Genomic DNA, 71,654 nt, shown 5'->3' with positions numbered 1-71,654 from the left:
GGCATCTTTGGTCTTGGGGGACTTGGCGTTGGCTCCCCAACCGAAACCGCAGGCGGCGGCCAGCGAGGCGAGTGGTTCCACAACGGGCACTGAGATGAAGTTCAGCTCAAAGAAGGCGTGGGACCTAGTAGAGCCGTTTGACCCTGATGCTAAGGAGGCGTCCATCAGCAGATGGGTCTCCCGACTGGACATGTTGGCGGAGATGCACGGCTGGTCGGGAAAGCAAAAGGTGTTGGCGAGCCAGGCGAGGTTGGACGGCGCGGCGAAGCGTTGGTTCCACCGCCTGGACCATATTAATTTTGAGTGGCCGGAATGGTGTGACCGACTGAAGGCGGCGTTCCCGATGAGGACTAATTTCGGCGAACTCATCGAGGAACTGGCGAACCGGCGTAAACGGTCAGGCGAAACGATGACCGAGTACTACCGTGACAAGTTGGCGCTATGTGTACGAGCTGGCATCTCAGGCGAGAATGCAGTCTCGTGCATCATACACGGATTACCGGAGACCTACCGGGCAAATGCATACGCGGCGAAGTGTGCTTCCCCGGAGGCTCTCTATAACGATTTGTTGGCAGGTTTGGAGTCCTGTCGGGAAGGAACGCCAGCGGCAAAGGCACCCGGCCCGAGGACCCTGAGCCAGCGGCTTGGTACGGCGACCAGGCCTACGAAACGGGAGCACTCTCCGCCTACGGCGCCGGCGGGACCTAGGCTTGTGAGGTGCTTCAACTGCCAAGAGATGACCACCCACATGAGTAGGGATTGCCCCTTGGAGCGGAAGGAGAGGTGTCGGCAATGTGGTGAGGCGAACCATGTGTGGGTGAACTGTCCCCGGCGGAAGGAGGCGACGCGAACAGGACCACGGGTGGACGGCGCGTCGAAAAAGGTGAGTTTCCTTTTGAAGGCGACAGACACGTTCGCTAAGAAGGCGCTTGTGAATGGTTGCCCTGTCAAGGCGTACATTGACTCGGGTAGCGAGCGTTCTATCCTTACCCTGGCGGCGGCGAGACGTTTAGGGTTAGGTAAAAGGCGGGAAGGCACAGGCGTCGTGCTCAGCGGGTTTGGCGGTGGCCAAGTTGTGGCGCTGGGCGAGGCGTGGTTCACGGCGGAAGTGGACGGGATTGACCTGGAAGTTAAGGCGTTAGTGGCGGACGTCGATGTGGGCGATATCGAGCTTCTTTTGGGTCAGTCGAGTCTCTACGTACCAGGTGTTACAATGGTGGTGCGGGATGGCAAGGCGTTGCTAAGCAACGAAGGCGATATTACGGCGTTCCTAGGGCGACTCACGCTGGCGGAGCGTGGGAGTGATAAGTTCGAGGTGCGATTGGCGGCAGGTATGATCTGTCCACCATAATCTATTGCGGCGGCGGTCGTGGAGGTTGTGGGCGGCGTTCCCGGTGGCAAGGTAAGGATCGACGAGCGGCGTGTGTGCACGGCGGCATACAGTTACGTTTTGAGTCGTTCCTTCATCGCGGCGGACAGACCGGACCTGATCCCGATTAGGAACTGTGGCGACGCATTTCTGAGTTGGGAAAAGGGACGATTGGTGGCGAGGGCAGAGACGTACCTGGAGGACGAAAGTATACAGGTGAATGTTATAGCGACATCGGCATGTTTGGATGACCTAACAGGCGTGAATGTTGGTGGCGTGGATGACTGGGCGAAGTCGAGATTGATTGAGGTGTTGCGAGCAAGGAGAGATTGTTTTTCAGCGGGCGACCTGGATGTTGGTCTGACTCATCTGGGCGAGATGAAAATCAAACTGTCGACTGACGTTCCGGTACACTATCGGCCGTATAGGTTGGCACATACGGAAAGGGCGTTGGTGAGGCGAAAGGTGCAGGAGATGTTGGATGCTGGCATTATTAGGGAGTCTAACTCGGCATATGCGAGCCCTATAGTGCTGGTGCCAAAGAAAACGGGCGAGGTGCGCATGTGTGTGGATTATCGGGCGCTAAATGCAGTTACGGTGAAAGAGCGATATCCCTTACCGCTCATAGCGGATCTGTTGGATAAGCTGGCGGGCAAAAGGTACTATACAACCCTTGATTTGGCGCAGGGTTATCACCAGGTGCCTTTGCATCCAGACTCGGTGGACAAAACGACGTTTATTACACCGGACGGACATTACGAGTACTTAAGGGTACCGTTTGGTTTGGCGAATGCTCCGGCGGTGTTCCAGCGTATCATGAACAGCATGCTAGGCGAGATGCGACATGGCGAGGTGTTGGTGTATATGGATGACCTTTTGATACCCACAACCACTATTGAGGAAGGTTTGGGCGCCCTCGATCGCGTGTTAGAGATAGTGGCGAGGGCGGGCGTGAAGTTACGCTTAGACAAGTGTTCCTTCCTGCTGGAAAGGGTGGAGTACCTAGGGCATGAAATCAGCGCTAGTGGCGTTCAACCTGGAAGACGTAAGGTAGAGGCGGTGCAATCGTTCCCGGTGCCAACGGATGTGCATGGCGTTAGGCAGTTCGTTGGATTGGCGTCTTATTTTAGGCGGTTTATAAAGGACTTTTCGGGTGTGGCGAAGCCCTTAACGGACCTCACTAAGAAAAATGTAGCGCGGAGCTGGGGCAACCAGCAGCAGGAGGCGTTCAGTCGGCTCAGAGATGCGTTGGCGTGTAGACCGGTACTGGCATTGTACGACAGTAAGGCGGATACTGAGGTTCATACGGATGCTAGTAAGTTGGGCATTGGCGCTATACTCTTGCAGAGGCCCAATGGCGATCAGGCGTGGCGGCCGGTGGAGTACTTTAGCAGAGTTACCACTCCTAGTGAGCAGGCGTATCACAGTTATGAGCTGGAGACCTTGGCGGTGGTCGAAGGCATCAGGCGTTTCAGGGTTTTTCTGATTGGCATTCGGTTCAAGGTAGTGACCGATTGTGTGGCGGTAAGGGCGACTCTTTTAAAAAGGGATTTGGTGCCTCGAATTGCTCGGTGGTGGCTGACAATTCAGGAGTATGACTTAGAGGTGGAGTATCGTCCTGGTGTTAGGATGCAGCATGCAGATGCATTGAGTAGGAATCCTGTTGGCGAGGCGTTGCCAGGTGAGGCAATAGGCGTTAACATTGTAACCATGGCGGAGGAGGATTGGTTTCTGTTGATGCAGCTGCAGGATCCCAAGGCGGAAGGGATAGTCGCGGCTTTGGAATCTGGCGTGGCAGAAAGAAACGTGAAGGCGGAATATAAAATAAAAGGTCGCAGACTTTATAGGATCACGTTGGCGGGCGATCGGCTGTATGTGCCGTCTATGGCAAGGTTTCCTTTGCTGAGGCGGCACCATGATGATATTGGTCATCCTGGAGTGGAGAGGTGTCTCAAGCTGGTGAAAGAAACCTATTGGTTTTCAAAGATGACCAAATTCATTACGAAATATGTGCAGGCGTGCTGGCGATGTGCGTTTGCAAAAGGAAGGCAGAAAATAGATGGGATGAACGTCTACCTGAGATTATCTGGGGCATCAATAACACCATTTCATCGGCGACTAAATATACCCCAGCTCAGCTGATGTTTTCTCATCATAATGGCGTAGTAACTGATTTGGCCAACAGTGGCGAAACACTAGCTAGTGGCGGAAACCCATTGAGCCAGGCAGGGCTCCCAGGCGAACATAGACCTTTCTCACATGGCCAGGGGGGAAAGCCTCAGGGTGACGACTCTGAAGCGAGTACTTCCAAATCAAGGGATCAGTTACGGGCGAACCGAAGTGATGCGAAGGCGAACCTTAAACGAGCAGCAGCTCAGGCGAAGTCACATTATGACAAACGGCGGAGGAAGGCAACGGAGTATAAGGTAGGCGACTTGGTACTTTGGCGAGGCTCAGCGACTGGTAGAGTAGATGCCAAAGTGAGCCATAAGTTGGCGAACAAATATGATGGGCCATATCGGATTGCCAAGGTGATGCCCAACGATAGGTACCTAATCGAGGCGATCAAGGGCGTTAAGGGGTATAAGCGCTTTCAGGCGACAGTGGCGGTTGATTCATTACGGCGGTATCCATGCATGGGTAGCAATTGTCGTGGTAGAGACGAGAGTGGTTCGAATGAGGGCGATAGACGAGTGAGTGCCAAGTGTGATGATGATGTTAGTGATGAAAGTGGTGCGGAGATTGATAGGTTAGACCTATTGGATCTCTTGGAGAGTTAGGCGTAGGCGTTTGGCGATGTGGTAATTAATGGGGACATTAATTTTTCAGGATGGTCGAGTGTTAGGCGCGTAGGCGACCTTAGAGAGGGGAGGCTGGCGGCGTGAAGGTGCGAGGCGAACAGTACCGTGGCGAAAGGCGATTGAGGCAGACGAGGCGTTCTGGTGAAATTGTGATATCGAGATAAGTTAATAAAATAAGTAAAACTATTCTGTGGTGTTTTGTATTTTCCGGCAACAGTATGTTTTAGGACGGTTCAAATCCACCACCAGCATATGCCAGAAGAAGACCACGTACAGTGGTGAAGTCTTTGACTACAACCGAATTGTCAGAAAAATATGACAAGTTACTAAACGAGAGACTTACTATTGCTCAACTTCAAAAAGAGCAACTACAAAACTTAATCAAAATGGAATCAATAGATAGAACATGTTTTAAGAGTTGAATTACTTAAAATCCAAATTGAAAATGAAAAACAAAAATTAAATGTTAATTTGTAGTTCTTTAATGTTGCCTTTCAGTGTTCATTTATGTCTAGAAGTAAGTTTGATTTTCCCTTATTAGTTAGTAGTTACAATACTTTTTGTTTATTAGCATTAGTTAATTCGCATAATAAATATATGTTACAGATTTCCAAAATAATTATTAACTATATCATTTTGAATAATTTGACCTCCAGCATCAGCATTTTGTTGCATTCCAGGGTTATCCATTTGTCCAAGATCAATTAAATAATTTAACCTGTCTTCATTCATGATAGGGGGAATTGGCTCCTTCATTAATCTGGCGATATTGTGTAGTACTGTAGTTGCCGTAATCACAGTTAAACATGTTTCTATTTTAACACGCATACCATATGCTAAACATGGAAAGCGACTTTTCCAAACCCCAATGGTCCGTTCAACAATGTTTCTAGTTCTTATGAACGATTCATTGTATAACTGTTGTGGTCTGGTGGCCGGATCAGCGAGAGGCGTCATTAAAAAAAGATTGTAATGCATAACCACTATCTCCTAAAAATATATAGTTATACATATCCATTTTTGATTGAAAAAAGTACAGTACGACAGTTTTTGTTAACTGACCTACCTATTAAGAACCCATTGCCAAATTCCCCATTTTCTAGTCGAGCACAAATTCTACTATTCATAAATATGGTAGCGTCGTGGGCAGATCCTGGCCACCTAGCAACAACGTCTGAAAATTTCATGTCGGCATCACAAATTACTTGTGTATTTACGGAAAAATATCCTTTTCGGTTTCTAAATATTTCTCCATCGTCCCCTCGCAGTTAGCACTTTCGAATATATACAGTTCACAAACCTGGATTTTTTATTTTTATGTGGGTTCCTTCGACCGCTCCTATCGCTCGTGGAAATCGAGCAATGTCATAAAATCGAACTTGCTCACCTACAACGTCTTCGGGCATTTTGACATGTCGAGGATAAAGTCTGGCCAGGGCTTCAGAAACTCTCACTATAATCCTTGACATGGTGGATGTATCCATACCTCCAAAGTCTGCCAATACGTTCAAGTGTCCCCCAGTGGCATAAAAGCGCAACGCCATTAACAATTGATTAATTGGCGACACACTGTTATTTCTGTAACACATTTAATTCAGGAATGTAATATTGTTATGTATTACATTATATACACATCATTGGGATACTCCAGCGCAGGTTCTATTTGCTCTAGAACATTTAAAACTGTATTCTTGTAGAGCCGAAACTTTCTAAAAAATGTGAAGTCGCTCATTTTTTCAAGATAATTTTTACGTAAATGAATACGCCTTGGAAATCCTTCTTCTATAACTTCCAAAATATGAAGATCATCATCAAATATATCCTCATACTGATCATCCATTACCTATACAAACGTAGTTAATTGGAATATTCAAATTTTAATGCAAGTCTAGGTATTGGGTTATGTTGCAAATAAACAAACAAAAATAATTATTCGTCATGCGCATTGGAACGGGTTTTACTAAACCTTCGCTTAAACTCCCCACAAGGACGGTTTTAGATAAACTAAGTTTAAGTAATATTAAACGCAGTTTAAAAAGTCGTGCAACGTAGATCGCTAGTTAATCTAGGTTTAATGTTAATCCACCGTTAAATTGTGGTTGGTGCAACAAGGCATTAATCATTAATCTGTATTCTGTTTCGTGTTATACCTACGTTTCTTAACAATCGCGCCGCATAATAAGAATAAATGGCGAATGTAAAGAAGAGAACAAGTAAAGTGCAGTTCGAAATATATGTTAGAAAGCTAGAGACAAATAAATTACTAGTAACGGGCCGGTTGAAACCTGGGATGGACAGTGGATATTGTAAAGTAGTAGATACCCAGGTAGCACCCTTCGTCTTTATGACGACATTTTAAAGTTATTTATTGTCTGAGACGTCATACGTTCCTTTCTGTAGGTCAAAATGACGTCTTTCTTAAACTGTCATTATGACGGGCGCAAATTGACGTACATCAGTATTTATCTTTAGCCATTAAAGTTAACAATTTTGTAAATATAAAGTGATTATAATAAAATCAACGCGTTTGGTTAGACTTTCATTATCCAAAGTAATAAATATTGAAATAGGTACTGCTTTAAATTCGCGCCATTTACGGTTTCGAAGCTAGGCTGGCTCATCGTTCGTCTCCGTGTTACGTTTTGCAACAGCTTCGTGCAACGTTCAAGCACGGCGTGTGTAAGTGCAGATGGCAGCAAGTTATTAATCGTTAAAGTTTGGCGTGTGTTATTTTATTTATGTCATACTTGATCATTATTCAGGTATAATAATCCTAAATCAAGATATATTAAATGACAAATAATGCACTCCACCATGACAACCCCAATTATGCGTAGCAACGGGCGTTATGTAAATCCTATAAATATGGAATAATGAATCTATACGAACTTTTTATTTCCAACAACTAAGTAAAAAGAACTGTGTTGATGTCGCATTATCCATTATTCTTTGAAGTAAAAAGAACAATTCTGGGACTGTCCAGAGAACACCGCACCAGCTTGGCCCAGACCCATACATTTTCTTTCCTCTTTGTACATCAGATACTGCGGATCAGGTGCTTCTGTAAGAAAGGCGACTATCTGTTCGCGAGTAAGGATTTTTGATTTTTTTGGACGATAGCTTTTCTGAACTTGTTTTAAATACCCTTGTAGCTGCACAAATTTTTCGAAACTCTTATAAACTTCTTCTTTACCATTAACTCTTTACGTAGCATTGCAAATTTCGTCCAAAGCGAATTGGGGGAAAATGACTCTGACTGTAAATCACCTTTCCGATTAATGACTAATAAAATTACTTAAACATACCAACTCTTTGAAGTAACCCAACATAACGGTTTCGTTTATTGCCTCCACAGAATTACTCACCATCCATTTTTCAAAAGTAGCGTACTCTTTTTTATAAGAGGATTTCTCGCGCAAGAACGTGTGCCTGGTAAATGAGACGCTTCGTCTGCCATTTTTCAGAAAGTTTTTAGAATGTTTGACAAATATAATATCTATCTCCATAGTTACGACCATGGATAACTTAATTTTGATGATTCTCATTATCTTCTCTTTTAATCATCTGTCACCGCTAATTCTTGGAAAATCTTCAAGTATGACATAAAACGTTGAAGGCACCACGGGCGTTATGAACACAACGCCCACGGTCAACGTATAACCCTCGGGCCGGAGGCCCTCGGGTTCTACACTGTTGACCTGGGGCGTTATTTAGTTCATAACGCCCTTGATACCTTAATAACTATTAATTAAGTAGGTATTATAAAAATTGAATTTTTTGAACTAATAGTTATTTGATCCCAGGTGCATTCACATTATGTACGCAATTGTTGAATTTGATGCTAATCATGGGGGAGCGGTTTGCGCAATACCTTCGTTATGGTTGACACCAAAGAAAAAAGAAGCTTTTTGTCCGCCATTTAAGGATCAAAGTAAACTCGATAAGGCACTGTCACAGCGTGAAGCAGTAGATGAAAGTTCGTGGCAATTGTATAATGTATCAAGAATATTTTACGAAACAGGTTAGTTAGTAAATACTAATTACGAGTATTGAGGTTAACATTTTTTCCCTCTCTTTCCTTGTTTTAAATTTTTCCGACCGTTTCGACCATAACTACATGATTATAGTATACTCGGAATTTTACAGTCTTGTAATGACGTCATTTTTGTCTATCCTTGTTTAACTAATGTAAAATGACAATGACAAACAATTTTGCCGAAATGTTGTTGTCGTGGCTAAATTTTACCTGAAATGCTTGTCAAGTGATTGTCAGTTTTGAAGTTTTGAAAACGCCAAAGCGTCAAAACATGCCGCCAAAAAACCCTCATCGATTTAACGAACAAACACAGTTAATAATTCTAAATGTGTTGGCTTTCTTTCAAATTGAACAGCAACAAGTTCGGAATGGCATACCACTACTAAAGACATCAACAATGTTATACAGCGAACTGCACAAGCAACGAAAGTCAGCCCAACAACCATTTCAAATTTGAGAAAAAATGGTGTAAAATCCGACAAAGATTACGCATCTAATGTCTCTACCAAGCAAAAGATTAATAAGACGAAAATCACAGAATATTTGAAGAATAAAATTCGGGATACAATCTATTATATGTACTCCCAAAAGGAATATGTTACACTGGCAACTATTAGACAAAAATTTCTGGAGCAAAACGAATATTTTCAATTTTCCATTGATTCATTGAGAAAGTGGATCAAAAGTATGGGTTTTAAATGGAAGAAGTCCAATAACAGAAAATATCTTATGGATTTACCGGATATTGTCCACAAACGAATAAAATTCTTAAGGGAGTACATTGAAAACAAAAATTTGGGACATGAGGGTTATACTCCGGTTTTTATGGATGAAACCTGGATATTTAGTAAGGGATCATTTCGAAACAGCTGGCAAGATGATACTAAGCACACGGAATCAATTAAACCCAATGAAGGTAAAATAAGATATTATAATACCTTTTCAATATTATTAAAAGAGATATTCTTTAGGTCATCGATACATTATTGTCCACGCTGGGACGAACGATGGCTTTATTGGTGGGGCAAGTTTGATTTTTAAAAGTGGAAAAAAAACAGGGGACTATCATGATAATATGAACAGGGGTAATTTTGAAAATTGGTTCAAGACTCAACTGGTGCCAAATCTTCCTGAAAAATCTTTAATTATTATGGACAACGCAAGCTACCATTCTGGCCTTTTACAGAAAATTCCCACCAAATCATGGACAAAACAAAGAATGATAGAATGGTTAGGGGAAAAAAATATCGGCTATCCAGAAAAGGCAATGAAGGATCAAATATGGAGCATTGTCAGCGCAAACTGCCCCAAAGAGAAAAAGTACTAGCTTGATGAATATGTTAAGCCTTTAGGACATAAAATTTTACGGTTACCGCCATACGACTGCCAATTTAATGCGATTGAAATGGTGTGGTCTCAGTGTAAACGAAAATACGATCAGTACATTGCAAATTTTAAGGGATCACCACAAGAGGTTTTGGCAACATGGGAAAGGGTTATCGGGGAGATTTCTAGGGATAATTGGGAGAAATACGTAAACCATACGGACAAAGTAATACAAGAGGCTTGGGGAGCAGTACAAGTTTGTGATGCTTCTGACATCCCACCTTTTGTTATCACTACAGACGCAGATGACGACCTTACTGACGACGAATACTTTGATTTTGACTCTGACGATACGGACGAGGGCGACTAATTTTCTTCTAATACTGTGACCATTACAATCGCAATAAATTGGCATTGGTATATTTTTGTTTTACGATTTTGATTTTCCAACTATTCATCAAGGTAGTGCAATTTTTTCTTGTGTAGATGTGGTTTCGATAGTGGTTCTTTGAATTTTTATGTACTCCTCTACTAATTATTTTTTGGGTCTTTTCGGGAGTATTGATTCCTAAATAATATTCTGTGATTTTCGTTTTGTTAATCTTTATTTATTTAAAAACAAAAATATGTTAATATTACTTATATGTTAGTTGAGCAAGTTATTAAAATAATTAGTGAGTAAATGACCTTTTTTGAAATACTAACATTTTATCCATCGCGGTTTCGCTCGCAAAAAATATGAACTATTCGCATTTTTTAACATGTTAAAAATTTATTTTCGATATCTTCAGTCGTTTAGGCTGTGCGTTGATATCTCAGTCAGTCAGTCAGTTAATTAGGACTTCTTCTTTTATTAAGACCTATTTAGATTTCTTGTGGAAATTGACTTAATTATTATCAAAAAATGCTAAAATATTATGTACACCACTGTATAGTAAAAGTCATACAGGTAATTAGACACCAGTAGTCAGTTACTTAGCAACAAATAAATTTAATAGGACATACGTTTTTTCCCACGAAAATGACGTCATTACACAACTGTAAAATTCCGAGTATAGGTATTTTGTCTGTATTGTCTGGTTTAGATACTACGGTTACCTTTATGCTCCTTTCACACATGGATTTGGACATACGTTAAAAAGTTATACGTTCCGCATTCTTTTACTATGCTGAAAGAACGAATAAGACCACACAACGTTCACGGCACAGTACCATTGTCGTACCATGCGACTGCTGTCCCGATCCACTGCAGTGGGCAGTTGCTGTGCAGCGTCCGTGCGAACCCGAAGTATCGGTTACGTTTTCAATATTGACAAGTCATATTTCCATAGTGTCTGAACCAGACTGAAACATGGTCATTTTTATTTCAACTAGTTGAAATAAAAATGGCTGTAAGTAGGGTCGGTTAAACCGAGTTTAGCTTCATCCATGGCAACAATCGCCTTAACAATTTTGCTATGGATACGTTTAAACTAAACTTTGCTTAAGTTTGATTGTGTTAATAATCTAAACTAACTTAAATCAAAGTGCGCGCGGTTTTCTCGAGAGAGGACGAAAGTAAGCGAGCGGGGTCGACGCGTGCCAGTGGTTGACGTGCGTTTTATTTTGTGCAAGGAACTATATTTTTTAAGGACGTTAAGATTAATTAGTTTGTCGTTTGTTTTTTATTTAAATGCGTATTGTTTGTATAGAGGATGGCCATCCAGGGTAAGTTTTGACTCTTCATTATATGTTTTATAGCAAATTCGTGGTTATCAAGCGTTTGTAAGCCTACACCCATTTAACAGATTGTGCATATGGCCCTAACACAGTTTTGTATAAATATTCAATACATCATAATCGAAAGTTTGTACTGAAATCCAAATTTTCAACGACACCGCTTTCAAAATGTCAAATGTTGTTGTCATGACATGATGCTTATGTTAGTCTTAAAATTGTAGATGATATTTTGAAAGCAAAAAAGAAAGTAAAAGAAGCTCATCAGTATCATCAAACCTCGAAAGTGAAGAAGAGCTCAATCGCAGAGGCAACAAGAAACGAAAATCGAAGGCCACCAAAAAACTTTGTCAATCATCTGATGATGAAGACAGTAATGATTTCGAGCTTTCCAGGCCCCCACCTGTAAAAAGACCAAGCTGTTCTTCTGAAGTACACTCACAAATTGGTATGTATTATGTTTGTCCCTTACATTTTCATCTCTTCACCACACATTTGTAATTATACTCCTTAATTATGCTCATTATCAAATTTTCCAGAACCCATAGTTGTTCAAAGAACTGAATTACAATCTCAAGATACCCCCAGGTCCACAAATAACCATGATATAATTAGAAATAATTTTGCTGCGAGGACGGGTTCAACGAGTGGAATTTCCTCAACTCAACTAACTATAACAGGTCTGAAATGCACAGAATATATTTGAGTACAAATTCACCCAATTTTAGAAAAACCCAAAGGCTTATCTGGAAAGGTGTCGTTGGATATCATCACTCCTATGCGAACAGCACGATCTCGACCCATTGTAATGTATCCAATTAGTTCCGTGAGAGAATTCTGTAAAATGGTTATGAATACACTTGTTCTTAAATAAAACATCATACTAATCGTACCTTAAGCCATTCAAGAGGTGATTCAGACAGCTCGGGTTCTCGAAATGTAATTGACAACACTTTGGAAGTCAAATTAAATTTTTTTATAACTCGGTCACCCTCTGACAACACGAGAAACCGGTGCGGTGCACCTCCTCCGACGATATTCGAAGGATGTTGTGCTGAAGTAGACGCTTGGGGATTATCCTATAACATATTTTTACACTTTCAATATGTACAATTGGTTAATTGAATCACACTTACATTATTTACACACGGCGCAGCACGCTTTCGCTGGGGCTTCACGCCTGAAGTTGACGCTCGCGGTAGATTCTGAAAGGACGATTCAAATTAAAACATGATCAACTTTACAAAAATACGATAAACTTACTTTTACAGTGAGATCAAGGGGCTGGGATTGGAGTTTGTCGTCGGCAGTGACCAAATGTGGATGCTTGCGGTCAAGATTGAATGAGATTTTTTATTGTTTCATTCAATTAATTTCAAACATAATCAAATGATATACTGTGCTACTTTTTAGTTTTGCTAAAGATTTTACATGTTGATTTATGGCCGTTTGCACCAAAAAATTTAAGCTGTAGTACTTAGCTTACGTGCAGCTTAAAATCCATGGGAACATTGTCTCAATAATCGTTGTCATGGAATTTAAGTGATGCTTAAGCTAAGTTCTGCTTAAATTTGTTGGTGCAAACGTTTCAATAAAAAAAAACTTTAATACTTTCTTATTTACTCGTTTATTTACACTCGTAAAGTAGTTATATAAGAACTTTTTGAACCATATTTTCTTCTATTAGCTAATTTCACATTTACATTCTTGTTTTTAATAAAAATATTAATTTTGCAGGCAACAAATGCTTTTAATATGGCTAAAATACTTTTGCAATTTGCACAACTGTAATTGCCTGGATGGCACAAAAGCACAAATTGTGTTAAATGTGCAATCATCCTAGGATGGTTTGAACATTCTAATAAATGTCTGTTACATAAACATTAAATAATTGAAATGTGTCAAAAAGAAACGCAGAAGGAAAGTTTAATTTTTGTGATCGCACATTTTTTATTAATATTTCTTCCTCTCTATCTGAAGATTCAACTTTTCGAAACGATTTTATACATTTTGTACATAATTGTCGTTTTTTAATCACACTATTTAACACACTACCTAATAAATTGTTCAAAGCATTGTTTTCGACGTCACTATTTACAGCTACTTGAATGTCTATAGGCTCTTCATCAGGAATTAACTTCGCACCTGTTAAACACTGATCTATAGGCACAGACACCGGAACCGTTTTCTTTAAAGGTGTTTTACCAAACATATTCACAAAATGCTCCGAACAGTCGTCTTCATAACTTTGTGAAGTATCATAATACCCAACAAATTGTGAGAAGGTTATTAATTTCAAACTGCGCATTGTTTGAAGTGCTGTTGGATTTGTGTTCCCATGTCGTCTTATAACAGAGAACAGATTTTCAATACAGTCTTGATTGAAGCGAGCAGTCAACACGTATTTTTGACCTTCTGCCAATAAACTATTTGTCAGTTCAATCACTTTTTTCGATGCTTGGAAAATTCCTGATTGGATAGGTTTCCAATTACCTTCGTCACCGATTTTTATTTGCTTTATAAGCAGGGCTGTTTCATGTAAGAATCGACATTGCATACTTTTGTTTTTCTTCGTTATTGACATTTTTACTGTGCGTCCATTCAAAATGTCAAACCATTTTCTAAATGATCTTAGAAACCACGCAGTAGTTAACGCTTTTCTAGAAATTCTTTGCAATTCCACTAATGTCTGTAAACCAGCTGCTGTTCTATTATTGATTATATAGGCTGCTAAATTTACTCTCGTTTTCTCAAACCGCATTGGATTGATTGCCTCTTCCGTTAATTGTGGTGCCAAACTTAACTAATTGCTCCTCTTCTGGATCTCAAAAAGTTGTTTTATATAACGAAATGAGACGACATTTGTTGGAAACTTCTCTCTTGAAACTATATCGGCAGGCAATAGTATATCATGTGATAGTAATGCGTTTCGTAAGTTTTTAAGTAAGTGGGGTACGTCAGGGCAAAAATATAACTTGTCGCTACTTCGAAATGGATGTTGAGTAAAAAAGGTGTCATCATTTCTTCCAACTTTAATTCCAAATTGCTTCCACATACTTCTATTTTTGGGCCCCATATCGCTTGTTACGCCTCTCACGTGATATCCACATTTTTCCACCGCTTCAATAACGCTTTTCACAAATGCATATAAATCACCTTCGTGTTTCTTGGTAGTTAAATGCCAAGCAACGACTTGTTTCCAATTGCTACTTAGCCCACGTAGCATTAACGTAGCGTTAACGTAACTATTAACTGATTGGCAAGTTTACCAGTTTCTGGAGCCATTGTACTGTAGCCCATCATAGTATCGTTGTTAATAACAGCTTGCACTTCTTTTTATGTCCATTTCGTCAATAACTAAAACACATTGCCTTTCATTGGAATGCTTCATTGCCGAAACTTTTTCTTTAAGTCGTGGCAGAATATCAGTTAAGATTATAGGTTCGAAGCTAAATTTGGACAAGTGTCTACATATAGTCCGGTACGAAGGTAGTGGGAAATTATTCTTCACAAGATATATATATATATAAAAGATATATATATATTATATATATATCCTTTCCATCCTACGGCAAAGCGAATGTTTAGTGCTGTTTTGATTAATTCAGGTGTCCAAGCGGCCCTCTTTTTCCCTGTGGTTATACGTTGAATTAATTCTTCAGAAAAAAATGGAATTTTCTGTAACATTTCCTTGGTTCTTTGCACTTGGTTTTTCAGCCGTTGGATTTCTTTTTGGGCACGCCATAATTCCCGTTTTAGATTTGATATTTCATTCTAGAAAATCACAAATTATTACTTCGTTGAATCTACAATATTAAATAATTGCAGATGTGTCAAAAAATAATCAACACTAGTTACAAGACCTAACGATTAAATTGGAAGCACTGGAATCACTGTGGCCGTTGAACTTATAAAAAATAAAACTAAAGCACCAAAAACCACAATATAATATAAGTACTAAGGGTTTATCTATAATCTTTTCCAAATTAGATTTACAGACAGTTTCAACTTCAGATGGTAGTATGAGCCCCGCCCAGCTTCAGTTCGCCCACACACAAAATTTGTAGTTTTTTTTACTTTAATCGGCAAAAAAACCACTGGAATAGAGGAGATATAAAAGATATCGTTAAGATATAAGACAAAATAAGCTATTTATAGCAATTTAGGAAATATTTGAATTCAATAGTGTGTTTTGTCATAAAAAATCAACAAAAAAACTTCAGTACCCAAATATGGCTAACGATGAACATTTGGAATAATTTAACTCCAGATGAGTGTCAGGACTTAATAAATACTATACCTCGACGAATTGAAGCAGTAATTAAAAATAAAGGTGATGTTACTCAGTGGTAAAATGAGTTACGAATTCTTGTTTAGAGTTAAAAATCACAAATTTTGTTGTTTCCCCTTTTTTCACTGTAGTCAGCTCCAAGTGTTATAATTAGTTTAGTTTTTTTGTGTAATAGAATTGTAAGACGCTGTTTGCACAATTAAAATTAAGAATTATGCGTCTATTTGTTTAAATGATCGCCAATATATGCCAATAATTGCAAATTTACCAGGTTGGCCCACTGAAGCTGGACGGGGCTCGTATACAAAAACTGTAAGGTAATCCGAAAGACCCCGTAGATATAAAGGATAAATCGGGAATATACAAAATATCTTGAAGAGATTGTAATCAAGTGTATATTGGGAAAACGGAAAGATCGTTGAAAATTCGTTTCAAAGAGCACATACCTCATTCCCAATATAACTGTTAGGATAAATCTAGCGTTACCGTACATGACCTTGAAAACAGTTATCTTGTTGCCGATATTTGCCTAATTAAGCCAGTAAATAGAAAAAGTAAATTAGACTGTTATGACTGTTTAGAGATTAGAAAAAACAAACGCCTCTTAATGAATAACGATGACGGAGGTCATCTCAGCCAATCAGAACGCGTAAACTTTCAGTTTCACTTGTAATAGGTATAAATAGGGTTGTATTTGTCTTGTTTGTTCAGTTGTTCACTGATGATGACAGCTTTGCTATCGAAACGCGTACAGTGTTTTTTATATTGTGCTTTAGTTTTACTTTTTATACTAACAATTAAAATATATTTTATTGTATTAAGTACTCACGTTAGCATTTGCTTCTGTATTTTCATCATTGTAAGAGATATACTTGAGGTTGTCGGCATTTCATCATTGATGCACAGAGGTTGAGTAGATTCCAGAGGCATTTCAACATCAGACGCAATCTAAAAGTAAATTACAACCTGTAAGTATCGTGGCTTTACAGGTAATTTACTCAGATAAGATACCTAGGGTGGAATGCACAAAAGTTTAACGTTTAAGGTTTAACGGAGCCGTTAACTCGATTTATTAATGGAAACAAATGAGTTAACGGCGTTGTTAAGCTTTGATTAACTTTTGTGCATTCGGACCCTAAACCAGTTATAAATACAAGTTATGTGACTAATTTGGAATTCGTTTTACCTAACTATCTTATGAAAAGCGTGCCTTATAGATTACGAAATGTGTAGCATAAACACAAAAAAGTACGTAGGTAGCTATTGTAATGGTTAATTATCACTTACATTTTTGTCCTTAAGAAGTCTCCTTGTCTGAATTTGTGGAGGAGGATTGGGGACATCGGAGAGGGTGAGAACAGCATTCGGTTTCAACTTTCTTTTGCCATCGGCTCGACTTAGTTCGAACTGAGAGTCTTCAAAGTGCTTCTGTAACATAAAATTATTTTAAGGAGACAGTTCTTTTTATTTAATCATATCTTTTACTTCACATAAACGTGAAGCTGCAGTGGGCTCCCAGTGATCCCGATGGCAATTCTGCACCCATTTCGCACTACGTTTGCTATCACGTGGAAATGCAAATAGTCGAAAGCCTTTTCGGGAGTGATTTGAGCAGTTCACACTACAGCAACCAGGCGAGCTTGTCATCTCCTAGAGCCAGTAAAAACTATTACCTGGCGTATAATGTACAATATTTTATTTGTTACTCATTTGTAAACAATAGTAAACGTAAATAATTAGTTATTAAATTAATCTTGAAGAAATGTCTAAAATATCATGTTATCCATGTAACAGAGACTTCGCATTAATTCTGGCCAATGAAATTACTAGATTACTAACTTGTAACATTTTTACAGGTCTGCTGTCAGTTTTACAAGTCTGCTGTCAGTTTTACAAGTCAGTAGCGTTTAAACATGACGTTTACCCGTTTGCGTTTTGTCTTGTTAATCAACGTTTACAACTGAGTAACAAATAAAACTATTTCTCTACAATACATCGTAAGCCTCATTACGATAAAGAAACCTCTCTATTTCATTATTTCAAAAGGTCTTATCCCAAACGAAAGTAAAAGTGAAGCGCAATAATATTATGTCGGAAGCCACACAAAATCGTTTCAGTGCAATATGTCGTAACCCTACCAAGTTGTTTAGCTTTTGTTAGTGCTGTAACAAAAACGCTGCAAGGTGTAGTTATTTAAATAATTTTAACAGTTTTTTGTGTTATATAATAGAAGGTAAGTGTACATTTTAATCATAGAGAAAAAGTATCGTGAACTATAGTTTTCGAACAATATTTTTATTGAGTTAATCTTTCGAAGAAAATGCGAATTCATAGCCTTAACCTTACTTTTAATTTGTGGGTTACGGCGTATTGCACTACCAGGCAATAAGCCGTATCCCTCATGTACAAATAACTTAAAGCTGTGTGTAGGCTGCCAATTTGTAAGTTTAAAAATTAATAGGATTTTTTTGCAAAACAAAGCTGTGCGTGTTTAGAGTTGCGAGCTTTATAACTGAAATTTTTTTTATTTTCACCTGTTTACTTGATTGTTTTGACTTTTACAGGATGTCTACTCGAAGTGCTCGTATTTTAAAAGCTGCTTTGGCAACCACCTCATCTGATTCTGCGGCCGATGTTCTTGCGTTAGAACTTCAACCTGACACTTCATACGAATGTCTGATTTCTAATAATGGAATTTTACAACATGAAAGCCTTACACTAGAGAAGTCAGCACCAGATAATTTGGTTTCTGATAATAGCGCCCTTTCTAATGAAAACCTTTCTGTGATTCTTCCAGTAAATCTTACTGATTTAGAAGGAATTCCTTCAAGCGACGAATTGGTAAATTTGGAACCAGTAGAACCTAATTACTTCTTCATCAGTCATGAATTAATGGAAAGTTTAGAGCCAGATAACGTGTACAATGCCCAAGAAGCACTTGGTAATAAAGCTAAAGAAAAAGCTGGTGGCAATATTAAAAGGAGGAAGGCCGCAGACAAAAATGAATGGGATAGAAACAAACATAAAAAACTGAGAATGCGTGGAGAACAGTACATAGGCTACACTAGAAGCAAGACAGGATCTATTCAACACAATGTCAAAAGACCTGCTCGCAAGCTGGGTGACTCGTGTATGTGTAGCAGTAAACGTAAATGCAAACAATCTTCGGAAATTGAAAGACAGGAAATATTCAACAGATTTTGGACGTTGACTTGGGAACAAAAGAAAATGTATGTAAGAGGTTTGGCTCAGTATATTGAAAAAAAAAAGATCCTATACTCAAACTGCGTCGAGGCGAACTGGGACTATTGTTTATAGTTTGCAGCTTCATGCCAATAAACTTCTAGTTTGCAAGCGAATGTTTATGTGTACACTTGGAATTGGCGAAAGGATGATAAGAAACTGGCTCACTGAACCTGTACAGCATGGAATGCCTTTGCCAAAAAATCAAAAGAACAAAACAAGCCGATGATGCCAAAAGAGTTGAATTTGCAAGGCAAGTCGTAAACCGTTTTCCAAAACTACCATCGCATTATTGCCGAAAATATTCAAATAAACTTTACCTTGAAGAAAGTTTCCGTAATAAAACAGAGATCTATAATGTTTACAAGGAGGAATGCACTAAAAGTAATGAATTGCCTTTGTCAATATTTTCGTTCAATAAAATTCTAGAGGAAAATAACATAGCAATACATCTACCTAAAAAGGATCAATGCGATGTTTGTTGTTCACATAAAGTCGGTCAGGTTGAAGAAGAGTCATACCAGAAACACGTGATTGATAAAAATAAAGCGACAACAGAGAAAGAAAAGGACAAGGCTGTGTAACAGTTTAGTTTATTCATATTAAAATTTCAAAAATTACCGCTTGCTAGGTTAGGTAGGATATAGGTGAGATGGCGTCACTTGTACGCGTGTTTCTTTCCTCGCGCAGAATCGCGTTATTTTTTCACTTCATTTCCGTTTTAAAGCCAACGAGGTTGTACTTGTTGTAGAGCGTGGCATTGTGAATTCTTCTTAAACCAGTGGGTAATATTTGCCATCATTCACGTGAAATCTCTGGCAATTTTACCTTTTCATTGGCGTTGTCGAGTAGTGTAACTCAGAAGCCGTTTTCTCCATTGCGAGGCTATATCTGGTTGAAGTTCATCGCCCTACCTACATGTAAGTGAAATGGCGTTGGCTTTCTTTTACGTTATGTTATCTAAAATTCTTTCAGATTCACAATTTGAGGTTGGATAATTTCCATATTTCATTGATTTAAGTATTTTTCATTACCCTCCTGACGATTTCAGGTATGTTATTAAAAATCTCGTTAAGGGAGTGTTACATCTTCATTACTTTTAGGGGGTCCATGTAGTAGATGAATTCTTGTACCGGTCAATCCTTGTACGGACGAATCCTTGTATGGTATAGTTTATAGTATATCCTTGCACATTCTTGTGTGCGGAGGACATTGACCTGGCATAATTTTGGGATAGTAAATGAATTTGCATCTTGCGAATATTCCGGAGTACGAACACCTGTTGATTGCCGGCAGCTATCCGGCGTACCACCGAGTAGATAAGCGCTAACACCTAAACGATACCGGGAGCGACCAGCTGATTGTGGAATTTTCGGAAGATACGATCTTTTACACAACCTTTTTTATTTGCTTCAATACCGTTAATCTAGTGTAACCTTCCGACGATTTATGATTGGAGCTTTGTATTTTGTTCGCGTCTAGTGTTTGAGGTCGTGGCTCTCTTCAAGAGCAACGCACCTGTATTTAACGTATGGGTAAACGAGCCGGCTACGAGTAAGCTATTTTTGGCCCTTCCGGCTCATATAATCGTTCCGAGCGTTGTAGCTTGGGGTTTGTTTTTGTGTTACAGAACTGGAACTTCGAAGGAGAGCTCTTTTTCGGAGAAGACAGCGTATGTGTTATTCAAGGTAAGATTTTTAATTTACTTGTACCCAGTGTTGCCTATATGAGTTGTTATTCGGGTTAACTTAATTCAATCTTTGAATCCATTGAAATCTTAACTACATTTTTGCTCGATCATTGTTGTAGGGGTCTGGTAACGTAATTATTAGGGAAGTGTTCATGAATTTATTTGGGGATTATTTTTTTTGTCATTTAAAGTATTTGTTATTGTCGTATTGAAGATACATTTTATTTGCCGATCCTGCACCGTTTTGCCAGGATTAATAAATCAGAATTGCTCGTAGTGAATTTATTATTTGGCTCTCTTGTGTTTTCCCAATTTCTATACAGGAGAGGTCAGAATTTGTGCAAAATTGGGTGGCGCTCAACTAATCATTTCTAGTAACTACCAACGATCAAAAACTTATGTTATATGCCCAAACGAACAAACCGCTGTGGAAGATTCTCATCCTTCTTTTAATTAAGAATCTGAGCTAGCTGGCCGTTTATGCGGCGGGGTTTGAGTTTTACAGCGCCGAACTAACCTCACGTTATAGCTGATGCATTAGAAAAAAAGTGTTATACCTTGACGATGGACGTACAAGCGGTTCAGTTATGCCCTAAATTGTTTGCTAGTAAATTATACTTTAAGAGCAAGCTTCAGTTCCATAACTGTACGATATATAATGTTGAGACGCATAAATCTGACAACTACTGCTGGAATGAGAGTGAAGGAGAGCTAGTTTCATCGGTGTTTACAAGTTGTATAATGGACTATCTGGAAAACCATTGTCTGGAGGAGCCCAGGCCAATAAACATTCACTCCGATAATTGCGGGTATCAAAATAAGAATGTAATATTATCAAATGCGCTATTGTCATTTTCAGTGCAAACGGGTATAACAATATTTCAAAAGTACTTTGAGAAGGGTCACACTCAAATGGAGTGTGACTCTACCCATGCACTAATCGAACGGAAAATAAGGAATAAAGGAATTCATATACCTAGCCAATATTCCTTAGCAATAAAGGAAGCCAGACGTAAGCCTTTTCCTCTGGATGTCCATTATGTCACACATGATTTTTTTATGAAATATATGATGATAAAGACCTTTATACATACCAATCCATACGACCTGGACGAACCGTAAATGACCCTAAGGTAGCTGATGTGAAAACTTTCAAGTATTCTCCGGATGGGGAAATACTTTACAAATTAAGCTACGACGATGATTATGTTGAATTGCCTTATCGCTCAAAGACAAAAAATTTAAACAAACAGCCTCGCTGCCGATTATACCACAACCGAATTAAAATTACAAACCAAAAATTTACGCATTTACAAGAACTTACTTCTGTAATGGAATAAGAATATTACATATTGATTTGCGCATGACGTGACAATTAATTATTAATTCACTGATTAAGTAAAGCGTTGCGTGCAGTCAGTAATAATCGTAATGTAGTAGCTATAGGTAGTAAGTTGTAAATAAAGTTTTAAGTCATCTTAAGAGTGGTTATTTTCCCTAAATGTTCTCTCCACAAGAGGGAACATTACATGGCCATACCTCAACTTTTGAAATAATTTTCTGCTCCTCATAAAACCTTAACTTTAGTTTGTTAAATTCTAATATAAGCACTCCTAGCTCTTCTAATTTCCTATTATTAAACCCTAAATCTTGTCGCCTCTCATTATTGTCCTTTTTCCTATTATTTCTAAAAGCACTAACTTTTTCCAAAAATGTTGCAAATTCTGTACTTAACATAACTCTTAAACGGCATTGATTTTACCTTCAGTTGCCTGATTCAGACCTCAAATTGGTTGCGCGAACTGGAATCTGTAGCATTTCCTGGCTGCGACGTACTTCCCTTCGGATGTGGTTTTCTAAATTTCTCTTGCACCTTACGTACAGCACATATAATACAGCTACTACCAGCAGGACGATGATGACTACTACGCCTATTTCAACTAATTTGGAACCTTCCGAGGTCGATTGGTCCGCGTTGTTGTTTCCTGATCCAGTCGCTTCGACGATAATTTGCTCCCGGTTTCTTTGAACACTTCGTGAATTGCACATTGTGAGGTTTATTTTTCTAGTCCTACATCCGTATCACATAATTTTACACTTTTAGGCAGGATCGCCATGTAATGTTCCCTCTTGTGGAGAGAACATTTAGGGAAAATAACCACTCTTAAGATGACTTAAAACTTTATTTACAACTTACTACCTATAGCTACTACAATACGATTATTACTGACTGCACGCAACGCTTTACTTAATCAGTGAATTAATAATTAATTGTCACGTCATGCGCAAATCAATATGTAATATTCTTATTCCATTACACTTCAGTATTGCCTATAGAAGTGAAGGATTTTTACTCTAGCTTACAATATGATTCGGAAGATAAGAATAAAGGAAATAAGAAGGGTAAGGAAAAAACAGAATCAGATGAGAATCGGAAAACAACCAAGAAAAAGATAATAACGAAGAAATTAGTGCAAAGAAGAAAGCTATAAAACTAAAACCTACTGCAGAAGATAAAAATATAGGAAATGAAAAGGCTAAGCGAAAAAAAGATTCAGTTGAATCGGAAAAGATATAAGACATTATAAACAATGAAAAGACTGGTGTAAAGAAGCAAGCTAGAAAACTAAAATCTACAACCAGATTTGGAAAAAAAAATCAATAACGTAATTATTATACTCACTAGACAAATTTGTTTTGCCTTTAGTTTTACTTTTAGTCAAAAAATTAATGTTAATTATTTTCATTAAAATACATTATTTTTGATACTTTTGTAAAAAAATGTTTTCTTTCACATTTACCTGGTTAATACAATTTGTCGTAAGCCACACATCTGGACATCTACTTTTATACTAACCCTATAGATAGCATACAAATAGGACGAAACCCACAAAACAAGGAAATGCAAATAAGACGTATCACAAAAAATCTAAAGCAGAGCCGATAATTTAAAAATGCATTTAAAATACTCTGTCTGATTATATTTTAGTTGCAATTGACCTAAGAAAGTATCGAACATGTCGTTAATATTGTAACTGCGAAGTTTTTTGTGTCTCCTGTAAAATTTAATATAAAGGGGTTACGACCTATTGCGTCTAAGGGCCAATTCTACAATGCAGGGATATACTGAGAATAAGCTATACCTCGAATAAACGTCGACGGTTGCGTTGGTTACCATTGCGTCAACCAATGGGATATTTGTTACTATGGCAATTATTACTGTATTACTGACGTGCGCTTTATAAACTTTGATTTGCGAGATAACTATGAGAGCTCAAAAATTGAGAGTTGTTCTATTGAAAAGCTCAAAAAAAGCTCATTTTTATTAAGTAATCTTTAATTTTTGAGTTGCAGTTTGTTTTTCTAACGTGAAGTTAGCAGTACACTTATTCAATTTTGAATTACGAGGTAACTATGAGGGTTCAAAAAATGAGAGTTATTTCGTTGAAAAGCTAAAAAAAACTCATAATTATTAAGTTATTTTTAATTTTTGAGTTGCTATTTGTTTTGCTCACGTGAAGTTAGCAGTAACTTTTTTCAGATTTAGTTTGCAAAGTAACTGTGAGAGCTCAAAAATTTAGAGTGCTTCCGTTGAAAAGCTCAAAAAAAGCTCAAAATAATAAAACATTAAATAATTTTTGAGCTCGTATGAGTACTGCTAACTTCAGGGACCTCAATTATTCCAAGAATATCCTATTCTGCGAATAGGTGTAATTGTAAAACCGGCCCTAAGACGTCGATATATTCCTTTAAAATGACGTTCTGTTGTTTCGAAAGGATTTGAAGCATCTCTTAACATGCGTCTTTGTAAGCGAAATTCTGCCCTACAAGTATAAATTGTAATACCTATATTTCGTCGGCGACACAAGAATATCTCGTAACTCCAAAAATGTTAGTTTTATAGAATAGAGTAATTAATGTTTGAAATGCTCATTATACTAATATAGTAGAAACAATTAATGAGAATAATCTTTCATAACAAGCATATTATGTTAAGTTATTGATTTTACGTGTGATATTCAATATAAATAATAGATAATAGTACTTTATGAAGAAAAAATGGAGTTACAAGTATTTCATTGTTTATATTGGACATTTGGAGTGGAGATACAGAGAACTACAAGCAAAATAATATACGTTTATTCTAATTTTTATACTAATCCAAAACTTAAAAAATACAATACCTAAGTAATAATTAGAAAAAAATACAATTAAGTAATGTTGGATGAGTTAACCTGGGTTGATTAAATTAACTGATCACTACACAAGACTTTTATTTACAGGGGTTTAGGTACGAAGATAAATATTTACAAGATGACTAAGACTACGATAGGTATGTGCTAGATTTGGTTTAAAAGTCTATAGGTTGAAGTACTTGTCCTTCACCGTGTTGCAATCCGACGTTCTGTCAAGACAGGCTCGCTTAGTTAGCGCGTCGGACGGTTTCAGGATCAGTAACAGCAGCGCGTCACAATATACACCGCGGCGTAAGAGAGGGACGGTTGCTACCTGACTCTTGCCCTTGCTTGGTTTGGTGTGCGAGGTATACTGGTGTCGTTCTTGTACGAGAGGGTAGCACTTCCGTTGGCGACCTCTTGCGGGTGGCGATTGGGTCAACCTTAAGTCGCGGGTGCGTGTAGGTGTTGTTTGCGTGGGTGTTGGGTAGGTGGCGCAGAGGGTTTTGTTACACACTCCCCCTCTGGCTCCTTAAGGCGTCCCGACGATGGAGCCAGGACTATTGCTTCTTCCTTGGTCTTCCTCTGCGGCGTACTAACCCGGAGGGTGGTTGTTCCTCTGGTCCGTGGTAGGGCTGTAGTGCAGAAGAGTGGTACTTGCCGAGGGCGTTGCCTGGTCTTTCAGGGTCTTCCACCTCGTAGCTGGTGTGAGATATTTGTTGTAAAACACGATAAGGTCCATCTCGTCTCGGTGCCAATTTTGCGGATACACCTTTCGCGGTGTTACTAAGAGGGTGGGTTTGCACAAGTACTAGGTCCCCGGGCGAGAAGAGTGGGGCTTCGCGCCTCTTCAGGTCGGCGTACTCCTTTGATTTATCCTGCTGTTCCTCTTGTATTAGTTGGGATTGCCTTATTGTGTTCGTGAGGTTTAGCAGGTATGGGGTGATCTGAGGAACAAAGTTTTCGCTCAGGATTATCGCCCGCTGATCTCTGGACGCATCGTCGGTGGTCCTGAGGTGTCTGCCAAATGTGAGGTATGCGGCAGAGTATCCTGTGGTTTGGCTTTTCGCTGAATTCATTGCAAAGCGGATGGCCGGTAGCGCGTCTGGCCAGTTCGGATTCTTTTGTTGGACGAGAATGGCGAGGCGCGGTTTCAGGTCACGGTTCTTCCGCTCGACGGGATTTGCCTGCGGGTGGTACACCGGGGTTAGCACCTGTTTAATGTCCAAGCAGTAGGTCACATGTTGCATGACGGCGCTTATGAATTGGGTCCCATTGTCGCTTATGATTCGCCTAGGAACTCCGTATCGCATGAAGATTTCGTTTATTAGTGTCCGGGCGCATGTTTGGGCGTCGGCTACCTTCAAAGCGAAGAGCTCTATCCAGCGGGAGGCGATGTCTTCGATTATGAATATCCATCGTTCGTCCTGGGAGCTTGGTGGGAGAGGGCCGAATAGGTCGATAGCCAGTTGCTCGAATCGTTGAGCCGGTGCGGGGGTTTGAAGTAGGCCCGCAGGTTTAAGGTTACTGGCTTTAAACCTTTGACACTCGATGCAATTCTTCACGTAGTTACTGATTTGTTTTCGCATCCCAACCCAGTAGTATCTGTTAGCGACTAGGTCGTGTGTGCGATCGCTTCCGTAATGTCCGGCCGTGGGGGAGTCGTGGTACTCTTTCAGAACCCGTTCGCGTTCCGGTTCGGGGACGACTAGCTGGGCGTCTTCGGAGCTGGAATCCGGGGAGTAACGATACAGGATCCCTTGGTTCATTAAGTAACCCCTCTCGGTCCAGCGGGTGTAATCGCCTGGAGCAGCGGAGGGTGTTTCGAAACAGTCTATTATTTTCTTTAATTCCGGATCTGATAACTGTCCTTGTCGGATATCGTGCGCGGGCCGAGTGGGTAGGTCGATGGCGACTGTGCAAATCGAGCAGGTTTCTTGTGTGTGCGGGTCGCAGGGTGGTCTCGACAGGGTATCGGCGACGACGTTACTTTTTCCAGGGACGTACTGGAACGTGAGGTTAAATGGCTGCAGTGTGAGGGCCCATCGTGCTAGACGTCCGGTTGGTGTCTTGATAGCCATCAGCCACTTAAGTGGTTGGTGGTCGGTGGCTAGGGTGGTTGGCACTCCCTCTATGTAGCCACGGAATTTGGTGACCGCCCACACGACGGCGAGCGCTTCCCGCTCGGTGGTGGAGTAGTTTTTCTCGGCGCTGTTGAGCAGGCGACTTGCGTACTCAACGGGGCGCTCGTCGTCTTTGTCGCCTTGCGTTAGGACGGCTCCCAAAGCATATCCGCTGGCGTCGGTCCGCAGCGTGAATGGGAGATTGGGGTCGGCTTGGCGCAGGATAGGCGCAGATGTGAGCTTCTGCTTAAGCTCCTCAAACGCCTTCGTCTGTGCTTCTGACCAAGTCCATGACGCATTCTTTTTCAGTAGCCCCGTAAGGGGTCTGGCGATGGCGGCGAATCCCGAGACGAATTTCCTATACCACGAACATGTCTGTAGGAAACTCATAAGTTGTTTCACGTTTCGCGGTGCCGCGAGTCGGGCAATCGCGCTTGTCTTGTCGGGGTCCACGCTAATCCCTTGCGGGGTTAGTAGGTGCCCCAGGTATCGCACCTGGTCACATGCGATGTGGCACTTTTCGCGTTTCGCGTGTAGTTTGAACGTGGCCATTCTCTGGAGTACCACCTCCAGATCGCGGATGTGATGGTCGACGCTTTCGGAGAGGATAATGATGTCGTCCAGATAGGCGAATATGGTTACTTCCGGGAGGGCCGAGCGGAAGCGGTCGATTAGACGTTGGAAACTTGCCGGCGCGTTCTTCAGACCAAAAGGCATACGGCGGAAGCGATACAGGCCTGATGGTGTTATGAAAGCCGTTTTGTCCCGGTCTGCTGGGTGCACCGAGATTTGCCAGTATCCGGCGCGAAGGTCCAGGGTACTGATGACTTGCGCTTTGGCGGCATGGAGGAGGTCGTCCATCCTGGGGAGCGGGTAACTGTCGGTGGTCGTGATGGCATTGAGGCGTCGGTAGTCCACACATACGCGAACGGATCCGTCGCGCTTTGGGACCATCACTGTTGGGGCAGCCCATGCGGAGTCACACTCCTCGATAACTCCCTGGTCGAGCATCTGTGTGAGTTCCTGCTGCAGGATCTCGCGCTTCTGTGGCGGCAAGCGGTAAGGCGGAGCGGCGACGGGACTGTGTATCCCTGTGTCTATACGGTGCTCGCCGAAGGGTGTGGCTTCCAATACCGGCGAGAACGTGTGGTGGTGCGTCTGTAGCAACAGGTTGATGCGGGTGCGCTGCTCACTGGTGAGGGTGACGCCTTCGTCGGGGCGGAGCTCCAAGGTATGGAGATCGAGTGTTCCTGGGGTATCAGGCTCGAGTCTTCGTCTTCGCGCTGGGTGCGGGAAGAGATCTTGCGGGACATCTCGGGTGGACTCGTAGAGTTCCCAGAAGTATGCCTGGTTCGGGTCCATGGCTGCAGAACTCGGTGGAGGCAGTGGTGGAGTGCTTGTGGTGGGTGCACTGACGTAGGTCTGTGGTTCCGGGTCAGGCCCGAACAGGCGCTGGTGCTGAATCGACACCCACCGCGGATCTCGGCGATCGGGCACACTCGCGGTCGCGTACGCGGGTAACACTTCCACTTCCGGCGGTTTAAATTGTTCGAAGAAGTCTATGGCGGGTTCCTGTTCGAGGGGGTACCGTTGGCCGGGGCACTCGAGGAAGGAATATGTCCCTTCGGGCAGGTTCAGAAGCATACCAGCGTCCTGGATGAAGTCGACGCCGAGCAGGGTACGCGTACCTCGACCTGGTAGCACATAGAAGTTTGTGGTTATCACTTTATGGTTAACGCGCACTGGGACACTGGTACACAGCACATTCTGGTGGCGTTCTTCACCGTCCGCGAGCATCAGGGCGACGGATCGAGTGGTGAATTGGAATCCTTGTTGCTTAAGGACTTTGTGAAGGGCGGCTCCCGCGAGGCTTTGTTTGGCTCCTGTGTCTAAAAGCGCGCAACCGGGCGTAGTCCCTACCGATATCCGCACCAAGGGGCGGCTCCTGGGTCGTTCCCTGAGGGCGGCGGCGCAGAATCCCATGGGTTCGGGAGCGTCGCTGGCTGGTCGGCACGTCCGGCAGTTGGCTCGTAGTACTCCGGGCGCTCCACAGCCGTAGCACGTGATGGGTTTTGGCGGGTTGTTGGTGGCTGGCTGAGACGTGGTAATGGGTTTGGCGGTGGCTTCCTGCCTCTTCCTTTTACGACACTCGTCTCGCGTGTGCCCCATGTTCCGGCAGAACGAGCACCGGCTCTTCCGGGCGTCGTGTGTGTCTGCGGTTTTGGAGGTGTCGGTGGTGGCTGACTCGATCCACGTTTCCTCCTCGAGTTTCCGTAACTCTGTGAAGAATTCGGTGAATGTCGCGAATTTTGTTCGCGGGATGGCTTTTCGGATGCGTGGTTGTAGTAGTCCGTAAACCATGTTTATCTGGAACGTTTCGTTCGGTCGTTCTGCTTCCGGGATCTTCGCGATGAGGGCCCTCTTCTCGGAGATGAACCGCTCCGTCGGCGCCTTCTCCCCCTGGTCGGAACCAAAGATTTTCTTTAAGATTTGATGGGTTGGCAGGTCTGGCCCAAAGTTTTCCTTCAGGAGCGTCGTCGCCTCGTCGAACGTCTGCACGGTGCCTTTGACGCCCTGCCACCACGTGCCTGCTGGTCCTTCCAACAGTACGGTGAGGCCTCGGAGCGCGTTCTCTTCACTCACCCTGTCGCAGTCCTTAAAGGTGCGGATGGTGTCCACGAAGGAATGGACGTCCTCGCCGCTGTTTCCTTTGAATCGGGCTTGACATTTGGTGAATGATCCTTTATCTCCGCTGCGTAGTTGGGAGATGATTTGCTGGAACTGCTCCATTGAGAAGGTGAGGGGTGCGTTCCCTTCTGCCATCTCCTGTCGGGTTTTTGCACGTGTCTTCGTCGTTGTAAAAAAATTTTCTTCGGCCCGAAGGTTGGGCGCCACTTGTTGGATGAGTTAACCTGGGTTGATTAAATTAACTGATCACTACACAAGACTTTTATTTACAGGGGTTTAGGTACGAAGATAAATATCTACAAGATGACTACGATAGGTATGTGCTAGATTTGGTTTAAAATTCTATAGGTTGAAGTACTTGTCCTTCACCGTGTTGCAATCCGACGTTCTGTCAAGACAGGCTCGCTTAGTTAGCGCGTCGGACGGTTTCAGGATCAGTAACAGCAGCGCGTCACAATATACACCGCGGCGTAAGAGAGGGACGGTTGCTACCTGACTCTTGCCCTTGCTTGGTTTGGTGTGCGAGGTATACTGGTGTCGTTCTTGTACGAGAGGGTAGCACTTCCGTTGGCGACCTCTTGCGGGTGGCGATTGGGTCAACCTTAAGTCGCGGGTGCGTGTAGGTGTTGTTTGCGTGGGTGTTGGGTAGGTGGCGCAGAGGGTTTTGTTACAGTAATAATTAGGAATGCGGTAAATTGTCGTAAAACTCATGATAATCTTTTTCTAGTCCTAATTTTAAGATTTGCAAGTGATTAAACTTTTCATCTTTTATTGGAAGTCTCTCTTGATAAAGCGTTGGTATTTTCTCGTAAGGCACAGCTATAATTTTCTGCAATCGCACTGGTAAGTCTTGCCACATATCGGAAAGCTGAACTTTATATTGGATGACTCCATTGGGGTTATACTTTAATGCTCTAAGATCTGTGACTGTAGGATCACCAACCTTTCTTCCAGGGCGAATAGATGATAAGAAGTTTAACGAATTGAATTTTTTTTAAAAATCATGAGAAAGGTAATGCACTTCATATGGTTTTGGAGTTTTTCGGGCTGCTTGACAAATTTGTACATAATCGGCTGGTACATTGATGTCAACACCTCTTAATTTTCTTTCGATTGTGCTATGCATTGAATCCACTTCCATCTGGGTGTGACCGCGTTCAAGATATTTTTGGGTAACAACAAAACCATTAGCCACTGAGAAATTTAACAGGGCATTTGCCAATGTGGAATTCCGATTTTGATAATTGCATCCGTCACTGTACAAAATAATATCTTTTTCAGATTCTGAAAACGTTTTTTTGATAGTCTCTAAATGATGTATAATGATTGAGGAAAATTCATCTGCAGTTAATTTCCCTTCCGTTTCATTCCACATGTAACAAATTCCATCTTTGTTTTGAAGATCAAAAAATGTCATGTTATGCACTGCTAGCTTAGTTTTGTAATACATTGCTGAAACGTTTGTCTTAGGAGCAAGTACTGACTGAAGATCCATTGTAAAAGTCTTATTTGATGATTCTTTATCTCTCTGTTTCTCAGTTCGGGCTTCTTCTTTTCTTTTTATGTGTGCATTATAAATTATTTCAGAGATATTATTTGTCTTAAAACCTACACATATATCGCAAGCATCTTGCAAATAGACTTAAATTTTTGCTCTTAAACATTTGCTTAAAAGTTGTTTTGCTTAATGGAGTTCCACTTTTTCGAATACACCAGTCATTTTTATATAATTCGTACAAATCAGATTTTGACTTCCAAATAGGCTCTAGATACATTTTTTGAGTTGATGCTCTACAATAATGCGACTCCATTTTGGGTAGCTCTTCGAAAAAGTCGTTTAAGATTGTCATGTCTCTTGATCGCTTCTTTTTAGGGATATGTAATGGAATACTATTTTCTTTCTGGTTGTCACGTGTCTTGACTTCTGATTTGTTAGTTATCCAATTTCGTACACTCCACTCTCCAACGCAGAGAGTGTTCAAAAACATAGTTTTGCATACAACTATGCGATTGCCTCCAAGTTTTAAGTGATATTGCATAGAAATTGATCGTCTAGAGACTTCATTATCTTTTCTACCTCTGGCTCTCTCCGTTTGTTTAAGATCACACAACATTTGTATATAAACATGTTTCTGCTTCCACGATAATTTCCAAAATTCTTTAAATAATTGATTTCTTTCATCTTCATCAATTGAATAACACATTAATCCTTTTTTGTTCATAGACCGCTTGCAATCATCTTTGTTTGATTTGCCGGTTTTCGCGTTCAATGTTGTACCGCCATTTTCCTTCATCGTCCTTTTTTCTGCCTAAATATTTACTACCCTTTTCCCTTTTTTCTCGTTGTTCTGTAGTAGTCCATGAATCTACAACAGTCTTCTTTCGGTATTTGATTTTCCTTTTATTGCTTCTTTCTTCTTCTAGTTTGTTTTGACCAATTTGAGAATTATTTTCGATTACATTCAAAATGTCCATACTATCTGCCTCATTCTGAATAACGTTTTCTTGGCCACTAGATAAATTTGGTGAAACGTCATCTTTAGTTGGAGGGGCATTATTATTTAATAATTTCAGCTCAACCGCTGGGTCATCTGATATTAAGAGATCTTCTAATAATTCTACATGATTACCTTCATCATTCATAACAACAATTGGTAAACTATCAATATCAAATACGTCATTTGGTTCAAGTGATTCTAAAAAAACTTAAGTTAAATTTACCATTACCATTAAATATACCATTAAATGGTACTGCATCCGCCATCCAGTCCGCTACAAGAACTGGTACTACAACCTCACAATTACTTAAGCTGCTATTCTTAGTTTCCGTACTAGATGCATCTAATTGTATCTGATCTACATCAACTGAAGGTTTTTTAAGTGCCAGTTCAACTAGGCAACAAAATTGAAGAATTAATATAAGTACCTCGTAACTCTATAAATCGCTGTACAATTAAGGCTGTTTGTGAATGGACTATTTCGTTTTTCATAAATTTCAGGCGTAATTATAGTCCGATTTTTTTGAAATTTTGCACATTTGTGCAGTTAACTGTTACTATTTGCGCTGAGATCTCAAAAATTGAATAGTTTTAAAAACAAGCAAAAATTTTTGTAAATAATAGACATACCAAAAATCGAAGATCTCAGCGCGTACTATCAATGAAACATAATAGGGTTTTATGAAATGACAAATTTCCATTTTTTTGTAAATAAATCTGTAATTTATGAAAAAAGGTTTAATTTAATTTTGCTACAGACGGTGCTGCCTCTAGCAGTAAGTATATCAAATTAGTGTATGCTCCGCCGCTTACTCCCACCACTGACAATGCGAGTTGCGAGCACATTCGGTTAGAATTTTTATTCCTTCACCTTCTTTTCTTTATCAATTATCCAGGGGTGGATAACTGTAATGGACAAATTGGTTCAAGGAATTAGTTTGTCAACCAGACGACTTTAGCGCTGCTATCTACCACCTCTTCTACCTTTTATTTAAAATTTAAATAAACCGCTTGCCCGCCACATCACGTGTTGAGATTTATGCTTTCTTAACCTAAGTTTCATGTTTGTGAAAGCGTGTGTGAAAGTTTACGTGTCGTTATATTTTACAAGCGTGTCGTTTTTTTTTTAGGATAAAGGACATTGGCTATTAATAATTAAATAGTGCTTATTATTTTAACAGAAAAATGGTTATTTATTGTTGTGTACCTACATGTAAGGTTAGAAGCGGGCAAGGTATTAAAATGCATCGATTTCCGAAGGATCCACATGTAAGTTTAAGATGTATTATGGTATAGATATAAATATTGAAGTTTTTTGCATTTATTATAGTTACAAACACAGTGGCTTAATGCTATTTCATCTTCCTTACTGCATCAGAAAGATCGAACCTTTATTTATAAAACATACAGGGTGTGCCATAATCATTTTGATGAATCTTCAATCATCCCATGTGGCAGGAGAGGGTCAAATTTAAAATATGATGCTGTACCTGTTCTAAATGTTGGAATATGCAGACAACGCGAGAGACAAGGTATGATACATTCCGCTTCACTGGTATAATTTTCAGTCAGTAAATCACATTAGGATTATAAACAAAAATCCCAATGGATTATTATGAATAGCATATTTTAGCTAGTCAGCTGTGATTCTTTTAGTATAACACATGTGTTTTAGATATGGAAGAAGCAGAATGTTCAACATCTGTATCAACACCACAATGTGAATCCCCTACATTGCCTACAGGTATAGTTTTAATTTCAATGAATGCTACATGTTCGTTTTAGCCTTGGAGGGCAATGTTATTGAATCAAATAGTTTGAATTAATTTGCATATCTTAAATTTACAACTAAAGCAGTGTTCTCTTGAGTCAAATTAGTCAATGTTAGACTCGGTCTTTTCACCTCCCCATAACTTGAATCTCCCGGTAAATTACATGATTACCAATTGTTGACACAATCGTTGTTGTAGTACTTATTGGGCGATTAAATTTACTGGTAGATGAAAATTGTGCTTTTTCAACAAGTTAATTACTATTGTTTCATGAAAACACTGCATAACTGTTTATAGTTTTTGAAATGAAATATTAATATTGTCATTTTTATTCAAAAACTAAACTCATTTGGTTGTAAATTTGAAATCCACAATTTAATTCTGAGTGTATTTTAGAATTCACATCAAGTTTTCCTGTTTGCATTCCAATATCAGTCGAAGCAGGCAACACCTCTCATACTTCATTGCGGAAGTGCAGTTTTCAATCTTCTCGGAAAGGTAATTAATTTCTAATAAGGTATAGTCAGTAAATAAATATGTGGTGGATGAGTTACATAATCTATGTAATTCACTAAATTTCATTTGAATAATTATGCACCATTAATTTAACTCCTTACTTGCAGGTTTAAGACAGAAAATGAACATTTTAAAAACTGGAAAATTAAGACACAGCAAGGATGTTCCGATAGAAGCCCAACAGATTTATAGAGTGGCACAAAATATTAGAAAAACCGCGAAGCGACTGGATCGTGAACTGGCTACAACAAAACGACGTTTAAAAGAAGCACAAAATGTCCTATTATCAGAAGATTTTTTAAAACTAAAGTTAAATGAAACTTCAGCTATTTTTTTTATGGGACAGTTAAAAAATCAAGCCATCTCTCCAAAAGGTAGAAGGTATACTTTGGCAGACAAAACTTTTGCTCTGGCAGTAATGAAGCAGAGTCCGAAGGGATATAAATTTTTACAACTCATTTTTGCATTGCCATCAAGAAAGACGTTGTTAAATTTATTGCACAAGGTTCCCTTTAAAGCAGGAGTTAATGTTCACATTTTTGATCATTTAAAATTAACTGCTGAGAAGATGGATCCTCGGAATAGGTATTGCATTATTATTTTTGACGAGATAGCCTTAGAGCCATCAATTCAATATAATACTGGTGCAGACTCGTTTGATGGATTCCAAGATAACGGTACCGAATCCACAAAGGTTCCAATTATCGCAGACAAGGGTATGGTTTTCATGGCTCGCGGTATCTTTAAAAAATGGAAGCAGCCTCTTTCTTTTTATTTTAATAAAGGAGGCATGAAATCAGATATGATAGCTCATACTTTAAAAACCAACATCATAGCTCCACAAAGCGCTGGATTGGAAGTAATTGGCACAGTTTGTGATCAAGGAGCACCTAATAGGTCCGCTATAAATTTATTGTACTCAGAGACAAATAGAATTTTCAAGTCAAGAGATCAAGAAAATAGATTATTTGGTTTTTTAGTGAATGATAAGGAAATTGTGCCCCTTTATGACCCTCCACATTTATTAAAATGTATGCGGAACCTGCTTTTTGACCACGATATTGAATATGAAATAAAGGGAAAAACTATGACGGCCAAATGGGAGCATATTGCCAACCTTGTTTCCCTTGATCAAGTAGAAGAAGACACAGATTATAGAATGCTTCATAAAATCACAAATCTACATATTCAAAATCGAAAAAAAATGAAAGTTGCGTATGCTGCCCAAATTTTCAGTAAGCGAGTGGCTTCTCTATTACGTGGTTTAGCACGTCTGTGTAAGTATATGAATTGATTTATTTCTCGGTTTATTTATTCTTTTATTAATTTATTAAATATTTAATTTACCTATTTTTTCAAACTAGATTCATTAAAATAATACAGAGTCTTTGATCACTTTTTTAATTGTTACTATCAAACATTACGTAACAGTACCCATATATGATTTGCATCTGCAAGTACTTTTGTAACAATTAAATACAAATATTTTTTTTGCAGCACCACACAACATACCTACTAACGCTACAGAAACTGCAGAGTTGGTTCTTTTTATGGATAAATGCTTTGATAGCGTAAATGGGTCAAAGTATGTGCAAGAGAACCGACTCAGATGTGCAGTTAGCAAGGATTCTCCACATTTCGACTTCTGGCTTGAAGCTTTAAAAGTTTTTGAATCTATGAGATGTTTACGATCTAATGGCAGCAAGTACAAACCCCCAACAATTCATAATTGGGTGCACACCCTAAAAGGGTTTCGGTATTTATGGAAGAAATTCCAAAAAGAAGGTGTCACCTATTTATCCTGCCGGAATATTAATCAAGATCCTCTAGAAAACTTTTTTGGAGCTATTAGAAGCCACGGTATCCGGAACATTAATCCAACCTGCCAATCTTTTACATATTCATTTAGAACTTTGTTATTAAATAATTTAACCTCTGTACATTCACCTAGTGCCAATTGTGAAAAAGACGATTCATCAGTGTTAGATTCCTTTAAAAGTTTGATTAGCGTTCCACAACAAACATCAGATGTGCATTTCGAAGTACCAGACGTTAATTTATCAAGTGAATTAAGTGACCAGTCCTTACAAAGAACTGCCACTTCAACATATGTTGCAGGAAGTGTTGTGAGAAGTATTATAAAACAAATAAACAATTGTGTGTTATGTAAAAAACAGCTTGTGGGGTCGTTAAATGAATTATCTTTGAAAGAGAGATTTATTATTCAAGAATATCAGATAGAAAATAGGCGCCCATTGACAACTCCTTCAATAATGTTTAATACACTATTTCAAACTGCCATTCATATACTTACTGAGATTTTGCCGCAAGTATGTCACAAGCAAAATATAAAATGCGTTTTAAAGGTAATCTTAAAACAAAATTTAAGTTTCACTTGCATATGTCAGGAACATGATTTGTTCGATATAATTTGTGAGAAAATAAGCCTTTTTCATTCTCTTACTTGGGCTAAAAATATAAACAAAATGTAAAGGTGGGTCCAGACTTGAGGGCACATGACCAGAGCGCGCACACATGCGTGTGTTCTCAAGTTGTGTGCACTCAGCTCATGCGGGAAATGCAATTTCTAAGGGCGCACGCATATGCACTCACATTGCTCAGTCCATGCGTACGTGTCGATGAGATAAGATGTCTACCGATGAAGAAATGGTTATGTTGGCTGCGGCAAGTTTTATTTTTATAAATGAAGAAGAAAAGAAGAAAGAACAGAAAACCAAAAAAAGCCGGCGTTGGTGGGTGACACACATTTTCAAACAAAGGAATCGGTTAGGTGGTACAAAATTATTACGCAGTATGCAGCTGGAAGAAGCGACAGGTCAATTTAAAAACTTTGTGAGGATGTCGGCAGAAGATTTTGAATTACTGCTAAACGAAGTTGGCCCTATAATAGCAAAGCAAGAAACAAAATTTAGAAAAAGCATTACCCCTACGGAACGGCTGGCACTAACGTTACGTTTCCTCGCAACAGGGGATTCGTATACAAGTCTACAGTACCTCTTCAAGATATCTAAGCAAGCAATTTCATGCATAATTCCAGAAGTTTGTGCTGCACTCATTGAGGCTCTCAAAAGTTATGTTCAGGTAAGCAAAAGTAACTTTTTATTAAATTTTAACTTGCACAAAAAATTACAAATTCAGAAAATTTTGTGAAGTATCGGGAAAGTCTACGTACGAAACGTAGGAACCCGCCGAAGATGGGCCTGGCGTTGAATTATAAATTGTAGCAGAACTGCTATCAGAAGAAGGCCCAGGTGCAACATTTGTCGAAAAAGTGTCATATTCTCCCATGTCCGCTTTGAAGAGCACATTGTTGATTTCATGCTCGACTATAGCATGGCACCTTTTTGAATATCCTCTTAGCTTATTAGCTACATGTTGGCCATATATAGAAAAGCGATCTTGCAGCGGGTCTTGGTTTTGTTTCGCAAGATAGCGAGTGTGCGTGTCCTGCAAAATTCGAAGAGCTTCTTTAGATAAGGAGTTACTCTCTTCGTGATGTTGTTTTTTTGGTTTTTTCTTGGCCGGGGGTTTAGCATGTTTTGCATTTTCTTTTTCTTGTGTCTCATCTACTTGTACTTCGTCTTCATCTTCCCTGATGACCACCTCACTATCGTCCTCCACCGGAACGGAAGACAGATCCATTTCGCCATTTTCTTCTCCACTACCTTCGGTATCCTGTGAACAATTTTACATTATTAACTTACAATAGTGCGTGTAACCTAGGACAAAAAATGGTATAATAGTATATTTTTGTTTCAGCTGCCTAAAACTGACAACGAGTGGAGGCGTGTTTCTGAAAGATTTGAAAAATCGTGGGGTTTTCCTAATTGTTTAGGAAGCATGGACGGCAAGCACATAGTACTCCAAAGTCCTATAAACAGCAGAAGCGATTACTTTAATTACAAATCGTTTTTCAGCATTGTATTGTTTGCTTTGGTAGATGCTGATTATCAGTTTATGTTCGTTGATGTTGGGTGTCAAGGACGGATATCTGATGGAGGGGTTTTTAAGCATAGCAAACTGCATAAACTTCTTCACACAAATAGTTCGAATTTCCCAGAAGACAAATCCCTGCCAGGAAGGGATAAATTAATTCCCTATGTTATAGTGGGAGATGACGCATTCCCGCTTACAGAGCGTATTATGAAACCTTTTTCTGGTATGTATGAGAAGGGGTCATCCGAAAGAATATTTAATTATCGACTTAGCCGAGCCCGCCGGATAGTAGAAAATGTATTTGGTATACAATCTGCAATATTTCGTGTCTTACGGAAACCTATTTTACTGCAACCAGAAAAGGCAGAACTAGTAGTGCTCACAACAGTTTACCTTCACAACTTTTTGAGGAAATCTGCTTCATCACGAAATATATATACTCCGCCGGGTACATTTGACTCTGAGGTAGAAGGAAAAATAATAGATGGTAGTTGGAGAAAAGCACATGGTGACAACGCTAGCTCCCTCCGGCCTATGCGCAATGTACCTCGCAGACCAACACTTAATGCGTCTTCAATTCGAATTGAATTTTCCGAGTACTTTAAGAGTAATGGAGCCCTACCTTGGCAAGATGAATATGCCTAAAACGTTTGCACTTACCAAATCTTTTTCTGTGTCCAGTGTATCTCGGGGAGCGTCTCGGTCAAGCAAAAAATGCATCCTTTCAAACGCAAACCATTTCGATATGTACACTTCTTGACGTGCTAGAAACAATACATCATATAAATATGTACCTAATAATAAAATGTACTACTTCAGTATTGTTATTTAGCAAACCGCATACCTTTTCCGGTACCAATAGTTTTTTTTCCTTTGCTTTTCTGACTGCGGAAGGAGCCTAGCAGACTATTCATTTTTATTTTCACCGTTTTGGCATCCACATTCATTATTTTGGAGATTTCGTCCCACGCATCATTTTTCTTTGTTTTCGAAAAATAAAATTTATGCTTGGGCTCCCACAACACAGGATACTTTTCGTAGATGTCGATTAGCTCCAAACATTTGTCGTTACTCCATTCCATATTGTTAATTCTAAATAATGAACGTATAATTAGTATAGATAGGTTTATAGTATGTTTGAATTGGATCATATCAACGTGTATTCAAACGTACCTGCTATGATCCGTCGTAATGGCTAATGTAAACTAAACAAACTTTTACAACACGAGGCACGCACGTTGAAAATTACTAAACACGTCAATTTCACCGTCCACACTGAATCGCAACGCACGCACGTTTTCTTTTGAGCGGGTCCAAAAAACCGACAGCCGACGGCTCGCATCATGCGCGCGCGAAGCGGCTCGCGAGTCAAAAAACATACGTTGAGAAGATGCGCGCCGACGTCCACATCTGCATATGCGTGCGCGCTCACGTCATATGCGCTCAGATGTGGACCCACCTTTAAAAGGCAGGAGTGAGAATGTACTCACAAAAGACCCGATCAAAATACAAGCCATGAATATTTATGAAATCAATAAAAAAATTAAAAAAAGGGTGGCAGATTTAAAACATTTAGAAATTTCAACTTGATGTGTATGTTGAAGGTGGTGCTTTTGTAAATATGTTAACAATTGAATAAGCTAAGTTTTACTAAGTTTGTGTGTGTTAATTACTGTGATAACAATCCTATCTTTAAGGTTCTTATATTTAGGTTGTTTAAGCTGGGTTTATAGTTCCCTTTTCGTAAGAACTTTAATACATTTAAGTTTAAGAATTAAGTACTATTTATAGTTTTCATAATGGTGAGAGTGTCACGTGTACATTGCACAGGCTATCCGCCATTCTGTTTATTATTTATAAATTTCATGTATATGCCGCATCTTTTCTTAACAATATTTGAACAAACCATGGTGAGAATGTGAGAATTTTCACTCTAATGGCAAATTCCTGCACATTTTTACCTTAACGTTTGTAATAGTACTTTAAGCGTAACTATAATCAGTGGCCAGAAATATCGCGATAAATGTGTCACGATACTTAATGATTATCGATCGAAGTATTGCGATATGTTTTTAAAAAAAGTATTGAAATCAATATAGCAATACTTTTTTTTAGTGTTGTATCGAAAAACATTAGAATTGACAACTTTTGGTGATTTACGCTACCTCCTCAAAGAGCCCGACATGTGAGCAGTACTCAACGAATAGATCTAGTACTACCTAAAAGCGTTGAGTGAAGAATGTAGTAAGAGGCGCAACGCCTGTAATAAAAATCGTTCCATTTCCCTTCTCGCTTCAACGCACGCAATCTTACCCGTGAGGTTCCAAGTCTCGGTGCCACACGGGTAAGCTTGCGTGCGTTGAAGCGAGAAGGGAAATAGAACGATTTTTACTACAGGCGTTGCGCCTCTTACTACATTTCTTCACTCAACGCTAAAAGTAAAAGATTTAAAGCATACGAAAATATTTTGGTACGTAGTATCGTTCCGACCACTGCTATAAATGCCAATGTGCAACACGTAAGGTTTCAATTGGTAACGACACGGTACTGTGTTACAGGTACGTTAACTATAAATTCAGCTTTACCGCCGTTTTAGAAAACTTTATTTAGTTTAATTACTTTGTGAATAACAGTCCTATCTCTTAAGCTTTGGATATTTAGGTTTACTTATATATTTATAAATAAAACAAGTACCTACTTAAAAGTGTAATAAATTAATAGTGTTTGGTGTTTAATATATAAATATTACAATTGTCTTCACTCTTACGCTAAACCATCCGCTAACACTAAATTGACTAATGTCTAATATGTAAATATTAGTCAATTTCGTGTTACGTGATGGTTTAGCGCAGGAGTGCGACAACTCAAGAAAATGAAATTTAATTTGAATTCAAATTAATGGCGGGAGCGGGATGCTTAGTAATTATTCAACCAGACACGGAGTGGCGCTTTCAATGCCCCAATTTTTTTATTTGAGTTGCCTGTCTATATAATACAGCTAACCTAACCTAACGATCCATTGTCTATGCAATTATCATTATAAGTTTGTAAGTCACAGACGACGGTTGAAAGATTTCGTTTTGGCTTTTGCTCGGGCTATTACAGAATTTGGGAGTATTAATCATAAAATGAGTAAAAGGACTTATTTTGGACGCAAGAAAAGTAAGAGACAGCATGCTAAACAGTAAGTGTGAAGTAATTTACAAGTAGTACCATTGAATTTATAAATTCAATGGTAGTACATAATTAGTCATGAAATAAGACACTAAAATAAGCGTTATCGGTTTTTGTACACGTTTTAAACTGCGGTGCTTTGTATTCGAATGTCCATGAGTCAGAGCGCCTGATTAAATTTTATAATGAATAGCAAATGACAGATTGCCCTTTTCAAAAACTTGTACAAAATTAGTTAAATTTCGTCACCTCGGTGCAATGAAGAATGAGGTAAATCCCAGATAGCATGTAGTTACATGCAGTCTGCTGTAATCATTTTTGTTTGTTGTTTCCTTTTTCCTAATATACCTTTGGGGATTGTAGCGCTTCGAGGAGTCGCTATTATGCACCTTTACAAGATCGTACCAATACAGATCATTTTGAAATTGATGATACAAGGTAATTTAAATCTTAAATAAATTAAAAATGTAATACAAACAACAAAATTTTTATTTGGTTCTTCTAGTGTACACTCTACGTTGCATGAAGCATCTGATATTGTAGATGTTTACCCAGATGGTACGAATGATGGCGAGGAAGATATAAGGTTTTTAATTTTGTTTTTATTGTATATCGTTTAGGGCAAATGGACAACAACTAACATAACAAATAGAGAATTAGTGGTTTGTTTTATGAGGCGGTAATCTTATATTATCCCAGTTGTATTAACTTTATTGTTGTTTGGGGTAGATACAAATCAATAAGATATCTTTATATTATTGCGCTGCGCATGCAAGTTGTCAAATGTTTTAACGAAAATAATTTCAGTATTTACCATAAGAGATTCATACATAAAAAAACAAAAATCGCGCATGCGTGCAGTACTATTATAAAATTTTGAAACAACGCCAACTTATTTTAGTTTGAAAAAAATGTAGTATCTTGCTATCTTAGTAACCAAAAATGGTTGTCGTAAAGAACGTTAACTATGCACGCAAGCGCGCGTGTCAATAACATTTAGATGTTCAGTTGTTATCAATCTGCCGTTTTTGTATTATTTTTGTATTTTTTTTAACATTAAAAAAAAGTAATTTTGACAGTTTTAAAATGGATGAAGAACACATAGATTTTCCAACTGGAAGACGATTAATAAATATTGAACATTTTTTAAAACAAATATTTGAAATGCAGTCTCATGAACCGTTTGGGTGTACTATACATGATATGGTATTAAAATCAGAAAAACGGAACGGTTTGATTAGTACATTTAAATTAGAATGTAAAATGTGCAACATTACCCGCATAATTACTACGGATGATTTAAATACATCTTTGGCAATGGATGTAAACGATGCTGCTGTTCTCAGTTGCATTACAACGGGAGTTGGAGAAAGTCAGTTACTTGAACAACATGCAGCTTTAGATTTACCTAGTCTCACTTCTTATATTTATCGAAAAAGCCATTTAAAAGTGTCTGCACCTATTCGGAAATCTGCATGGAGCTCTATGAAAGAAGCCGGTAAAGAAGAAGCAAGACTTGCTCGCGATCTTGGAGAGGTTACAGAAGACGGAATTCCTATGATAACTGTCATAGCCGATGGAGCATGGTGCAAGCGCTCTTATAAAACTAACTACAATGCTTTATCAGGAGTTGTATGAATATACTGTGTTGTACTTGAGTTTAATTTAATATTGTATTTATTTAGGGATGCATTATTGGACAGAGAACTGGAAAATTATTGTTTCTCGGCATACGCAATAAGTATTGTACATACTGTGAAAAAAATTCCCACGCCAAAATAAAACCAGAGTTTCATACGTGCTTTAAAAATTGGAGCGGCACATCAACCTCGATGGAATCCGACATTATAATAGAAGGCTTTAAAACCTCTATAAAGCTTCACGGATTAATTTTTAAGCGATTGGTAGGAGATGGAGACAGCAGTGTAATGAAGAAGTTAAAATTAGAAAAACCTTATGGAAACACTTTAGTAGAAAAAGTTGAATGTCGCAATCATTTGCTACGAAATTACTGTAGTAAATTGAGAGAACTAGTTCAAAAAAGAAAAAGTTCAAAAGATATCCTTGTTCCTCCTATATTACGTAAATATTTGGAAAAAAATATCATTAGGCTGCGAATCGCCGTAACAAAGGCTGTGGCATATAGGAGAAATACTTCGGATCCAATTGAGAAAAAAATCGAAAGTTTAAAGTCCGACTTAATCAATTCGCCCAGCCATATATTTGGAGAGCATAAAAAATGTCAGTCACTTGGATATTTTTGTGATAAAGACAAACCCGATGAAGATGACAAGGTGCAAGGTTTGTATATTTGTTGCGCATCAGTTATGTTTGATAGGTACTTATGATACATCTTATAGATTTTAAACTATGCGGTTTTTACGACGATATAATGTGCTGTGTGCATCGTTTGGTGCAAAACGCATCAAGTTTGCTCATGGATATGGACAACAACGCAGCGGAACTTTATAATTCTATATTATGCAAATTTGTGGGAGGAAAGCGCATACACTTTGCCTCAAGCGGTGCATACCAAACAAGATGCGAAGCTGCAGCATTGTCGTACAACTGCTCCTATGATTTATACAAAATGCTATATCAATCTCCAGGTAGACACACCAAACAGTTTGTGTCTACTAGATTGAAGCTTAAGGCACAACGAAAAAAATACAAAAAGGCTGCCAAAACTAGGACAGTAACCGCTCCAAATACTTCCCATACATTCGCTGCAGCCGATGAAGATTATGGAGCAATAGAGGACATGTCCCAGGAGGAGTATGGTCGAAAAAAAAACGAATTTTTAAATTCATTGAAAAAAAATGTAAACGAAAGGTTGGCTCTTGAAGTAAAAACTAGAGGTCAAAGCACAAATCCGCTTTGGAAACAAGAGCGATCTTTGCGCCTCACCGCTTCAGTTTTTGGAAAAATCTGTAAGATGAGGCCAACAACATCATGCGTTAAAACTGTGGAGTGGTTACTCTATAAAGATTTTTCTGGAACAGCAGCTACAGGATATGGAGTTGAACATGAACCGATAGCTATTGCTAAATTTTCAGAAGTTACCGGTTTAGATGTTCAAACATGTGGTCTATTTTTGCATAAAGACTATCCTTATTTGGCGGCTAGTCCAGACGGGTTAGTAGCAGACAATGGACTACTTGAGGTAAAATGTCCCGCTTCAGCCGCAAAGTTATCCATCGTTGAAGCTATTCAAGAAAAAAAAATTAAATTCCTGTCTTTAGACAGAAATGGAGAGGTCTGCTTGAAAAGTGATGATACATATATGTATCAAATACAAGGACAGATGGAGGTATACTTTGTTTCAAGGGTGCTGAACCTTTCGTCACACTATCTGACGTCATAGCAAAATTAAGGCAGGTCGTAAATTAGTAGTTGGTTTACATATTGTCACATTGACGTTTCAACTTATTTATTAAGGTGTCACTATCGTTCATCATTATTAGACCGCCCAAGTTGACAATCACTTGTAGGTTTTATACCTAATGGTTAAATGGTCATGTATTTTATGTAGAGGAAGTCCGTTGGTATGAATTAAACCTTTTCCACCGTTTGTAATCACCTCATGTAACCGATTCTTTGCACCGACAATCCAAATGGATACTGCCAGAGCATCCGAAACTCTTTGAGATGAAGTGTATGATGGTTACAGAAAACGCATAGGAACATTTGTAACTTAAAGTTTGTTTAGGCAGTTCGTAAATTAATATTTTGTTTACATAATGTTGATGTGAAATTAAGTATGCTACCAATGTGAAGAATACGCGTTAAGTTGCGCGAATTTTAATGACCCTTAACTAGCCATTTGCAGAAGTAGAATAGGCCATGGTTTATCGGTAAGCCTTTCGCATTTATACATCTTACAAATTTGAGATAAAGCGTAGTCATTATATACCACTGGCTCATTGAAATAACAACGCATACATACAGTTTCTGTTCTTTTGCCACACAGTCGAGATATTCGCATAAGGATCTTGAATATCTTCTGATCCGATTTATTTAAAAAAAAACGCAATTGTGAGAGAAAACAGGTAGTGAAGAAAAAACTCTCAAATGTTCATATTCAAATCGTATGTACAAAAGAAAAAACGACACTACACCACAAATCCATCTTCTGATCCTGCATGGAGTATTAGGTATATACCGGACCCCTTCACCACTTCTTTTTCTAACTGTTTTGAGAGTACCATCTTGCCAGCTTCTTCTAAAAGACCCTTTACTGTATATCCAGGTTTCGTCTAAAACCACAGCTCGTAATGCAAAGAGTGAAGTTTCGTTGTGTTTAAAGTCTCTCAAAAATTGTAGTCTTCTTTGAACTGCATAGGGCTGTTCCATTAAAAATAATCTATTGGAAACGGTGCATCTCCGCCACGTGAATTTCAGTTTCTTCAAACTGCGGGACAAAGAGGTAGCAGATATTTCTACGCCATCAAGTCGTTGAAGATTACTGTGTAAGGAACGGAGTGTAACATTCTCACCTATAAAATCAATTCAATACCTAAGTGTTCTGGCGAACATCTTCATTCTGTGTATCGGTTCGTCATATTTACCTAATGGTAACGGGAATGACCTAAATTCATGATATGAGCGAATCGAACCATTATGCGGTAAAATTTTTAAAATACTTGTCTATTAACGGCGTTGCTGCACTGTCGACTTGCCTAAGCGTTTTTAACTTTGATGATATTTACTTCACTTTTAACACAAACTACCTAATCAACACTGGAAATCTGTCTATAACGAAAATCGTTTGACGGATTGATATTATGACAGATCAATTGGTTTATTTGTCACGACTTACGTTAATGACGTAATTTTTTTGTCTCAATCGATTTAAATGTAATGAAGAGAGAATCACATTTATGACGTCAGGTTCAGCACCAGTGAAACAAAGTATATGCCAAAAAGACCACTGTTACTTTGTCACTTGGACTCCTCTAGATTTTAAAATTTTGAAGGTAATTTTAAAATAAAAAAAATTATATTTACATGACCATTTTAGATATCGCGGGACAATACGTTTTGGGAAAGTAAAATGAAAAGTAAATTATCAAACTTTTATGAAACATGTCTTCTCCCCGAAATTATCGACCCTAGATTTCCTAGGAATTTATCCATAAGGAACCCTGAACGATAATTATTATTTTAACACTTTTCTTATCCGAAGCGTGGGTAGGCAAAAATTTGTTACGACTTTATATTTATTTTTGCATTTTAGGGAGTTTGTCGAGGTGGATACAATTTCATTTACTTTGCACATTTTAATTGAAACTTCAAATCGCATATACATTTAGCAACGAATTACAAGCAAAAAAGTCAACGCATTGCTTTCCCAATGCCAATATACGTGAAAACCGCGGAGAAGGGTTTCGGTACTATTCGGATACTGTACGGAATAAAAAGGTACATTCTAATTGACTAGCGCGTATTACATTGGTTCTTGTCTTTCCGCCTTAATTCTGTATTCCCTTTACCGTTGCCCCGCAGGTGCAAGTCGAATGATAGTTACAAACAACCTTAAGTAAAATGACATAATGAAAAACCTCGTAACTCCATGAGAAAATAAACAGCAAAAATTCGTTATTATTATTATAACAATTTGTACATTTTTATAACAATTTCAAACATTAGACATACCTAATACAGCAGGATAACTATGGCAACGCACACTTATGAAAATACCGCCAAAAAGAGCAAACAAACATCAAAACAGTCTGCACCCTACCATTTTAATGTAAACTTGTGGAGTTACGAGTGTTTATTAGTCAGCGGCATTCACAGAGGAGTTACGAGGTTTTCTTGCTAGCTGCCAATTTAAATATGAAATTTTTTGGAGTTGCGAGAGTTTCTTAAATTATAGATGATACTAATAGCTACGAGATGGCATGAATATCTCATTTTCGTATTTTTTTGGAGTTACGAGGTATTCTTGTGTCACCGACGATTTATAATGAATGGCCATAATAGGTTAATTACCTTTCCTCTTCATCAGTTGCTACTTCAACTAGTAGTACAATGTTTGGATCCATTTATGTTTTGAATTATTATGTGTATTATAAACAAGTCTTAACTATACTTATCAATGTTGTTGGATCTAACGTGAGCTTATTTCAAGGCGTTCCCTATCAATGGCAGTTAACAAGATATTGATAAAATAATCAGTATTGACAACTACCTGAATCACACAAGTTGCCTACATTGATATTTTGAACAATTATTGATTAGTTGTCAATTTTGTTGAGTGAACAAGCATCACCTGAATAAGGGTGTTAGATCCCTTAAAAGTACCGCTTGAGTTATGTAACATCTGAGTTGCCACATTCCGACGTATGTTTAAACGTAAGGGTGTGTTTGTAAATATGTATCACTTTATTGTTGGCATTGGCACTGAGCGTAACTTAATTAAACGGCATTAAGTATACTCTGCATTTTAATATTAATCCAATAAGATTACTATTAAATAGAAAGGTAATGACATCCGTTGTATTATTTCAATACAAACAAAAACCTAGCCTATCTATTATGTTACAAAGCAGACTAATTTAATGGGATTTAAATGATTGATAATTGGCATTCTTTTGTCTAAAGTTATGGTAGCCCTTTACACGACATCAGCACATTCCTTCGATAAGGAAACTTATAATTATATATAATACTAGCTGACCCGGCAGACGTTGTCCTGCCCGAACGCTGACTTGCCTACTAATGGGGGTTAGGACTTCAGAATTTGTGATACCAATTCTGTAGGTTTGAGTTCAGATGACCCAACAGTCAATGCACGACAGAACCCGAAAGAGAGACGAACGTATACGAGAATGAATCACACTACAGATATCACTAGAGCTGTGCACTTGGCCTTGGCGTAGTTTTAGTCTGCTTGTTAGTGTGCATTGGAAATATGGACCGATTTTGCGGTATTTGTGGGGCACGTAGGCAGATGGAATTCGATTCTATATTGGGTATGTCAAACTATATCATGTGTATATGCCTATAGCAATATATTATTGTTCTTTATAGAAACGTGTACGAAATGCAACAAAGCACCATTTATTTCGTCGTATGAAATGAAGTCAACAGCAGTATTGCGAGATTTGCGGCCATACCGTGGAGAACAGCAAGCAATAGAAAGATTGAAGAAACGGCGAACGCAGTCCACTTCAAGTGAAATTGTGTCAGTTTCGCCGTCAAAATTTTCAACATCTTCAACACAATCCCTATGGTTATGGTGTGACGATGATATAGATCGCGCCTTATCGCAAATAGCATATGCCGATTCCGACAATGCGGACGAAAAAGAACGAAGGGAAGAAGAGCAGAAAATAAGGGAAACGAAATAGACGTAGCAACAGAAAACGATATAAACGTAGAAAATGTTTAAAGTGTATTATTAAGTATACCTATCTATAATGTAATACAGTAAGAAATATAATTTTATTCATGTAAGTATATTTTCATTTTCATTACTACTTTTATAAGAATATCACTTTTAATATAGTTATAGTTAATAATGATGTAATAATATTTTTTATCTGCGTCTGTAGGATAACTCTCACTTATCCCGGTCATTTTAAGTGGGATAAGAACTTCATTACCGCACTCAGTGGGATAAGCCCTTGTCAAAACAATGTATGATCAAAAATCAACTATCAAGATTATATATTGTAAACATTAACGCCCTCGTATGCGCAATTGTCGCATTCGTAAGTTAATGAGGCCGTTATCCCACTGATTAAATAAATAACTATTAACTGATGTTTATCTGAACCACAATTAACCTACATTACTTCCTGTGACATCCGAATTTTCTTAATTGCAATGCTTTATGATACACGACATTTTTTGTTCTGTTGTCTGGCCCGTAAACAAATAAAGCTGATGGTTTCCGCGTCGGGACGCGGGACCAGGCAACATACAATTGACCATGCGAGAAGCATGGATGTTCAAGGTTAATGCCGCAAACACTTAATGACTGTCCTTGTGACTTGTTTATCGTCATAGCGAATGCAAGACGCACTGGAAACTGCAAGCGTTTAAAATCGAATGGCATGTCGGTCGAAATCATTGGAATGCGAGGTATCAAAACGTGTTCTCCTTTGTACTTTCCTTGAAGAATTCTTGCTTCGATGATGTTGTTCATCAGTCTCTTCACCGCAAGACGGGTGCCATTACAAAGACGTGGTTGGTTGATATTTCGCAACATTATGATTATCGATCCGACTTTTATAATTGGAGATTATGAGGCGGCAATCCGGGCAGCTCCAGCGAGTTTAAAAATTCGGTTGGATAGTTGACGATATCATCTTCCTTAGTAATGGAATCTATCGATTTGTATGTCATCAATTCGCCAGCAATTTCACTTTGAATTTTGAAGTTCAATTCGTTGACATCAATGTTTTTGGCAGCCAATATAGCACGGTTACTCAACCAATCATGATTTCTGTAATTTTGAGCAATGTTTGGGTACACCTTTTGGATTGGAGTTCGGTCTTCGACTCGGTGAACTGACAAAAATTTACGGGAAATGTAATGCTAAACGTGAAAACAACGTTTACGATAAAATTCTGATACCCAGCTACTCAGGTCGGTGCGCAATGATCGTAGGCAAGGACAATTCATCTGTAATAAACAATAACATTCCGACAAAGAATTAACTTCCTTAGTAAAATCAGTTTTTATTTAGAATTGAAAATGATTTTCGTTGGCAAGTAGTGTACATGTAAATAAATAGTTAAATTGTAATGCGATTCGTGAAGATCAAAAATTAGAACAACCGCTATAAATTCAATATGGCCATATTCGTACAGAGAGCGTCGTATATAAAAAATAAGTAGTTGGTTTGAATACAATATGTACCAATGGACAAGTAGCCAAATTTAACTTTAATTAATAATAACTTCTAGAACATTAGAGAAAAAAATCAATACCTATAGCTGCCAACTTCTATACAACAAGTTGTTCTTGTCCATGGTTTGAAAAGAAATTACAAACTTCTCTGAAACTGAAATGAAACAAATTCCAAAACTACATACCAACGGGACTGATTTGATTGGTCTTTCATTAAAGGTAAGTTTTCTTCGCACCCGGAGTATTTATAGGTGAGTTGGTAGAACACCCACAGAAGTTTGAATTTTTCGGAAGGTTTTTCCAAATCCAAGTGAATCTGGGCTCGCTAACACCCAATAGACTGGTTCACTTTTATAAAAAGCAGCGTTTTAACAGGTTCTAGGGGCATTTCAGACAACATTTGGCCAAATAGGCGTTTTTTACTAATTTGGACCTGCTGAACACGAATATCGATGTTGGCATCTCGAAATCTGAACAGGAAGTTCAGAATTCAAGATGGCGGCCAATTTCCGAAAATGTTGATCTTTTCACTCATGCGACCGATTTTCTCGAGCTAAAAACGGATTATAATGTTATTCCTGACGTACGTCACGATAATAATAGTTAACTATTGTTTTAACAACAATGTAATAGTTTTTTTTACCGGCAGGATGCGTAAAATTAAGAATTACGAAATTCCTAGCTCTCGTTGCCAAAAGGAGGACTTGCAACACGATTGTTTCTAGTAATCCTGACACATATAAATATTCCCGACATGCGAACCCGGAAGTCAACCAGATAGTGTTTCAAAAGCGCTCTTCTTTACTGTTCACGCTGGGTACCATACTCCTCAGCGAGAAGATATATCTTTTGCAAAAATCTTCGTGACAAAACTATACAAGGTTGGTATCATAACTAGGTACACGAAACTTCACTTGTTCAGAATATCGACCTTGCTCGCATATTTTAGGAGGCGTCTTTTCCTCTATTTAGGTAGCTGATACCATAGTTTCCACCGACGGTGCCCGTCCCGCTTAGTTCGGTAGGGAGAAGTCTCTACCAGACGTCCGTTTGGAAGAATGCGCACGTCCCTGGCCCCATCTCGGTTAATCAAGTAGAACTTCCCAGAGTGGAGAAGTATTGCCAGGTTTCAGGAGCTGCGAAGCTTTAGATCTAACAATTCTGAACTCCATTCTCTTGGGATTCCATCTAATCTTTTCTAGCATTTCATCCATTTCCCTAATTACGGCATATCAGGTGTAAATCTCAAGAGGTAGTTCTTTGACCTTAAACTCTGAAATGTCGCCCAGACTAGCACATCTATCCTTGATTTCCTGGGGAAAGAATTGAATATGGCTACATCCCCATTCCAACAACGTTACATTAATTCGGAAAGCTGCTGTAGATATCGTCCTTTGTGGTTGTCAATAGGATTGCTGGTCAAAACTTTGTTAATGTTGCAAGGCTCAACTGATTTGTACTACCTATATTCTCAAGAAGACGATTGACCTAACACCATGAAAATAAGATAAATTTGTCTTCACTTTTCTATATGCTTTCATACTTGAACAATAATAATATATCCTGAGTAACGGTAATTACTACCTAGCAAAATAAGAATCTTCCGAAACACCGCAGTTTAGTTTAACTCCTTCATTTTTTTCATTTAAAAATTAACGTAAAATTCGAAAGATTGTAGTTATCAAAACTTTATAAGGAGAATTATGCAATATAAACGCATGTCGGAAATACTTATATGTGTCAGGATTACTAGAAACAATCGTTTTGCACGTCCTCCTTTTGGCAACGAGAGCTAGGAATTTCGTAATTCTTAATTTTACGCATCCTGCCGGTAAAATAGTACATTATATATCAAGGGAGAGAAGTACAGTATTATTGCCTGAGCACCAAGATTACATCTCGAGGCGCTTGCGCAGAGGGGTGTAAGGTGCGAAGGCAATAATAGACTTCTCTACCGTGGTAAGTATATATACTATTTTTTTCACTACTAGTACTTGAAATCCTCTAAATTAACATATTATATTGATAAGAAAATGAACGGTTGACAGAATTTTTTGTTTATTAATTTAACATGTCAATCAAGTACGTAGAAGTAGGTACAAGTCAAATAGGCCGTATTTTGTTCTGTCATTGAGATATTTTCAAAGAGTAATTTCGTTCGAATTTTTTCAAAATGTGCTAATTTTAAGTAAGTAATATATCTGGAAATGGCTGATGGTGGCAATTATTCTTTTTAGAGAACTTGTCTAAACGTTTATTGAGCGAAATTTCGGGCTGTGTTTTCTAAAAGTGACAGCGTGACAGTTCTCATTATTGACTACTAGTTAATAATGTCCAAATTATTAACCACTTTATGCGACTGGCCGAATGACAAATAGTCCAAGCCAAAAAAAAAAAAAAATTAACCACTTTGAACAAATGCCGAGAAAGCCTACTTTACAAGTGGAAAAAAGGTTAATAATCATGTCATCAGACGCTAGTAGTGAAAAAAAACTATTACATTATTATTAAAACAATAGTTAACTATTATTATCGTGACGTACGTCAGGAACAACATTATAATTAGTTTTTAGATCGAAAAAATCGGTCGCATGAGTGAAAAGATAAACATTTTCGGAAATTGGCCGCCATCTTGAATTCTGGACTTCCGGTTCAGATTTCGAGATGCCAACATCGATATTCGTGTTCAGCAGGTACCAATTAGTAAAAAAAGGCCTTGTTGGCCAAATGTTGTCTGAAATAGGACAGAAAAACTTCGAAAAGTGAACCAGTCTACAACGAAAAAACGTAGAAACTCAAACGTGCTGTTTTATCGAACTCCCCGCAACGTCAGTTCGTAATTCTGGATCCAATACCAATTTTACCAGATAATAAATTGAGTAAAAATAAAAGGCTAAAATTGTATGCATGAACAAAACGAACGCTCAACAAAAAAACTTACGATTTGATAACAAATCCCTTTTTCAATAATCCTCGTCGGACTCAAATTTCAACGAAATTTCGGTAAGCAATAACGTGCTTCTTTCAATGGCAATTATATGCGCTTAATTCAATTAAAATTTTAGTAATCTAGAACGTAATTACTTCTTAACGTCTTTACACGTTCAAAGCTATCAAGGAAGTGTCCGCTTATCGTTCGGAAATTTGGAGTCTCTTCAAGGATTTCTTGATTTCAAATAATTTAAATAAAATAGAAAATGTATTACACTGTTAAACTCAATTCATTTTACACTGTTACATTAATTTGTTACAATGCAACCAGTCGAAATATCAACGGGGATGTTGCCATTGCCAATGTCCAACAATTGTTTTGAAAATAATTCTCCAGCTTGATCGTTCTGCAACACGACACGCATGTTCATATTTAATTTGAGAACCTTGACGTGTTTCCACCAAACGGACGACTTCAAACATGCATTAAGTTCATAGGCTGGCGTTGACCGTGGAATCACCGGTAATGTTTGACGAAAATCACCTGCTAAAAGAATCATCGCTCCACCAAACCGGTGTTGATTGTTTCGTAGATCTTGCATTGTTCGGTCTAATGCCTCTAAAGACTTTTTATGCGCCATTGTACATTCATCCCAAACGATCAACTTGCATTGCTGCAATACTTTGGACATCGCACAGTTTTTCGAAAGGTTGCACGTTGGTGTTTCAATGATTTGCATATTCAACGGCAACTTGAGAGCCGAATGAGCTGTTCGACCGCCTTCCAACAACGTAGCTGCAATTCCTGATGAAGCAAGTGCAACTGCAATTTCATTCTGGGGGCGAATCGTTGCCAAAATCAACGCGATCAAAAACGTTTTTCCAGTTCCACCAGGAGCGTCTAAGAAGAAAATCCCTCCAGTCCCATCGTTAGCAACTTTCATAAGAGTGTCGTATGCATATTTCTGTTCTTGATTCAATAGCGGAACATTTGCTCGAACTGACTCTATCAACACATCGTAGTCATATTGCCTTTCGCGTGTCAGCTCCTGATTAAATGCGTCGTGCATCGGACGATTGGGCGCTGTGATGCCTAATTGCGCTAGTACCTTGTTCGACATCATCAAGCACATGTCCTCAATTAATATCAATACCTCATTGTAAATTTCATCGCTCAGTTGCAATTCTAGATTTGATGTTGTAGTACGCATCCGATGTAAAATATCGTCAGACATGTTATCTTTGTATTTTGTCCACAAATCAATTGGGTTTGATGGAAAGCACGTTGAGATCGCAAACAATGTTCGCACTTGATGAGCATTTGATGAAATCACAGCATCTGCAAGGGTGCAATCCCAATGAATGTCATTTTCTAACAATAACAAACGTTGACAGGCTTCTCGGTATGTGCCACACAGTACACCATTAACAGTTCGTAAATGTTGAAATGATGTTGGGCCACGAACGTTGACTAATAGTAAACGCAAATAGAAACACTCGTCGTTGCTTGGATGAATTGTATAAATGCGACCTAAGGCATCGGTGGAAAATACATGTGGGTAACCTGGAACCGGATTTCCTTGTTTTCGTCTTTGGAATTTCTTTAACGATTGATTCCAAGTATAATATCTTGGCATTTCGGAATATAGCAGCGTTCTTGCGAAATGATCATTTTGGCACATTTCAAAAAAACTGGTCAATGTTGTAGATGGCGGTCGATCAGATCGTTGTAATGCATTCTCCGCAGTGAAGTATACTCTTTGACCATTTTCCAAATGTACGGCCAAATGAACAACAGTGGGATGTCTTTCGTGAATGGCGAACGAAAAAATGCGCCAAACTGCTTCGTTGCTGCTAACATAGCGACCTAGTTGATATTGTGTGACTTCATCGTTGGAATTCTCCGTACTAACTCCAATCACAGCCATATCACTTCCTTTCGTCACATATTTGCAGATGTGTAGGATTTGTGCGGGACTTAGTGCGACAAACGCGAGTGTTTTGATGATCGTGCGAAAAATACTTGAGTGCGCGTCTTAAAAAGAGTGTACGCGAAGAATTACTTCAGTGCTTTGGTTACGCCGGTAGCAGACACTCAGTACGACGGTTATTTATGACGTTTTATTCAGACGATTTACCTAGAAGCGCTATTTGTTTATTTTTGCATTTGTTTTGTTTGAATACAGTGTTCAATTTCTTTATTACTAAACTATTAACTTTCACAAAAGGGTCGTGTAATATCCACCTGTTTTCGTAGTATTAAATAAATACCTTACTTTTCGGTGTTATATCTACATGCCAACCCTACAGATGTATTTGATGGATTTTACGGAATGGCAAGATTCGACATTGATATGCGCTTTGAATGTCTTAGAGAGTAACGGCGAATACGGAACAATCCAGCGATTATCAACTTCCATGTCCTGTTTATTCACATTAATAGTTGTTGATCTGCCATTGTCCATAGTGGATCGACGACGATACAGTGGATAACCATCATTTCCGGTAATTGTTTCTGCTACTAATGCGCGTGGATAACGCTTTGAACATTTTCCGTCGACCATACACGGAGCATTGATATTAAATATTCCGCAGGGACCATGAATCATGTTCTTAGTAACAACTTCATGCAGACTTGGATCTTCTTGTTCATCAGGAATTTCCGCTGATATCACATCATCGATTTCATTGGATCTTAACTTTTCAACCAACCAAATGAGAATATGTGCGTGTGGCAATCCGCGTTTCTGCCACTCCACGGAATACATCCAGCAGCGCGTCTCGCCGAAAACGCAATGCTTCACAATGAAATCCATCAGTGATTTCAATTTCTGTTTGAAGACTCTCGCTGTGATGTCATGACCATCGATGGGTGATTGGCCAGGAAACAACTCCTGTTGGATTTCTGTCCACTTGGGATTGCAGGTAAACGTGATGAATAAATCTGCTGTGCCATAATTGCGAACATACGACATGGCATCTTGAGCATATTCATGCATATGTCGCGGACTCCCGACGTAGGTTGCTGGGAGAATCGTCAATCGGCCCACATTTCGTGCATTTCCATCAGTCCTAATGGCATCTCGAAGATGAATATACTCTTCAGAGCGGAGTTTTTTTCTGGTTCAATCTGATGAATAACAATCGCTCAGTTTCAACTTTGACATACATACCGACTGCATATTGGTGAAATAGACGCCGGCATTTCAAGATGTGATTGTCCTCACCTTCACGAACCATCAGTCGATATGAATAATAGTTCATAGAACTGATATTTTTGTTCGATTCAGCGCCTGTCAATAAGTTTACTTCAATAAAATGAACTAAAAAAATTTGGTCTGGTATTTACCTGGACGTGGATTTATCATCTTGATCGAGAAATGACAGCCGTCTTCACCTTGCCAAAATATGATGGGATATTGCAAAGCATCATATGACCGGTGCGTTTCATACACACGCTGCAGTTGATCATTTCGCCGGTGTAGAATGATATCACGGGATTCAAAATGTTCATCAACGACGACAATGGCGACTTCATCAATAGTTGGCACATTGAGACGTCTTGGGTGTTCTTTCGTAGGCCTCTTGTCGGCTCTGATTACAATTTTGTGATCATCAGATGGCATGCGGTCCAGTGCAGCTTTGAACAATTTAACCAGTTTATTGTGTTCATGGAAAAAAGTTTGCAATTGTTTCACTACTGATTTTTTCACCGAACTGTTAATCGCACAACGCGTATCTAGTTCTTCTGATGAATTACCCATGAAATAAATCTGCAGGAATTTATAGTCTGCATCCGACGGTGGCAATAGCGAACCTGCTCGATGATATATCTGACCTTGAATCTGTAATTAATATTAATAATGTTGTTGTGGAATAACCATAACATAAAAGTGTCGAATTTTGTGAAAGATGATTGTGTTAGAAATACCTTAAAAGTGGGCATGAAATTGTCCCGAACTATATTTGTTGCGCCAAACGAAGTCATTTGGAAGCAACTGTTGTAACTTTGGATGTGGCTGAGGAATTGGTTGGATTCGGTTCCTTTTCCAGAAACCAATGAGCGCAGTGGCTCCGGTGGGGGAACCAATGGCGCCAATTTCACTTTGCCATTTGCACAACACAATCCAGGGGTTTCATGTCTGTATTTCAATGCTGTACAATGTGAACATACAACACTCATCGATCCGATAGCAACGGATTGATCTGCACTGTAATCAGTTGTCGCGTTGTAACGGAATGCTGCTCGATAAGTATTCAACGCACTATATGTTTGTCTTCATACACATTGCAGCGCGATTGGCTTCAACCGACCGATAACGTCTCATTCGAAGCATATCATCTTCGTTTGAATTTTCTCTCTGTTCTTGCGTATATGTTGAACGTGTTCGTGATAATCGATTCCGTTCAATTTCATTTCGATGTTCGCGTTGCTCTGCATTTTGTGCAGATCGAAAATTGCTTTGATGTGCAGCATTGCGAGTACGGCGACCTAATTTACTTCGTCTTATGGGCGGCATTGCAATGCGAAGACGCGAACACACAGCACTTACACTAAACTGAAACAATGTAATCGTATTGTCCGCGACAAAGAACCATGGAACGCACACGCGAACACACAGCACTTAAAGTGAACTGAAATAATACAAAGAACCATGGAAAGCAGCTAAGCGCGGGGCAAGTCGGGCAAGCGCGACGACCGAAGCAAACGATTTAGTTCGAAAACCTGCCACCGAGTATCGTAGATGGCGCTCGAAGTGCGAGCGTCACGGTAGCGCTACGGGTGCCCCGTTTTTTCAAATTCGTGCTCCCCGGAGCTCCGTCTCAGGACATAGAGCGGCCAAAAACCTTCTCTGGTTCGTTGTCCGTCTTTAAAAAAAAAATCAGCCAAATCGGTCCAGCCATTCTCAAGTGATGCTCTTACCAACGAACAACATTTCATTTTTATTATATAGATATAATTGTATGTAGTTTTTCATTATTGCAGTCAGTCAAGTTCAGTCCGGATTCTCATTGTAACCGTTGAGTGAAAAATAGTAAAGAGGCACAACTGTATATAAAATTGCGATACCCATAAGTCCTCTTTCTTTTTCTAAGGCGACATCTATATTTCTATCTCACTTGCCGTAGTTTTCCGTGCGGCGCCGACAAAAACAAGTTTATGGATAGTGCTGCCATCGTATTTTAATTTTGGACTTAATACTATTACGAAAGTGTGACGTCATTCACGTCTTATCCCGACCCCAAACAGCTGATGGGAGTTTGTTTACCTTATTTGTAACATGGCGTTAATAAACTTGTCCGACCTTTTCGAGCATTTTCTGAAGAAATTACCGCGTTTGGTAAATGCGAATATACCTAGTTAGTGGAAATGTGCTTGGGGTGTAATTTAATGGACATGAACAAATAATGCTTAGAGAATGAAGGAAGTATGAAAAGAAATGCAAGTGGAGGTAAGGGAATAATGCTTTGCATAAGGTTTTTTATAATAATATGTGATATAAGTGCAGGTAACTCAACATTTTATTTTAGGTTAATTTAAACGAAGAAGTTGTAGCAAGTGGCAATTTAGTAACAGCATATCTGTGCTGTTTTGCTGTATGCAAATAACAATATTCGTAAAATCGAGAGAAAAACTGATACAGTATCCTAATGGAAAGAGCCAATCTCATCTATTGAAACAACGCAGTTTCCGTGTTGGAATTGTTTCCGAAAGTGCAATGTGGTGCCACGAACAGAGGATGAGATTGAAAGCACTAAACAGGTAAGATTAATTTCCACACAATTTTTAAATTCTATTTAAATAAGCAATGTATGAAACACTTAGCCCCATGCAGATAGGTGGTAGTCCCCAAACTTTCTGCACTCCAGTTAGCAAGTACCAATGGAAGTGCAACATATTTGTCGTGACGATCTGTCAAAGCTAATTTGCTGCTGCCGTTGTTGTTGGTTGTTCATACTTGTGTAGCCGGGCCAATTTGGCGGTGATTGTGAATGAAAATGTCAACATGACAGCACCGACCCGCACTGCACAACAAGGCAACGGCACCGTACTACACCTATCTGACTGGGGCTTTAGACCCGACTGCTAATTGCAAATAAATATGGTGAAGGACATGGCCTGGGGATGTGAGTTGCAGAGTCAAGGAGTCTGTTTGAGGTTGTCCGATGAGATACGATTTGAAACTGTCAACCTTTAAATTAACAAACGTCAATTAATACCTATTAATCTAGAAATGCCAACAATACAAACTTATTCTTATTCCTGGATAGTAGATAATGAGATAAGAAGAGTTCTTAAAGCTACTTCTTTGTGATCACAGGAAATTATTAATTTATTATTATAAATGTACCTTTCTGAAAATTACAGCACTTTTTTTTACTAAACCAATTGAAAAATTGTTTTTAGATGTCCTGCTTCTTTCTATTCCTCTTCGCCAAAAAAAGGAATTTATACGGAATAAAGTGGATTCTGGCTTGGATTTCTCTGGACTAAAGGAAAGGAATTTAGATGGAATAAAAGTGGATACAGTGGGAGTTAAACTCGCGAGTTAAATGATGAACGTAAAACTAATTCTAACCAGAATATGACTTTGTGGGAATGGTTTTTTAGGTATGGCTTTAGGTATGGCTTCGTGGGAGCAGATACTAGTTATTAATGATACAAGTTCGATATAATCATCATAATGAAACGCGTGTAACGTTAAAATCACGAGGTGTAACACGTAGTTTTAGTTCCACAGGTTTCATTAATAATGTTCATATTGTATCATTCAAAATTTAATCTACAACGGTCCAAACAGATTTTATTTGCATTTTTCATAAAACAAAATTCAAAATTATCAAGTGCCCATACTAGTGGATGTCATGGTAATCACGTTTGTCAATTTGGCGTTCGCGATGGAAAATAGCAGTAATTATTATTTGCGTGCTTGTTCCGACACGCCGATAATCGCGCGATTCTCAAGAGGACCTTATTTTTATTTACATGAAAATGTTTCAAATCGTTCAGACAGAACCGCGCAGGATTAACGCTGTGTCTGAAGAAAGCGTAATGAATTCATAAGATCTTATGAAATCCAAAGTGGACATGGTAAATCTGCCATAATGACAACGTCGTAGATTACAGAAATAAAAAGTATCCATTTGGTCATAGAATACTAGATGAATTAAGAATGAGCAAAAATTCATATTTGATGGTAGTTCAAATGTGAAAAGGTCACACCATGCTTTTCATTAAATACAAGAACTTGTTCTTATGATGAAAAGATCTTTGTCATGTGGACTCCTAAATTGCGATAGATGTAAGAATGGAGAACAATTCAAGTTTAATATGTTTGTAACCTTTTAGGTAAATTATTAAAACAGTTAGTATTGTATTGTTATCTGTTAGTTTTCTTAGTAAGTGATTTTAGTTTTTAATTAAATATGTATTGATATTTACACATATGGAAAATGAAATAAAACTATTTGTACATCTTCCTTAATTTTAATTCATTTAATCAGTGGCCAATGGTAAACATTTTTTTAATTCTCATATTGAAAATCTAGTGGTGCACAAGTTTGAACAATACAGTGGAATGCTCTCTCAAATGAGGCATGATGCCACTTTGTCTAATGTAATGATCCTGGAAATATATCACTCGCAAAAGTTGTTGCTGCACTGCTTGTAATCAGAAGATAAAGCTTTTTTAAAGGAATAGCACCTTCAATTTCCGTGCAATCCAGCACAATTCTGCCATTTGTGATGTCTTTGAAGTATGTCGATATAAAAAGATAATTTTTCTCTCTACTAGTCATATTACTCATAAGGCCCGCGTACAACATTACAAGTAGCACATATAAATATGTGACGATAATGTTTTGCATTCATGTTACCTACTCACTGTAAATCTAAAACACTTAAAATATTTTAAATTTAATCGAAACCATCAACGTACATAATAGATACAACTCGGTTTTTTCAAGTGTTCGAAATTTTATCGGAAATGTTGAAGTGAAAGGACCTGCTTCCATGGCTCCGGGTTCTTCGTTACATTTCTTACTGGTCAAACTTTTTTGGTTTTTCTGAAAATACACTTTCAAATTTCAGAAAAATGTTTATTAATACACACCTTTTCCACGTTTCTGGATAAAGAAATTTCCACGTGCCCTCTTTATTCCATGGGAATAATATGGTAGTGGTGACCCAACATTTTGTTACCATCACTCTACTTCGGATCTCGATTGGCTCTACTACAATTAATATTGTCCAAGGTGAGTAGAGTAATAAACTTTTGTAGAGAAGAGTATTTATTACTTTCTGAACTATCATTTGGCGTACAAATAGGGCTTTGGGTTTCAAAGATCTTACCTGCACATCTTCCACTTGTAAAATTGTTTATTTTCTGCTGGAAATCGGAACAACTGCACGTTTCCCGTCTTGAATCATGTGGACATCCACAACAGTAACACTAAAAAGGGAAATCGGAAACATAACGCCATTGCAAAACGCGCACTAAAAATGAATTTGTGTTTTGTCCATATATATAAGAGAAATATATGGTTTTGTCGTGAATGAATTGTTTTATTTCCATCAGCTGTTTATTTGGCAGCCCTGTCGTGACGTCATCACCAACACTTTCCAATCAATTACGTCACTGAAACATCTCGGGGCCTCGGCACCGAATAAAAGTCAAGTACTCTGTGATCTCGGTGCCTTTTGACAACTGGCGCATCTATTTGTCGGTGCCCGCACAAGCCTCATATAAATTGATCAAGTTGTGTCTCTTATTACTTTTCACTCAACGTTGTAACGTTCGAAAAATAAAAGTTGTTTTTTTAAAAATCGTTCTCCATAAACGAAAAACATAATTAGCGCAGTCTGTAGGATTCACAAAACGAAATTTCCACTAGTGTGACGACAAAAATCGCGTCCGGAAAATTCGGTTCGTTTTAACGATTTATTTGTGAAGTTCAAAATTGGATTACGAGAAGAGCAACGTTTTGAGAAACCCAGAGACGTAGGAGACACACACCAGAGACGTAGGACAGCATCGCCGAAACCTCGCAAATTGATTTTTGGACAACATCGCCGAACTTCAATCCTGGGAACAATTTGGACCGCATCGCCGAATTCACCCAAACCGTAGGATAAGCAACGTAATTTAAGAAAAGAGCATGAAAATCGGCATCATATTCCTGTAGGTCAAATATTCCTTTATTCTAATATTTTAAATATCCCCTACACAGTTCTTTTTCTACTCACGCAGTATAAAGAGAAAGTTTATTAAAATCATTTTATACTTTGTAAAAAACGTAATTTATGCCTTCAGAATTAGAAAAACTAACAGAACAACTTGCTAACGCTTTTACAACTTATCGTAGCGAACAAAGTGAAATAATTGACGAAATTGAAAATCCAGAAATAATGGCACAAGCGCAGCCAAAAACCGTAAATTACTCATTACTTAAATTGTATGTAGAAACTATTCCAAATTTTGATGGTAACCCACACACATTAGGCATTTTTATCGATAATTGCGAAAACCTAATATTGAATTTTTATGATCCAGTAAACGAAACTTTGAATAATTTTATGTTAAGAGCAATAATAAGTAAATTAACAGGTACAGCTTTGAGTCTCATAGGTTCCAGAATAGAATTAAGAACGTGGAACGAAATTAAAAACGCACTAAACTTAAGCTTTGGTGACCAGCGCAACATTGATTGTCTTGTACAAGATTTAATTATTTTGCGACCTAATAAAAATGAAACTCCTTACAATTTTGGAATGAGATGTCAACGCACGTAGTCTCATTTTTCACAATTAAATTCATCACATTTAACCGTCCCAGAAAAAACCTTAAATCAAAAAATTACGACGAATTAGCTTTAAAAACTTTTATCAGTGGATTAAGTGGCCAAATTCAAAATAACGTTAGGCTTAGGAATCCCGAAAATTTAGAAAAAGCAATGTCACTATTAATTGAAGAAGAAAATTTTTTATACAGACAAAATAGAGGTAACTTTTTAAATACGCAATGCTTGGTAAAAGTTTATATTTTAGTACACTCGACCTGGCAAATGGATTTCATCAAATCGAGATGGAACCGACAGACATACAAAAAACAGCCTCTTCTACAGAAAATTGGTACATTACGAATTTAAAAGAATGCCCTTTGGTTTAAAAAACGCTCCTAGCACATTTCAACGTGTTATGGACAACGTTCTAAGAGATTTACAAAACGAAATTTGTGTTGACCTCGACGACATCATAATTTTCAGTACAAGTTTACAAGAACATATCGATCGACTAAAACAGATTTTTGACAGACTTGGACAATCCAACGTTAAAGTACAGGGTGGAGCGCGGGAGACAGATGGAATTGGTAGAGGCGCCGTGCGTGGCGCATGCGCAACAGGGGTCTGGGAGGGGGTTTATCTGAAAGAGGGGAATGGGAAGTTTATGTTTTGTAGCTAATCAGTCGCAACAATGTTTTGGTCAGTGGAACATCGTACGTTTTGTGTCAAAGCCTATTTTGAGAATGGCCGCTCGATCGTACGCGTGCAACGTGCCTTCCGTTTGAGGTTTAATATCGCCCCCCCGTGGCCGAATTCCCGACCGAAATCGCATTCTTTCGTGGGTGAATGCATTCGAAACGAGTGGTAATGTGTCAACGATCAGAAGGGGGCCTCAGAACTCCGTCATTACCCCAGAAAACGTTGAAAGAGTTCGAGTCGCCATTCAACAATCTCCAAGGCGGTCAATTCGGAAACAGTCACAAGTCCTTGGCATTTCGAGACGATCTATGCATCGAATAATCAAAGAACACCTGCATATGCATCCCTACAAAATGGTAGTCGTCCAGGAATTGAAACCACGTGATTACGAAGCCAGACAAATCGCGAGTGAAAATATCCTTGCAGCACTGCCTCGAGACGCTGTTGTGTTCTTCTCTGACGAGGCACATTTCCATCTTAGCGGTTGTGTCAACAAGCAAAACATGCGCTATTGGAGCGAGACAAACCCCAGGGAACTCCATCAGAGGCCTCTTCACTCCGATAGGGTAACCGTATGGTGTGCACTTTCGAAAAATGGGATCATCGGACCTTATTTTTTTGAGGAAAATGACAGAGCCGTTTCCGTCAACTCGGCGCGTTATTTGACTATGATTCAGGAGTTTTTCTTGCATGCATTAGATGAAATGGGTGTGGATGAGGACGTCTGGTTCCAACAAGATGGGGCCACCGCCCACACAGCAAGAAGAGTGATGGAGTTTTTGAGAGGGAGGTTCCCCGGGCGCCTCATCTCCCTGAGAGGCGATTTGGACTGGCCAGCGCGGTCGCCAGATTTGGCCCCTTGCGACTTTTTCCTTTGGGGCTACCTCAAATCCAAGGTTTACAATGATCGTCCCAGGACCATAGAAGACCTCAAGAACAACATCAGGGCCAACATCGCTGAAATTCCTGTTGAAATGCTCGGAAGAGTTCACGAAGACTTCAGAAAACGTCTTGATCAGTGTATTCAGAGTGAGGGTGCCCATATGCCAGATACGCTGTTCAAAACCAAATAAATCTAAATTTCCAATGCTTACACGAGGTAAAAATAAAAAGTTTGAGAATTTTTCATGAATTAGTAATGTTTTTTCATTTTATAATCCATCTGTCTCTCGCGCTCCACCCTGTACAACTTGACAAATCAGAATTCTTAGATCAAGAAGTCGCCTATCTAGGACACAAAATCACTAAAGATGGAGTAAAACCAAACCCAGACAAAATTGACGCTATCAAAAAATTCCCAATTCCAAACACCCAAAAAGAAATTAAAAGTTTTCTAGGTCTTGTAGGATACTACAGGAAATTTATAAAAGATTTTGCCAAAATTACAAAACCACTAACGCTCAAGAAGAATTCAAAAATAATTCACGATGATAAATTCATTTCCGCCTTCAATACTTGTAAAAATTTATTAATCAACGCATCTATTCTTCAATACCCTGAATTCCAAATTAATTAGATGGCGCTTAAAGTTAGAAGAATATGACTATGACATTATTTATAAACCCGGAAAAATAAACACCAATGCAGACGCCTTGTCGCGCGTGCAGATAAACGCTTTTGAAACCGAATCAGTAATTAATAACCCCGGAGACATAGACGCAGAATCCTTAGAATTTTTAAGAAATTACGTGAACAAATGACAAATTTAGACGAATTCCCCGCACCTCCGGCTGTGGATGAACAACAACCAAGTACAAGTGAATTGACAATTAATGACCAACGACAAAGTCTCAAAATTCAAATTTTATCAGATATACAAATACAACCCCCTGTTCAACCTAGTAATAATATCTCAACACCCCAACACAGTACCTATAATGAAACAACAAATCCTGGAATCAAAATTTTTGACGAAATTATTAATAACAAAGTAAACCAAATTTTAGTATACCCAAAAGTTCACTTTAAACTTTAAAGAGGGACGACCCTCTCTCTGTAAATCTCCAGGAAAAATGGTCATTACTACGTCGGGAGATGATGAATGTAAATAATTTAAGAATTCCTAGGCATGTTGTGATACAAAACCCTATTCCAATACAAATGCATGGATTTTGTGACGCTTCAACCATAGCGTATGGTGCCTGCGTTTATTTAAGGGCAAGTGATGAACTTGGTCATGTAAACTCTCGCCTTCTCTTTGCCAAAGGCAAGGTGGCACCCCTCAACGGTACAACTATTCCTCGCTTGGAACTTTGTGGTGCTCAAATACTAGCAAAATTAATCCAACAATCGTCTATGGCCTTAGGTAGTGTTATTCATCAGCGATTTTGGTGGACCGATTCGGCTATCGTATTAGGCTGGTTGAATGGAGATACTGCTACTTTAAAAACATTCGTTTGTAATAAGAGTTGTAGAGATCCAGGAAATTACCAAAGGAGGTACTTGGTCGCACGTACCGACGGCAGAAAATCCAGCAGATCTGCTTTCCAGGGGGACTACTGTATCAAATTTTTCTAACTCATCTTTATGGTGGAATGGCCCGAAATGGCTCGTTTACCCCTCATCGCAGTGGCCTGTTGGCATTATCCACAATACCGATCTTCCTGAACAAAAGCAGAATATACATTGTGCGTTGGCGACTCAGGAGGAAATATCCTTTAGTCACTACTCAAACCAGTGGCGTATTTAAGGGGGGGGGGAGAGTTGGCTAATGCCCCCCCCCCCCCCCAGTCGAGTTTCCAAAATCAGCAATAGAAACCCTTGAAATACGCGACGCTACAATTTTTAAAAATATTCACACATTGCTTCTAATTCTTTGTACATTACCCGTTAGTACCTACTGCTACAAATGACAGAATGTTCTCCACTTTAAAATATTTAAAAACATATTTGCGCAATACTTGTAGCGAAGATCGGCTCAATGGACTCGCCCTGCTATATGTGTATTTACATATCGATATTACACCTGATGAACTCCAGAAGAAAGGAAGAATGATGGATTTTGTGTTGTAAATTTTTTTAACTTAGTACCTCATGCCCCCCCTAGAAAAGCATTCTAAATACGCCACTGACTCAAACCTTACCTTCCTGCAGCGTGTGGTCGGTTTTTGTCGAAGATTTATTTTCAATTCTGCTGCATGTCCCTCTGATAGGTTAACTGGTCCGCTATCTTTTAATGAACTTAAACAGGCAATGCTAAGTCTTATCAAACAGGCTCAACTTGAATTATATGCTGCGAAAAAAGGGCCCTATTCACACCAACAGCCATATTTTACGATTAAACCCTTTTTTGGACCCTGCAGGAATTATCCGCGTAGGCGGGCGGTTATCAAACGCAAACTGGACATACTCTTCTAAAATGCATCCTATCGTTTTATCGGGAAAACATGAATTATCTCGTCTGCTGTTTAGGCGAGAACACTTACGTCTGCTTCATGGTGGAGCACAAATGACTCTATACAGCCTTCGTCAAAATTATTGGATAACCAATGGACGTAGCTTAGCTAACCACACAGTAAGAAATTGCGTGCGTTGTTTTAGAGCGTCGCTTTCTCCCGCGGAAGCCATCATGGGCGACCTTCCTTCCTCGCGTCTACAACATACATACCCTTTTGGAACTAACGAAGTCGATTACGCGGGTCCGTTCTCATAAAAGACCGTGTAGGCCGTGGATGTAAAGTAAATAAAGCGTAGGTGCGTTTGCGTTTTCGTATGTTTTACTACAAAGGCCGTGCATTTAGAGGTACTCAATTAACAACGGAACACTTTATCCTTGCGCTTAGAAGGTTTGCGTCCCGTCGAGGGAAACCACGAGTTATCTATTCAGACAATGCAACCAACTTTATTGGTGCCAAGCACGAATTAGCTAAATTTGTAAATAAAAACTCAAAGGAGATATGTGAAGCAAGTATTGAGGAGGGTATAACTTGGCACTTCATTCCGTCTAATTCTCTACATTTCGGGGGTTTATGAGAGGCAGGGGTGAAGTCCTTCAAATTTCACTTTAAAAGAATTGCCGGAAATGCGCTTTTAACATTTGAACATTTTACAACCTTACTCTCACAAATTGAGGCAAAAGGAAACTTGTGATTGAGCGGAGCAGAGGACCTTTGTCTCTATATTTCTCTTGACCTCGCTTTCAGCTTTCACTAATCGCTAGTCGCTACGTTAGTCATTCGAAGAGCAGCAAAGCTAAAAAAAAATATTGTGTGTTATTGTGACTAGTGTGCCGCGTGGAGAATAAGTGTTGAAAAAAACAATGAAACGGTCAACACAGCATTCGCTTGTTAAGTTTTTTTTCTAAAAAAGAAGGAACGAAAGCTCATGAAATTGTGCCAAAAGACGATTCCATTCCTCCTTGTAATGCGGCATGTGTCGAGGATCCATCCACAAAAAATGATGAAGCAAAGAAAGGTAAGTTTTTTTTTAGCAAGCAACTCTAAAAACGATATTCGAACAAAGATTTATTTCTTAATTAACTTTTCATACGATCTCTAATTAAGGGGCTTTAGTGTTTTTGTGTAATTTTGCCTAGTTTCTGGCCAAGATGGAGTTCGTTAAACATTAGAACCTCGCGCTTAAGTATTTTCTTTCTTTTGCAGCCAGGTTGGATTTGACTGAAGCGTCCATGGATTATGATATTGAGAGATATGTGTGCAACCCTCCAAACAATGATGAGGAAAAGCTTGGAGCATTAAAAGAGCCTTGGACGCCACCAGGTAGTTTCAAGTTTCCAGTTACTGGAAAAAAACCTTTCTTTTCAACGTCATTGGACCATTAGGTACTCTTGGCTTGTTTACTCAAACGTCATGCAAGGAGCATTTTGCAAAGTACCTATGTGTTCTACTGGGCAAAAAGGAGGGTGGTCGAGGTAATCAAGAACTTGGAGCCTTGGTTAGTAAGCCATATACTAACTGGAAGAAAGCTTTGGAGACTTTTAGATGCAGATACGCAGTATCATAAATTCGTTGTCGAGCAGGCGTAAACGGTTAAATTTAATAATTTAAATTTAAGATATTATTGCCTAATAAATACATATATAAATTTTTATTTTCACGTAATTATTTTTACTGGGGTTGAATCTTTGACTTTTATTTCGTAAACGGCCAGTAGTAAAAGTTAACTTAGCTACTCGTAAAATGCATGTTGGACTCCCTCCTTGTAAAATCTATAGCTACGTCACTGGCTCGTTGGAATAAAGAATACATTTCGTCAAGAACGTGTGAAATGGAGGCGCAGTCATGCCAGTTTAAAGATTGGACAGTTGGTAGTAATAAAAGAAGACAACATGCCACCCCTTAAGTGGAAGTTAGGGCGTATAGAGGAGATCCATCCAGGGAAAGACGGCGTTTGTCGCGTGGCATCGATAAAAACAGCAAGCGGTATCCTGAAGCGAGCTTATACCAAGATCTGTCCACTTCCAGTTGAATCATCTTCGCAGAAGAAAGTTTAGTGGCGCACTCAGACAATTGGGTGTTTTCTTTGTGAACCATAGTGGTTTATCAGTTTTTTTTGTGCGTTTATAAATAGAAAATTACTACTGTTTATGTTAATGAAATCAACATTTATTTGAATTTCGCATTGTTGCGTTGATTTGAAATTGTATTTTTTTTATTTTGTGCTGTTTATATATATATATATATATATATATATATATATATATAATTATATGGTTTAAAATTTAAGAGAGGAAAAAATTTCATCTAAAGAGATTGTAGAAGGAAAAGTGCCCATAATACTAACACCATTGCCACGCTGAATGGCCAGACTGATTTTTTGAATAAGGAACGTTTTTGAACGGTGCTTTCCTGTAGCATTGTTCAATTTCTTTCCTAAAGTATTTACAAATTTTTTTCTATATCCTTGCTCTTTAAGGTGCAATTACATTGATTGTAAATGAAGTTGTTACAAGTATATTTACTTTTACTGTCATATTTTTGAGTACCTCTCATTTTCATCTTGTTTCACTCTACTACGCAACAATTCCCAATTTTTGGGTGCACTTGCTGGAATTCTTGAAAGTTCCAAAATTCTTGTTAATTTAAATTATTTTCTTCAAGGATTTAATTCGATACACTAATCATTTTACGTAATTTATCGCCAAGTTTGACATATGGAAAAACGTGCTTACTCATGGCGTTCGTCGAATATTCTTGCTCTTCATCCAAGTTCCTCGGCGCCAATTTTGTTGTGTTGATTTCGTTTCCGGGTTCGACCTTCCATGGACTATCTTTCAAAACATCTTTATAAGTAAAAAGTATAAACTATTCTACAAAACACTTATACTAAAACACACTGAAACCTCTAGCAACCATCTTTTTACCGGAAGTGGCTGTCTGTGTCTCTACTAACGCTAATTGTCATACATAAAGTTATAACAGCAACCATAGTTGACTATGACATTTTTAAAAAGTGCATATTTTTCTGTTTACGCTTGCAGTCGACTTCATCCGGGGTGGAGAACAAGGAGTCGATAATTTCTTTACTTTTTGTGGAGAAAGAATGAAATGTGCAACAGATGTTTTAATGCTACAAAAGATCAAAGCAGTAGCGTTTGATGGCATGAATTGCGCTATGCAAGAATTACCGCATCAAAAGTGTTCCAAGGCCTCACTCCATGTGCCCATTTTTGGTGGGAAAAAGTATTGGATGGAAGAACAAGTAATGGTGAATTAGAAGCGAAGAGAAATAGAAGCGCTCTCGTTTAATTGTACCGAAAATAAGTGCACCTCATCGAGCAAATGAGTGATGTGGAGTCGAGATATGAATTGGCCATCATCGTAATTTCTGCTGTCGTTCCCGCTGCCACATGTTTATCGTCGTATCAGAAACCAGTAAGTCATCCTGTGTTTTTTTTCCTTAATTTTATCGGCCTGTTCTCAGGCATCGTCACTGACCAAATGGTTCTTTATTTATTCAAGTTAATTTAAACGTTGTCAAGTTTACAATCCATTATTTCGAATAGCGCACAGCTGTGAATGCGTATGTGACTTTAAGACAATAAAATAGTGAATAAATATAGGGCACAGATACAGTTACTAACGTTAGTAAATAAAACAAGTGGTATATTTTGTGTCGCAGATCCAAATTTTGAAAGAAACAAGGTCATTACTGTGTTAATGAAGTTCTTAATTAATTATTAATGTTATTGATTTCTTGGGTCGTTTCTATGGATGAGACTTTGATCTACCACCATGATTCTAGTTGAAACACGCGGTTATCAAATGTGCATGTGATGTTCTCTTTTAGTATCAAGATAATGAGTTGGGTACACTTTGTTCTAAAACTTTTGCCCTATACCACAAACAAGGGTTATATTGAATTGTTACACATCTAAGAGTCATAGGCAATAATCTAGCGAAAGTCCGAACTCGATACATGACCTAGGGAATGACATATATTGATTTCTATTATATTGTGCGCGCAGTTTTTCTTGTTCCCGATTCACTCAAAGTCCTATAACTTTCCTGTTGAACCAGCTTCCTGAAAATCTATAGCGTCCGTCCTTAATGTCCAAAGTACCAACACAATCGGCCACCTTTAAAGAGTTATAGCGCACACGGACGGACGCACAACAATACAAAACTATAAACGATCCTTAATAATCCGTTAACAAAAAATCTGCATTTTGTTTGGAAGTACATGTGGGGGCCAAATGGGAACACATCCAACAACTTTATTATTTGGATACAGCAGATGACACCCGCTTGTGTAACGAACTTAGCGACCGCCATATGTTCTACCTGAAAAAATTAATAAAATGAAGGTATTATCATGCACGCAAGTTCTCGGCAATCGAGTATGTTGTCTTACCTTACATCTTTATCGCTAATATCCTCAGATTACAATTTATTTTTTAGATAATAGAACGACAAAAAGCCTAATTTGCCAGTGTCTGCATCTGAAACTGCAGAATTTATCCTGTTGCGGATAAATTGTTTGACAGTTTGAATGGAACCAGGCACCAGTTGGAAAACCTTTGAAGGGAGGAGTATCTGCATCTTC

At 38.7% G+C, this 71,654-nt stretch overlaps 5 protein-coding genes, 2 long non-coding RNA genes and 1 pseudogene across 10 annotated transcripts in view; 4 read left to right on the top strand and 4 right to left on the bottom strand.

The window, feature by feature from the left end:
* LOC116177308 overlaps positions 1-1,833 on the top strand; it is a 2,591-nt gene extending 758 nt beyond the window's left edge. Inside the window, exon 2 of the mRNA XM_031496246.1 lies at positions 1-1,833. This exon is cut by the window's left edge and continues 171 nt beyond it. Within this exon, the coding sequence (XP_031352106.1) occupies positions 1-1,351 (1,351 nt within the window). The 3' untranslated portion in view covers positions 1,352-1,833.
* Positions 1,834-4,770: 2,937 nt separating this feature from the next.
* Positions 4,771-6,224, bottom strand: LOC116175581 (annotated as a pseudogene).
* Positions 6,225-8,004: 1,780 nt separating this feature from the next.
* Positions 8,005-11,928, top strand: LOC116175326. Its single transcript, XR_004146284.1, has 3 exons — positions 8,005-8,191; positions 11,473-11,696; positions 11,788-11,928. It is a non-coding gene; the product is annotated as an uncharacterized LOC116175326 (long non-coding RNA).
* A 2,913-nt stretch (positions 11,929-14,841) lies between these two features.
* LOC116175579 (THAP domain-containing protein 8-like) lies at positions 14,842-17,186 on the bottom strand. Its single transcript, XM_031493761.1, has 4 exons — positions 17,025-17,186; positions 16,827-16,967; positions 16,369-16,487; positions 14,842-15,022 (listed from the first exon to the last, which is right to left on the bottom strand). The coding sequence occupies exons 1-4, from the start codon at positions 17,184-17,186 to the stop codon at positions 15,004-15,006; spliced, it is 441 nt and encodes a 146-aa protein (XP_031349621.1). The 3' UTR covers positions 14,842-15,003.
* Positions 17,187-35,097: 17,911 nt separating this feature from the next.
* Positions 35,098-40,385, top strand: LOC116176880. Of its 3 annotated transcripts, XR_004146538.1 has the most exons (4): positions 35,098-35,521; positions 35,742-37,346; positions 38,025-38,424; positions 38,474-39,019. XR_004146538.1 is itself a non-coding variant. In XM_031495695.1 (3 exons), the coding sequence occupies exons 1-2, from the start codon at positions 35,278-35,280 to the stop codon at positions 36,734-36,736; spliced, it is 1,239 nt and encodes a 412-aa protein (XP_031351555.1). In that variant the 5' UTR covers positions 35,098-35,277; the 3' UTR covers positions 36,737-36,738; positions 39,670-40,385. The 3 variants fall into 3 exon arrangements, 1 of the variants encoding a protein (XP_031351555.1); XR_004146537.1 differs by having other exon boundaries at positions 38,025-39,019; XM_031495695.1 differs by lacking the exons at positions 38,025-38,424; positions 38,474-39,019 and adding an exon at positions 39,670-40,385 and having other exon boundaries at positions 35,742-36,738.
* Positions 37,392-39,648, bottom strand: LOC116175577. Its single transcript, XM_031493758.1, has 4 exons — positions 39,375-39,648; positions 39,046-39,293; positions 38,862-38,965; positions 37,392-37,940 (listed from the first exon to the last, which is right to left on the bottom strand). Exons 2-4 carry the CDS (start codon positions 39,281-39,283, stop codon positions 37,392-37,394), a joined length of 891 nt encoding a protein of 296 aa, XP_031349618.1. The 5' UTR covers positions 39,284-39,293; positions 39,375-39,648.
* Positions 40,386-48,273: 7,888 nt separating the features above from the next.
* Positions 48,274-48,824, top strand: LOC116175384. Its single transcript, XM_031493469.1, has 2 exons — positions 48,274-48,352; positions 48,411-48,824. Exons 1-2 carry the CDS (start codon positions 48,292-48,294, stop codon positions 48,728-48,730), a joined length of 381 nt encoding a protein of 126 aa, XP_031349329.1. The 5' UTR covers positions 48,274-48,291; the 3' UTR covers positions 48,731-48,824.
* Positions 48,825-60,559: 11,735 nt separating this feature from the next.
* On the bottom strand, positions 60,560-61,717 carry LOC116177260. 2 transcript variants are annotated; one of them, XR_004146636.1, is made up of 4 exons: positions 61,522-61,717; positions 61,283-61,403; positions 61,109-61,235; positions 60,560-61,061 (listed from the first exon to the last, which is right to left on the bottom strand). It is a non-coding gene; the product is annotated as an uncharacterized LOC116177260 (long non-coding RNA). The 2 variants fall into 2 exon arrangements; XR_004146635.1 differs by having other exon boundaries at positions 60,560-61,235.
* Between the last annotated feature and the right edge of the window lie 9,937 nt (positions 61,718-71,654).

The sequence above is a fragment of the Photinus pyralis genome, unplaced genomic scaffold, assembly GCF_008802855.1.
Source record: "Photinus pyralis isolate 1611_PpyrPB1 unplaced genomic scaffold, Ppyr1.3 Ppyr1.4_LG7, whole genome shotgun sequence".
NCBI lineage: Eukaryota > Metazoa > Arthropoda > Insecta > Coleoptera > Lampyridae > Photinus > Photinus pyralis.
Note: the sequence above shows the minus strand (reverse complement) of the source record. Positions and strands in the feature narration are given on the sequence as shown.

Bases quoted from the DNA above. Each gene is read 5' to 3' on its own strand.
- LOC116175577 (XM_031493758.1), bottom strand. From the start codon at position 39,283: ATGGAATGGAGTAACGACAAATGTTTGGAGCTAATCGACATCTACGAA. The intron at 38,966-39,045 runs GTATGCGGTTTG...TATTGTTTCTAG, and splicing joins AACTATTGGTACCGGAAAAG to CACGTCAAGAAGTGTACATA. The intron at 37,941-38,861 runs GTAAGTGCAAAC...AATTGTTCACAG, and splicing joins TGGACACAGAAAAAGATTTG to GATACCGAAGGTAGTGGAGA.
- LOC116175384 (XM_031493469.1), top strand. From the start codon at position 48,292: ATGGACCGATTTTGCGGTATTTGTGGGGCACGTAGGCAGATGGAATTC. The intron at 48,353-48,410 runs GTATGTCAAACT...TGTTCTTTATAG, and splicing joins GGAATTCGATTCTATATTGG to AAACGTGTACGAAATGCAAC.
- LOC116176880 (XM_031495695.1), top strand. From the start codon at position 35,278: ATGCGGAACCTGCTTTTTGACCACGATATTGAATATGAAATAAAGGGA. The intron at 35,522-35,741 runs GTAAGTATATGA...TTTTTTTTGCAG, and splicing joins ACGTGGTTTAGCACGTCTGT to CACCACACAACATACCTACT.
- LOC116175579 (XM_031493761.1), bottom strand. From the start codon at position 17,186: ATGACAAGCTCGCCTGGTTGCTGTAGTGTGAACTGCTCAAATCACTCC. The intron at 16,968-17,024 runs GTAAAAGATATG...TTTATGTTACAG, and splicing joins CAGCTTCACGTTTATGTGAA to AAGCACTTTGAAGACTCTCA. The intron at 16,488-16,826 runs GTAAGTGATAAT...ATTTACTTTTAG, and splicing joins GACTTCTTAAGGACAAAAAT to ATTGCGTCTGATGTTGAAAT.